This window comes from Rattus norvegicus, chromosome 2 (assembly GCF_036323735.1).
Source record: "Rattus norvegicus strain BN/NHsdMcwi chromosome 2, GRCr8, whole genome shotgun sequence".
In the NCBI taxonomy this organism is placed as follows: Eukaryota; Metazoa; Chordata; class Mammalia; order Rodentia; family Muridae; genus Rattus; species Rattus norvegicus.
In genome coordinates this window covers 159,952,847-160,024,935 of record NC_086020.1, presented here as the reverse complement: position 1 = coordinate 160,024,935, position 72,089 = coordinate 159,952,847, and the positions used below count along the sequence as shown (strand labels likewise).

The window sequence follows — 72,089 nt, the reverse complement described above, 5'->3', positions numbered from 1 at the left end:
GCTATGTTATATAAAGTGAATAAGCAAAAATTTAATTTAATTTAATTTAAAAAGATACGAATACACATTTTAATTCTTGATTTTAATATTCTTAATATTTGATATGAAATATGATTTGACAGAAAATACATGTGAGGTAAAAACTAGCAAGCAGAAGAAAAATGTATAATGGGACTGTTAAAAGCACTGATGCACTGATGTAATATTGAAGTGTTTTAGTATACATGCTATAATAAAACTATGACAGTTCATTTGATCTCAATTGAAGCGGTCAACCATGGTCAACTTAAGCGGTCAACTTAAGAAGGATATTTCAAAAGACTGCAATTAAAGTGAAAGTAGTCATGACGTCAGATTCTCAAGATATAACTTACGGGGGGAAGTTGAAAGCATTAAAATCATCTAGGCAGGACACAAGAAAACTGAACCTTTAACGGTTATGGACAGATTTATAAAGAATGATTCGAGTTGTATTTACTCCCTTGCTTTATGTTCTATGAAAGAAAATCTAGTATCAGGAAGATATAAAGATATAAAGAATGAAAAATGAGGGGCCAGCAAAATGAATTTGTCTCAATTTGTAGAAGCATGTGACAAGAATAATATATAAAAATTTAAAGATATCTCAAAATATGGTTGACTGTTTGAGTATATTTCAAATGAGCAGGATTAATCATTTGGTATTAGATACCAATCGTGTTCACGTCCCTGGGGAAGATGATTTCTCCTGCTCTCAGCATCCCTTAGTTGCCTGTAGTTCTTTGTGTAGGGTGAGGCCTTGATCATGGTCCGTGCTCCTATGACTATTGTTGCTCTTCTAGTGCTCATTAGTAGACAGTCATGTCAGTGAGACTTCATGTGCGTAGCTTCAGAAACTACTGAGAAACAAAATCTCACAGTAAGTGAATATCAATGTATTTAGGAATATATACATATATGTATTATAAATGAATATGTATATGTATGTAACAATGGTTAGTGGAAAGGAAGCCATGAGTTTAAAATGAGCAAGAAGAAATACGTAGCAGTATCTGGAGGGAGGAAAGTGAATAGGAAATTTTCTTACATGCATCTTCTTGCTCATTTTCAAATTCATGGACCCTTTTAAAATAATTATTGATATTATATATGTATGTATTTATAATATATGTCATAACTTTAAAAACAAATATTTTTAAATGATGAAGAATCACCCCCTCTGGAGCTGCCAAAACAAATAAATAAACTAACAGTTACATGACCACAAGGTGATGTACAGTTTTTCCCCTGCCCAAACTCCTATCTTAACATTCTCATGATTTCTGTTTCTGTACTTTGATTTAAAGACTTATCTGTCTCCTCCTTTATAGACAGGGACTGTCACATTCTTTTTATGATCCCTATCAGTGGTTTTCAACCAGGGACAATTTGAGAAGCCTAGAGAAATTGGCCTTTGGTACAAGTGGTAGAAGTGCTACTGATCTCTAGTGGATAGAACCCAGGAATGTTGCAAAAAAAAATACACATATAAACAAAGCAGACTAGTGTCAATGCAGAGAAATCCAAGACAGAAAATGCACACTCCATTTATCTGTTGAACAGTTAGTAAACTTAAACCAATGAACTCAAAACTCAGAGCTGCCTCTTCTCTACCCTCTTTCCCCCTTAAAAGCTCAAGCATTTGGCCTGAAGGCATAGCAGAGAAGAGAAGACTCATAGATAGAATGCATGCCTAGAATAAACCAGGCCGTGGATTTTCCCCTCATCCCTACATAAATCAGCATTGTGGTGCATGCCTGTAATTCTAACAATCTGAGGTGGGGGTGGGACAATACGAAATTCCAGATCATCCTCACCTACATAATAAATCCCAGTCTAGCCTTGGTCTCAACTTAAATAATAAATTAAATCAAAATTTTAAAAATCTCAAGCATACTAAGTTTGGGTACTATTTATTTTTAAAACCAACACATCATGAACTGATCAGTCATATGAGCCAAATATATCTTTAACTTTCTTCTAATTTCAAATTGCGGTATCTAATTCTTTCCTTGTATTGTGTGTTTTTGCTTTGACCTACTTCTAAGCTGTCTATCTGAATGCCTTCCCCTCTTCTATGAGTATGTCCGCTGATAAGACTTAAAGACATATTCACAGCAAGATTTCTTTTCCAGTTCTTCCATCTCATTGTTGCAAGTAACATTCTTCTACACCGCAAACCACCTGCCTCTTTAGCCCGGAAGGAACTACATACACACAAGCCCCATTGTCCACTGACCGATGGTCCTTCTGTTATGTGTCTGGAATCTCAGAATTCAAATATTGGTGATGGTGGCCGAATGGTCACAAGTTTGAAGTCAACTAGAGGAACATAGTTTGACCTTGTCTGAACAAACAAAAACTTAACAGCTAAAATATGAACAAAAAGTGTTTCATTTTCATTTTCATAAAGATTCATAAGTATATCTATACTTATTCATATAGATATAGAATTTAGAGTCTTTTAATACTCATGCTTTTTTTTGGATATTTTATTTACATTTCAAATGTTATTTCCTTTCCAGGTTTCCTGTCCGTAAACCTTCTATCCCATCCCCCCTCCCACTTCTATGAGGGTGTTTCTCCTCCCCAAACACCTACCCCTTCCCACCTCTCCACCCTGACATTCACCTACACTGTGGGTCAAGCCTTGGCATGACCAAAGGTTTCTCCTCCCATTGATGCCTAAAAGGCCATCCTCTGTTACATATGCACCTGGAGCCATGGCTCTGTCTGTGTGTACTCTCATTGGGCAGTGGTTTAGTCCCCGGGAGCTCTGGTTGGTTGGTATTGTTGTTTTTATGGGGTTGCAAGCCCCTTCAACTCCTTCAATCCTTTTTCTAACTCCCATGAGTTAGGTCCTGTGGGTAGGGACCCTGTTCTCAGTTCAATGGTTTGCTGCTGCCTCCCATTGACTTGCAGCCTTCTAAGTATTCTCAACCCAATACTCAAGGTAATTTCATGCTGTGGTACTGTTTATATCTCATGGATGCTAAATTGCAATGCTATGATTAGGCACAAACATGTTAAAGTATGAAATATGAATTTAAGAAATACCTCATTAAGAAGTTTTTCTCATGCACAACACTGAAACACATTGCAAGTCCACAGATGTCAGGATGGCTTTTAGTAAGATAGAAGAAGTGTGTGTCCAAGCTGATGTAGCCTTTTCTACTTGCCTTTAGAATTTGAAATATTCCATCCTGCCACCTATACCTGTTAAGTCTCTTCCATGTCTAAACTGAATTCTTCGTACCAAGAGTACTTTGGCTAAAGGCTGAGCCAGGTTTTCCAGAAATGTAAATATGGGGCACCAGCTAAATATCCACAATGTGGAAAGTTGTATATACAATGACATTAACTGCGTATGCAGGATCATGTATTTTGGTGTACACAGCAGGTTACCAGCTCAATTCACATTGAGTTCGCAATTTACTGAAATTCAGTGCTCTAGGATGTCTTTACTTCAACCTGGTGACGGTGAAAGATGGAGTACAGATTGAGAGCATAGATGAAGACATTCATTAAAAGGGAAATAAAATAGCAATACTATTAGAATTGAGAGAAAGAAGGAGTTAAGCATTCTTCTCCTGCTTAAAAAAAGAGCACTCTTCTTGCGATCACCAATGTGATTAGTTTTCTTTTATTTGGAAGCTAATACCTGAAAATTATTTGTCATGCATGTGTTACTGATATTTACTGGGGTAAATAAATTTCAGAAGTGAAGCCCAGATATCAGTTCCTCGTCTGTGTCGTTACTGCAGCTCTAAAAATATCCTGAAGTTTTACTGCCTAAAATTCTTTCAATTCTCTCAACTTCAAGCATTTTATATTTATCTTTATAATTAATCAGATCTGATATAAATTAATACCTTATTAAACATTAAGAGATCTTTGCACAAAACACAGTTCTAGAATGGTTCACTCCCTCCCTGACATACAGGAAATTTTCTCCTTTACAATCTCTTTATAATAAAAATCAGATCAGTAATTGATCTGTTTAAGTAGAGTTTTAGGCAAAATTAAACAGAGCAATTTGTCAGCTCTGAAGCAAGCTTACCAGCACACAATGAATTTCCAAAGCTAGCAGACTCATTTTATAGCGTCAGTTTTCACATATAGTATCCTAATACATAAACTTATCTACTTCATTCTTGTCAATATTGTTCATCATCATAGATCCTAAATTCTTAGGCACATTTATTGATGCAACAGTGAACCATCTAAAATATATGTGCAAATTTAAAAACAAATATCCTGACATGTACAGTGATGAAGAGATGCCTCAATTGGCTAAGAGTTTTTGCTACCCTTTGGGAGAATTATTTCAGTTTGTATCTCAGTCCCTACATGGTGGCCTACCATGAACTATAACATTAGTTCCAGGGAATCAACCAACCTCTTCTTCAAGGGCTGCAAAAGACATTTGGGGCACATATGTACACTCATGTGCATACACAAAAATGAACAAATGCTTTTAAAATGAAGGAACAAATATAGAACATATTTTGTGATTAAGATGCAAAAATCATAAATACATTCCAAACTAATGTATTACAATGAATTACTGTCAATTTTAACAACTTTTTGCACATGTAAAAAGTTTGTAAAGATCTATATCTGAGTCCAAGTTAATCTAATTTACTATATGAATTCATTGTAACTATTTTATACTTGATCTAGTGTTCGTTATTTAAATGCACCATGTAATTAGCTCCCTTTGACATTGTTCAAAAGATTCTTTGTAGAAAGTGGCAATCAATTATATTCTATAAAATTTAAAACTTAAAAAAATTGTGGGGCTGGGGATTTAGCATTTTATCCACTGAGCCATCTTCCCAGCTCTGTTTCTCACTGCATTATATTTAATTAGCATATATATAGCAATAGATAAAATTATGCCATTTCTAAGTAAAGTGTATTTAGTAGATTCTCCTTCTTTCATACCTCTGCCTCTTGCCTATTATCCCTAATTCTTCCTTGTACCCTCTTTCCCACTTTCATAACTCATGTGGCCTTTAGCACACTGCACCACTTACTTCTTAAGACAGTCTCCCCATGAACCTGGAACTAGCAGACTGGCTATTGGCTGCCTAGCAGGCTACCTGTCTACACCTCTTGAATGCTGGGATTGCAGACACAAGGTTCCCCAATCAGCTTTGTATGTGGCCCACATGGATGCTGGACAAGGATTTAACTGATAAATCTTCCTGTTTTCAGGAAATATCATTTTTAAATTACTTGCATTCATAAAATTAAACTAAGTTTGTTTTCATCATTAAATGCACAACAAGAATATGATGTTGCTACTGTTAATTGAGGTTAGGCAACCTTCAAGGTCAAAAGTTACTCTTCTTGTTTCTTAAGTCCTCTCTGCTTGCTATTAAACTTTGTACAAGTTTCTTTGAAACATCTGTGAGTCTATACAAAATCATACTGTAATTTGTATCTTAATACTTAATTTGTATCTTTGATACTTAACTGCAGTCTGTGTGTTTGTTTGTTTCTGAGGTTTGAAGTTCAGAAGTCTGTTTAAAGATGAAAGATTAACAAAAATTAATTTAAAAATAATCAATTTGGATAAATCACAAATCCAAGGAAAAATTATTTTAAAATTCCAAGTAAGGTATCAGGGCGATTTAAGAAGCCCTTTCTGCAGGAGTCTAGGAGTGAAATGTGAAAGGTCTTGCCCAGAGGTTGAATCCACAGTATCATTGGCACATACATAAGTAGTCTGTAATATTTTTGGAGGTAGGTTTCTGTTAAACCTTCTAATACATAAATGGTCAACTTCTTTTAATCTCTACATAGGTGGGAGTATTTTATCAAAGTGTTTAAACAAGAGATTCAAAGCAAAGGTTTGGGTTAAGGTGGTTTAACAGAGAAGTTGGACCCAGATCTTTTAAAACATTTTAAGAGTGGGGGGGGAAGGTCCAACACGTAGAATCACTTGCCATCAAGTCGGACAATCTGAGTTCAGTCCCACAGTACAAAGGGAGAACCAATGTCTAAACTGTCTTCTGACCTCCCCACACATCTGGTCAGGCATATCACACACACACACTCACACACACACACACACACACACACACACACACACACACACATGCATAGCAACAGATAAAAAGCAATACCATAAATAGAATGCTTTGAAATTATAGAGATTGTTTAGGTCTCATTCTTAAATAATATATTCAAGCTATTTTTCCACCCACTATGTTTTAAATTGTATATTAAAATCAATTTTAATGCTAGTACCATAAGAATATAAAGGTTATACTAAATCATAATATGCCTTTTGCAATAAACTAGACATATCACTTTCTTTTTTTTTAGTGTAAAATAGAGTTTATTCAGGACATGGGGAGAGGAGTTAAGAGAGTAGTAGGGGCAAAGAAAGGCAGAGAGAGAGAGAAAAAGAGAGAGAGAGAGAGAGAGAGAGAGAGAGAGAGAGAGGAGAAAAGAAGAGGAGTAGAGGAAGCCAGCCATGAGCACGTGGAGAGAGGGGGAGATGGAGAGAGGGGGTGATGGAATGGGGAGAGAATGGAGACAGGAAGACAAGAGCAAGAGAGGAGCAAGAGAGAAATAACACTTTCTTATTAGGAAATACATTCAGCTTTGCCCTTATCTTTATCATTCAATAACAGAGCTACAAATACTGGTAGGCCTTACTCGATATATTTTCATAAAATTTATGCCAGCTAATTTAATATCTTCACTAATAATAGTAGATATATTAATGTCAAACAGTTTGTAAGCCCTAAAAATAACATTTTGGAGGATATTGATTTTCAGTAATAAAAGTTTATCATCAGTGCATTTTCCCTTATAGAAAGAAGCTAAGAAAAGATTTTGCTATACAGCTCTACCTGGCCCAGAACTTGCTCTAGAGATTAGGGTGTCTTAACACTTACAGTGCTCTTCCACCACTAGTTCAAAAATACAGCTAATTTTATAGGGATACATCACTATAAAGATATCTTCTGTTAGTTATTTAGAGCAAGGTCAAACTTGTACATTACAAAACATAAAACAAAATAGTTAACCTCAAAGTTTTGGCATTATTTACTTTAAAAGACCAGTAAGTTGTTGTCTTCTAAAGAAAACTTTCTTGAAAGTATGAGATATGTATAGAAATGGACTAAAAGTAATGGTGATATAGAAAGCAAAGCGTTACAAAAATTATCTTCAAGGCATCATCCTTCAATGGCAAACGTTCCCCCCAACCTCCTTGTCCCGAGAGATCTACTAATGTAACAGACAAGCAGAGGTTCATCAATTGCTCTAAAGTGTGAAAGCCTAGAGGATTATTTGGAAATGCAGAGGAAGAAGGAGCTAATCCTGTACCATCCTGCTTTTAAAAATGTTAAGGATTATCTCAGTGCTAGGGTGTTTTTCCAGCACATAAAATGTCTTAGTTTCTAATCTCAAATTAATGGTAGATGTGTTAGTTTAGATAATAAGAAAATGCACTTTGGTTATGGTACACAAACGAAGAAGAGTCCATGCATTTATTTTCATAGATTTACAACTTCCAAGCCCTTTCTACATTCATAACCCTTTACTGTCTGCCATTTCTGTTCAGTTATCCTACTCTACATTTTACTTATTTCAATCTTATACTTTAAATAACCTGAGAAAATGAAGCTTTCAAGTCTTTAGTGTTTTATTTTATTTTGGCATCAGCCAGACATAATTTTCCACGATAGCTCTATCTATCTGCTATTTTGAGATAGCCTCTCATTCTGTTACCCAGGCATTCATTATGAAGGCTAGGCTTGATTCAAACTCAAATTGATCCTCCTGCCTCAGCCTTCTATGTTTTGGAATTGCAGAAGTGTACTACCACATCTGTCTTAATCTCCCTACTTTCAATAAATATGTGGTAATTGGCAGATTGTTGTGTCTCTTAAAATTTCATTCTCCTTTTGGCCTCATTTCCTCGTCGTCTGTCTTTGTCATTACTAGTGCTGCACTTTGTCAGAGTCATGAATAGTTCTTGTTAGAAACAAAGAAAGTAATCCACTTCAGATTCTAAATCTAAATTTTTTGGATTTGTCTCTTAAAAAGAAGATTACAACAAACATCCTGTGAGTTTCTTGGATGTCTAGAAATTGACAGGATATGTTAACTAATTTATGGGATGATTTCAAACTCAATGCTGACACTGAATAATAGTAAAGATTCTTTGCATTTCTCTATATGTATTAATGAAATTAATCATCACAAAATGCCTATGTATAGGAATCAGACAGAAAGTGGGAGAGATCTGGGAAATCCGTGGAATGAGGCATGGTAGTGTCTCTGGGAATTAATGGAGGACAGAGTGGAGGCTCCAGAGAGTCTATGCAGATGACCCATTGGTACAACAATGCGGATATGGGGACTAATGTGGCCATATCCTGTAGCCAGGTAGAAATCCAGTGGAGGGAGAGGGAAATCAATCTACCACAAAACCTTCAACCTAAATTTGTCCTGCCTAAAAGATAAAGATGGAGCAGATATTGAGGGAACTTCTAACCAATGACTGTCCCAACTTGAGTCCCATCTTATGTGAGAGAGCCAACCTTTGACACTAATAAAGATATTATTCTATGCTTGCAGACTGGAACCTATCATAATTGTCTCCTGGAATTGCTTCATCCAGCAATGGATGGATATAAATGCAGAGACCCACAGCCAAGCATCAGGTGGAGCTCAAGCAGGCTTGTGGAAGTATTAGGGATAGAAGTGAGCAAGTTGGAGCTCTCAAGGACACCAGGAGAATACCTACAGAGTCAACTAACTTAGACCCTTGGGGCCTAGAAGAGCCTGAAGTACCTACCAAAAAGCAGACAGGGGCTAGACCTAGGGTTCCTACACATTTGAAGCAGACATGCAACTTTGTTCTTCATTTGGGTACCCTAACAATTGGACCAAGGGCTGTCTCTGACTCTGTTGTCTGTCACTACTAGACCACTAGATCCCATTCCCCTAAATTGACTGTGTGGTTGGACCTCAGTGGGAAAGAATGTGCTCAGTCTTGCTGTGACTAGATGTCCCAAAGCCCATGTGGGGTGATACCCAAGGAGGGCTTTCCTCTGAGAAGGAGAGGAGGTAATGGGGGGAAGACATTTATAAGGGTGGGACTGGAAGGATGGAGACTACATTCAGATTATAATGTGAATAAATAAGTGAATAAATTATTGGGGGGAAAAGCCTATGCAGTAAATACCACTCTTGACTTTACACATAATGTAATACAGTACAGATCTATGAGCATTACATCAATCTGTGAAGGGTGAATGGCAGAACCCAAAAGATAAAAATACTCTGGCTATGATCAAAAACTCAGGTGACAGCAGATGCTGGTGAGGATATGGAGAAAGAGGAACACTCCTCCATCATTGGTACAACAACTGTGGAAATCAGTCTGGTTGTTCATCAGAAAATTAGACACAGTACTACCTGAAGACCCAGCTAAACCACTCCTGGGCATATACCCAAAAGATGATCCAACATATAGCAAGGACACATGTTCCATTATGTTCATGGCAGACTTATTTATAATAGTCAAAAGCTAGAAAGAACCCAGATGTCCTTTAACAGAGGAATGGATACAGAAAATGTGGTGTATTTATACAACGGAGTACTAGTCAGCTTAAAAACAATGACTTCATGAAATCCTTAGGCAAATGGATGGAACTAGAAAATATCATCTTGAGTGAGGTAACCCAATCCCAAAAAACACACATGGTATGCACTCATTGATACGTGGCTATTAGCCTAAAAGTTCAGGAATCCAAGATTTAATTCACAGGCTATGTGTAGCTCAAAAAGAAGGAAGATCAAAGTGTGGATGCTTCAGACTTTCTTAGAATACTCTTAAAATACTCATAGGAGGAATCTTTCCTCCTATGTATCTTTCTTAAAATAATCATAGGAGTATCTTTCTTAAAATACTCATAGGAGGAAATACGGAGACAAAAATGTGGAATAGAGAATAAAGGAAAGGCCATCCAGCAACTGTCCTACCTGAAGATCCATCCCATATGCAGCCATCAAACCCAGACAATATTGTTGATGCCAAGAAGTGCAAGCTGACAGGAGCCTGATATAGCTATCACCTGAGAGGCTGTCCCAGAGCATGGCAAATACAAAGGTGGATGCTTGAAGCCAACCATTGAACTGAGAACGGGGTCTCCAATGGAGGAGTTAGAGAAAGGACTGAAGTAGCTGAAGGGGTTTGCAACCCCATAAGAAGAAGAACTATATCAACCAACCAGACACCCCCCTGAAACTCCCAGGGACAAACCACCAACCAGAAAGTACACAGGGATGGACCTATGGATCCAGCTGCATATGTAACGGAGGATGACCTTGTCAGGCATCAATGGAAGGAGAGACCCTTTAGTCCTGTCAAGGCTTGATGCCCCAGAGTAGAGGAACATCAGGGTGGGGAGGCAGGAGGGAGTGGGTAGGTGGGTAGGGGAGCACCATCATAGAAGCAAGGGGAGAGGGAATGGGATAGAGAGTTTCTGGAGGGGAAAAGGGGAAAGGGGATACCATTTGAAATTATAAATAAAAAATATTCAATAAAAGAAAAAAATTAAAGAAAAAATAAATAAAATTGTTTTCTGTAAAAAATAAAAATAAAAAGTAATTAGGAGTGAGACTTATGTTTGAATCCAGTTAGTGTCACTAAAATGGCTTGATTTTGTCACTAAGCTACTTTGAATGCTGCTAATCACAGAGAAATGGTGAGGATAGTGCTGAGATTTGTAGGTCAGAGCCAACCATGATCACTCAAGATACATTCATCCATTCCTGTCTCGAATTTTACTTTTAATGTATTATTTTCTTCACTCATATTAAAATGCTTTCTGTGGACCTCTTTATTTTTTACTAGAAATTTATCTCTACCTTAATCTTATTAATGGATGCAAATTAGTCATTTAAGATGATTATTTAAGAGGCACATCTATTACAGAAATCACCACAGCAAGCTTGTTCAAATATGCTAAAATCAGAAACAATGGAATTTCAAATTAGAAGCATGTTAGACAAAAACAAAGTTCTTAAACAAAATGATAGTGTTATCGAGTACATTATTTTTCGGGTAAATAATACTTTATGAAGATTATAATAACAGAAACAGAGCATGTTATGAAATTTACTTGTAATCCATGTGTGCATAATTGTGTACATATCCATATGTATTTGCATATAGTTGTGTCAGAGGCTCTGGAGGGAAAATATCATAGTATTACCTGTAGTGGAAGAATAGTGAGTGATGTTATTACTTCTATGATCACAGGTATTTGACATATTTTTCCATCAAATGCAGTTTTGAGAGAGAAAAATTTTGCACAATGTAAGTAAAATTCAAAAATAAAACTCCTGCAAACTACTAAAATGAACCACAATATTTTTTTCTTTTTTCTCAACTTGAGATCCAAGGAGAAAATATTTCTCACAAAGGGTTTCTTTTGTTTCTAAGAAAATTCTTAGGCTTTTCAATGACAGATAAAGATCCTCTCAAGCTGTGAACATGAGACATTTAGCCTGACCATATATGGCTTGCATGGAAATTTTTCAAGTAAAATATCTGCAGCAGACTGCTCAGAAATCAGAGAACAAACTGTTTCTAATTGTGTGGGGGTTAATTTTCCATTTGCATGAGAAACAGCTTTTCCTAAGTAGAACAAGAGTAGCCCACCCACCTTTAGCAGTTGTTTATTCTGCCCCATGCATGGATCTATGTCACTGTCATTTTTAATCTCTGTGACCTTGGGAATCACCTGAACCTACAGACACTTTTATTTCTAATATAAAGTGAGATGATGATATTTGGGATGGGATAATTATTTATTATTTTGAAGATTAACTCAACATTGATTTAAAACTCCCATGAATAAATCTTCAGTTTATTATCAAATGGTATGTGTATGACAGGAAGACGAATGCTGCCTTTCCTGAGATCAAAACATTCAAACAGACATAAAGGCACTGGGTAACAAACCATTCGTTAATACTTCAAGCCTGCATTAGTAAAGACACAGACATTCGGCAGTGTTGGACTTGTTGCAGCCCCTCCTCTAGTCTAAGAAGGAGAGAAGGCAGAACTTCAGGTGGTAAGTGTGAGCACAAGGGGGAGAATTAGAGTCAAGGAGAATGTAAAGAGAGGTGCGAAGAGCCTTCTAGAGAGAACCTCACAAGGGAAGTGACACTTCAGCAGAGATCTGAGGAATGTGTTGGAGCTAGCCAGCAAGCTGGGCAGGAACAACAATCAGCTGGCATTTGCTCCCTGGTGCTCTGTGCTGGAGCTCAGGAGCTGCCAACACTAACTTCATGCCAGGTGACAAATGATCTGAGTGTCCACTGCTGCAGCTGTGGATTTATATGTTCTCCCTCCTACTTCTCTGGTTAATGAGCCCGAGTCCTGGGAAAATACATCTTAGAAACTGAAAGTTCTCCTGTTAGTCTTTGGTCCACAGGCACCCGAGAAGTATCTACATCCAGTTAGAAATACAGCTGAAGACCTTTTATCTACTTCTCTTTCTAAAAAGAGTAATTGCTATTCCCAACTGACTTTCTACGTCCTGTGCCATGCTTAGACTCATGCATATTATAAGAAATTACTGGACATGTTTCCAGGAACAGCTCAAAAGCACCTCAATGCTTCAAAGTCTCCTTGCAGTTAATTTTTTCTTTTTTAACTGGCTGTGCTCTTTGACATACATACATAAGGTGCACTTTCATTACTGTAATCCCCCACCCTTCCTAAGCCCACTCCTATTAGTTCTTATTTCCTCTGTGATTTTCTTTTAAACACTCAAATCTTTTTTCACTTAAGAACTACTGAACTTAGCCATATGTGAGTTGAGTGTGAACTATGTATGTTGCTTTTTCCAGAGTGCATACAATTAAGCTAATTATTACTGCTGCAGATTCTTCTCATTTTCCTAAATATTAGAATTTTTTATTTGGGACCATCATAACCTAAGCTTATGCAAAATGCCAGAGAATATTTTAGAAATACATATTCCAGATCTAAAAAGCTTTATGTAGCTGAGGTCCATTTCATATTATGTTAATTTCACATAATTAACTAATGACCAGGAAATGTTCCCTTCTGCTGAGACTTATCAAATGCAATAAATCACCAAATGCAGTCACTGGAGTGACTTCCATTTTGTCCATTAGAACCCACTGTTGTTTGATAACACCCATATATTTTAATTTGTATAAAGTATAAGGATTTGATCTTTATTTGGTTTTCAAAAACTAAGTAAACCTCTGTGGCTGTATACATCAGGCAGAGCTTAAAGAAGCACCAACTTTGCTTTCTGCCTTTATGGAGTTTATAGCACGGTCAGAGAGGCTAAAGGAAAATCGTGTTAAGGTGATTCAGTGACACTGAATGCAGAAAATATTAACCTCCAGTTGCACACAGAGAGAAGCGGTACTTTCTGTCCATGGTGAAAAAGGACTACAGCATCGTACCGGAGAGCAGGAAAACTTTCACTATTCATGTTTTTGCTTTGTTTATTTTTGTTTTGTGTATTTTTCAACATCAAACAAGACCTCAGTTGTGTTACAGGACGCTATACTTCTTTCAAATGCTAGTTTACAGAAAATAGTATGATCTTCTGAAGCAAACTTTTAAAAACTCAAAGGATCCTGTCAATGTGATCATATTGTACTAATAAAGAAGTTTGCATTTTCTTACATCAAGCACTGCACTGCCTTTGTCCCAAAATGAGCACCCAGCACTATTAGCACAATGCAGTTTCCCTTATGTATTAGTCTCAAAGCCATGCTATGCCCAGGGCTGAGGGTCAGGTAAGTGAGTCAAGTAAGCTCACATGTCATCCTACCTCACCCTGCGCAGCTAAGGATAAGACATGTATGGCAGGTGCAGCAAGTTGGAAACCTGAGTCATTGTGGAAATTTGTCATGTTGACACTGATGGGAGAAAAGGACTGACTCTGTGCAGATTAGCTCAGAGTGACATTGAAGTTCTTTACTAGATTTGACTGGGATTTAGAAATATCCACTGACACTCAGGTCTTAACCTTAAAATTTCCAGCTCTGTGCATTTTTAGATGAGTCAGGGAAGGTAAATTAAGACATATAAATCATCTTTGTAGAGAGAAGTTCTCTCGTGCAATGGGGCCATTTCCAGGTAAGTATATGCATACATATATGCACATATACACATATACACATATACATATATACATATACACATATACATATATACATAAGATGTATTCGTATATTCATATATATGTATATATGGTTGTTGTCTCACCATTAATGGCTATTAGACATTTCTATATAACATTATATGGTATATACTCATTTCTCACTGTTGAGGGATTCCCATGCATAAATTATTGGGTTTACTCCTCCTCATTTTGTGTCATCATTTCAAGTAACATAACCTATATTTATACTACCAAAAGTATTCCCTAGTTTTCTCATACTTATGTCTTTGTCCATACAACACAGAGTTCATTAATACGCAGCAGAAGAAAGGAAATTGCCTCTTGAGAACAGGGGCTCTGACCCTAATCATGCAGGTCAGCTTCCCAGAATACCATGAAAGAAGCTAGCTAAAGGCCTTTTCACAAATCACTTTATATCACAGGAATTATAAGGAAGTTTAGAGCATTTGTTCTACTCTGAGTCACTGACAACTCAATACATCGAAGTGTTCTCATAAGTAGGGAAAGACATTTTGGAATACAAAATCTTCCTGCAATTCTCCACCTGCTTCTCTGCCTTTATCTCATAATAAGCTATGACTTGACTAGATATACGAAGATGAACTGGTAAATTATCCTTGAATATCGCATAGTTATCTTCACATTTTTAAAAACCGAGGGTTAAACTAGTTAAAAACAAGTAAAGTCAAAATAGAATAAAATTCCAGATCATTTGTGGTGATTCTAGGAATCAACCTGAGTCATGAGTTGATTTTAGTGAAATAATAACTCCCAAGACATGGAAGTTCGAGGACATATTTCATGTGTGAGCATCAAGAACACAGAGTAAGATAGAGTTCTTATGGTATCTCCATGTGAACACTCAATCCTTGTTTCTTTCTCTCATGGGTAGAAATACATTTTTTCAGACAACTTCCAACCCATGAGTAAATCCACTGAAAAACAATAAAACATCTTGGAAATTATATGTTGATATGATGAAGAAAAGCCTGTAAATTCCTGAACCTTCCCTCAGGTTCTTACTGTTATGCAGCATGCTAAACAATGTAAGACTATTGAACATTTAAGTTCTTTATTGTATTGGGGTACATGAATGAACAAACCCTGTGAGAACCTGAGACATTTACTACCCCTAGATCCGGTTCAGCACTGACCTGAAAGCTAAGTATTCCATATCATGTGAATGCCTGACTGGAGTGTTTTTCTGACACTTTGCAACTACCAAAGCATACTTCCCACAGGTTTCTTGAGAAGAGGATTACTTATCAGAATTCCTTACTCGTTTCCCCAACCCAGTATCTTACTGTACTTCAATTCTATATAATAGAAATTCTATATAATAGAAAGCCTCCACTTTTGTTTTTATTTTATTTATTTTGCTTAGATTTTATTTTGCATTCCTACTCTTGAACATGCCCAACTTAGTGATTTCATTGGCAACCCTTTGAGGGCAGGGTCTCAAAGTCTCTACCTTGTCAGAGTCTCTACCTTACACACATCCTTGCATGTGTAGCTCTTTATTTACATCTCTAAGATCAAATGCTGATAATGTTTGCTGTTTGATTGTTTTTCATGGCAAAGTATGAAGTTCAGTTGCTACTCCATGGGTAAGCTTCTTCAGGAATCAGTGGAAGAGTATGGGTTCTGAGTCAAAGTTAGAGTAATGCTAATAAAAAATTCTCAGCCTCACTTGTTTCCATATATTTGTGATCCTTTGAGTGCTTCAGTTTCATGGTTTGTTTGTCCAAAACTCACAGTCAGAACTCTCCTGTTCTTAAAACTATCAGGAATATCACATATAACCCTGGATGGCAAGAATTCCTATTTATAAGACTATGCACCTCGTGCCAGTGTAATAGCCTCAGACAATAATTTACATTTTTACCATAAAACTATTCTTCTCAGACTGTAAAGGCACAGAAAACTAAAGGCACACACAGCTAAACGAAATACAGGCAATTTAAAATACAACAAAACAAATATATCCTTGTCATTCACAGCTAATTTATAATCAATGTTTGACCAGCTTTCTAAGTTATGCAGGCACAAATGAAGTGTGAAGTTACAAATGTCCAGCCGTGCACAGGAACTGTGCAATGACATCTTGGCATTTGGAACACATATATGTTAGTTTGCATACAAACACAACACATCTTCTCAGAGTATATTAGATCATACAGAATACACAGGCATGTATACATTTTTTCATGGTGTTTTCACAGGTGTACAATGCTCTTTCTAGAACACAGCTATGAAAACATGGGCTAAGTCCACACGTGCACAAAGAAATGTTTCAATGTCCAATCCATAATAGTGAAATGTTCCTTTCCATTGTCTTTTAAAAGTCATATCTAGAAAAAAAAAAAAACTACAGCAATACGATTCGGGTTTATTTCTTTTTCTAAAAAGAAAAAAAAATTAGTAAAGTATTCTAGCATCACTATTATGTGTAGTTTAGGCTATAATTTATGTCTTATTTTTCTCAATAAATACTTTTTTTTGGTAAAGCTTTCATTGTATCACTCTTGAGGGGTGGGGGGGAAGAAACTGTGACCACCCCCCCACCCACACACACACACAAGCTCCCATTATCTTAGTGAAAATGAGATGGATATTTACATATAAGCACAATTCAGGACACAGAACATTTAATACACAAAGGATGATCAGACCAGTTCATACCCAGCATAGTTCCATTGAGTAGTTTCTGTTGCACACATATCGGCTCCTCTGCCCACGATCAGCGCTGCTTTGAAATACTACAAAGCAATCTACACTCCGAGCGCCGCATGCTTAAGTTCTTTACATTCTCAGAAATGCAAAGGCTTGTACGGTGAGTGCTGACTTGCTGCGGTGGTCCACCACAGACTTCGGGGAAACCCACCTCTGAGCTGAACCAGCTTAAAGCTCAGACGCTCTGAGCTTCATTCTCAGCAGCGGGTAACCGGCCACTCTCTGGGCTGAGTGTGCACTCTAGCTCGCCATCTGGAGGCAACTCCACGCAGCTGCAGCGAATTTTTAACAACTGTGGGTGGAACAAGAAATGTCAGCAAATTCTTTGTTAAATAAGCAGCATACTGTTTCATTTACACACTTCTCTGATAGAAAAAAAAAAGCCAGTAAGATGTAAAGGGAGGAAAGAAGGGTGGAAGAAAAGGAGAGAGGGAGAGAGGGATGGAGAGAGGATCGGAGAGAGGAAGGGAGGGAGGGACAGAGCAGAGCGGGTACTGGGAAAGGAGGGAGAGAAAAGGGAAGAGAGAGAGGGAGCTAGAAAAAGAAAGAAGAGAGGAGAGAGGATGAAAAGAAGGAGCCGATCCGAAGAGCAAGAAGATGGAGAGAGAGAGAGAGAGAGAGAGAAAGAGAGAGAGAGAGAGAGAGAGAGAGCAGAGAGATGAGAGAGAAGAGCTAGGAAGAATCATCAGAAACGTTCGTTCTGTTCTATGTGAATTTCTGTGAATTTTATTACTTTCATATTTTAGCATAAAATAAAAATACAGTTATTTCATATATGAATAAATTTCACAAGAGTGCAATTTAATTTTTCACTTCTTGGTGATTCATCTCAAAGTAAAATAATTATCACAGGCTGCTAAAAGAAATTTCCACATCTTTGATACTTAACTCAAAGACAGCTTTACAAAACAAAAATCTGGTGGCTTCACAGAGAACAGAATCATGTTAAAAATGTGCTGTTACTTAAAAAGAGTTACAGAACTTACCAGTAAAAACGTAACATCGTGACCAGAGGAGTGTGGTAACATGAAAAAAAGCAGTTTCTCCTAGTTCCTGTGACCAGGGCTTATAAGATTTCCAAATTACAAGTGGTTTCTTCAATTATCTCCAGTATCCCTTTAAAAGCTCTTCCAGTAAAGAACACCAAGTTTTAAGTACTGTTATGTAAATCAAATATTTAAAAGTTTTTCCACTGCTATGCCTATTTAGAAATCTGAATACTGGGTATTTCTGTATTGCCCGAAGATTGGACCAAGCATCCTTTAGGTGTCCTGTCAGGTAGATTCTACCATAAATCAATTTAGGAATACATTTTTCCCATACAATTTTACATTGAAGCTACTTAATAAGAAATTTGTCTATAGAGATATTGTATTTTTCTTGAAAATTATGAATCACTGTTATGTACTCCGCAAGACCCCACAGTTTAAGTCAGGATTTAAAAAATATACATTATAATAAAAACAGAATTTGTTTAATTTGTACTTCAACCGAGTTGTTTATTTCAGTATTATGATTGAATGTTTTTCTAAAATATTTAATTAGAGTATTTTTAAATTTTATGTGAGTATGTTTAAAACCATATTTTTGGTGAGCTTGTATCAGCTTTAGAAACCACTTGTGGTAGAATCCAAATCTCCATTGTCTGCTCTTCATGTAACCATACCTTCAATTCATAGGCCATTAAGAATGAGAATTTCTGGGGTTAGGGATTTAGCTCAGTGGTAGAGTGCTTGTCTAGCAAGCACAAGGCCCTGGGTTCGGTACCCAGCTCTGAAAAAAAAGAAAAGAATGAGAATTTCTTGGCTAATTATATCCTAAATTACATGACTTCTATGCTGCACTATGACTAGTGATGCATGGAAACTCTTAGATAATCAAGATATTTATTGTTTCAGCATAAGACTGTAGGCAGAAACTTTGGAAATGTGTAACTAGCAAAGAAACAGTAAACAAACACAAATGCATTTAATATTTATCAAAACATCTTACATAAACATTTGATAGATAAATTCAGGAAACCATTTTTCAATCTTTAATGTTTGAATTTTCTATGGTCAACGTTTATGCAAACATTTCTATAAATTTGAAGAATAATTATGTTAAAATAATAAATTATATATTCTTTGTGCAAAGGGAATCTTAAAATGATAAGTTAAGGGGTTGGGGATTTAGCTCAGCGGTAGAGTGCTTGCCTAGCAAGGGCAAGGCCCTGGGTTTGGTCCCCAGCTCCAAAAAAAAAAAAAAAAAAAGATAAGTTAATTTCTCAATTGCATAGGCAAAGACATTTTGTTTGTCTTTAGCTGAGACAGAACCTGGAAGAACAGAGTATGAACTGTTGTTGCTTACAGAAGAAGTGGCTGTGGGCTAAGAAAGAAGATCTTCTGCTACATATGCAGCTGGAGCCATGGGTCCCTCCATGTGTACTCTTTGGTTGGTGGTTTAATCCTTGAGAGGAGCTCTGAGGGGTCCGATTGGTTGATTTTGTTGTTCTTTTCTGGCATCAATGGGAGGGGAGGACCTTGGTCCTGTGAAGGTTCAATGCCTCAGGTTGCTAGGGCAATGAGGCTGAAGTGGGTGGGGGGTTGGGGGAGCACGTTCATAGAAGCAGGGGTAGAGGGCATTGGATAGGCGGTTTGCAGAAAAGAAAATGGGAATAACAATTAACATGTAAACAAATAACATAATGAATAAAAATTAAAAGTAGTTCTTATGAATAGCTCTTGCCCTTCAAGAAGAGAAGAATGCTTTTTATTATACTCAGACCAGGGAAAATAAAGTAAGAAAATATAAATCTCTAAATAGATAATATTGATAAAGCTAAAACTTGCATGCTGAAAGGGACTGGATATAGATCTCTCCTGAGAGACATATCTAGAGCATGTCCAATACAGAGGTCAATGCTAGCAGCAAACCACTAAACTTAGAACACGACCCCCTTTGGGAATATTAGAGAAAGGATTGAAAGAGCTGAAGGGATTTGCAACCCCATAAGAACAACAATGCCAACCAACCAGAGCTTCCGGGGACTAAGCCACTACTGAAAGACTACATGGACTGACCCTGGGCTCCAACTGCATAGGTAACAGAGAATAACTTTGTTGGCACACCAAGTGGAAGGGGAAGCCTGGTCCTGCCAAGGTTGGACCCCTAATGCTGGGGAATGTCAGGGAGCGGTAAGGGGGGGTAGTTGGGGGAAACATCCATATGTGAGAGGGGGAGGTGATGGGGGACTTATGGACAGGAAATCAGGAAAGGAATAACATTGAAATATAAATAAAAAATATATCTAATAAAAAAGACAAAGTTATTTCTTTTCTTCTTTTAAAATATTTTGATACTCTACATACATATGTATTTGGATATATTCTACTTCCATTCTCTCTCCTTCCATTCTCTTCTCCTACACCAACTACCTTTTTCTCCTAAACTTATGACTGCCTTTTCTGAGTTCATGTAAGTACATGGATATCCTTTCAAAGACTGAATCCTGATAAAACAAATACAGCACTAACAGTCATTAACTATAAATAGCCCATCATATAGGAGTGGGATTTAATGAGAAAATTTCTATTTCTGTGCTGTGTCAAATATAGAGAAAGTATAAGGGGAAAGGAGACAAATAATGAGGACGAAGAACTAAGTACTAAATATCCATCTTTATTAATGAACCACGATAAGGGTCTAAATTAGATTTATGGTGTTATATAACAAACTACCAAAAAACTTACTGAGTTATACAAAATATATCTGTCATATTTCAATTTTTCCAAGCAAAATACTGTTCCAGATTTATCTCAGATGTTCACTGTTCTCAGAGTCCTGCAAGGTTGTAATCCAGGTTTCAGATACACTGTGCTCTTACCTAGAGGTTTGACTGATGAAGAGTTGATTTGGACGTTCCTACAGATTGTCGCAAACTTCATTTCCTTGGGGCCTTAGAACTCTCCATGGCTTGTTTCTTCAAGGCCACCAAGAAAATATATTCTCCGGAGTAAGAAGACAAATACCATCTGAAGATATTTGCCCCATTAAACCAGATCTGAAGAAAACAAAAAAACTACTCAAAATAAAACATTCAGGGTCTTTAATTATATTGCAAACCCTTTCACACTAGCTATGGTTTATTGGGTAGAAAAGAGCAGATTCTGCACAGGAGATGAAGATAACCCTGTGAGGGGTCAGCCTAGAATGTATCAAAACCAGGAGCTATATAAAGACTCACATGGTTTCCTGCTATTATTTAAAAGCTAAGTAGAACAGTCTGGGAAAAGTTGGAGTTTAGTCTTGCCAATATTCTATCTGTTAATATTTTCCTTCTATAAAACTATTTAAAAATGTTTGTTAACTTGTCTTTTTTTTTCTACTTTTTTTTTTTCGGAGCTGGGGACCGAACCCAGGGCCTTCTGAGCCAAATTCCCAACCCCCACTTGTTGTCTTTTTTAACAACTCTGCATCAATATAAGTTTACAACAGTCTGAATTGGAGTAAAATAGCCAAAAGTTATTAGAATTAACATGTTTCATTAAATATGTACTAGAAAAGACTTACTCAAGGGAAGTTCATTTCAACCTATTATATTGCTGAAGGTTGGTTAAAAGATGGGAATGTATCTATTAGAGGGACCTTGTAGATGCATCCTATATCTGTGAGGGAGCTGAGTGTAACAAGAGCCCAGAGAAGTTATTTGGTTAGGAAAGAGAAAAGATGTAGAAGGTACGGGAGTTAAATTGATATTGTGAAGAACATTGGTAAAGATGTAGCCCCAGTGGCGGTTTATACTAGATACATTCATGTCTGTGCACAAATCTCACAGCTAAGGAAACATGCTCTGGGGTGGCTCTGCTTGCTTCAGCTAGGAATATACACCTGGCCACAAAAATTACACTCCCTCTCACTAGCCAGGAATCTATGATTTGCTCGACCTTAATGGAAAAATTGTCTAATTAGAGTTTTATATGGAAGAAAAGTCAGATGGCTTCCAGTTTTGTAGTTGAAAGGTCATGCAGTAACTGAACTCTCTGCCTGCCCATGCAAAGGAAATTGATTTGAGGGAAAAAAAAAGTAATGCAAACTCAGAAGTATGTAGCGATGAAAGACAGAACTCATTCCTCTGATCCTTCAGTACATTCTCAAGAATTTCTTTTTATGGATTGTACACAATTCTAAGTGTCAGGAGCAGCACAATGAGCTAGTCCCTGTTCTTGGGAAACTTGCTCTTGTAGTGAGAGATTAACAGAGACTACTATATAGCAGCAGGTGTTTAACATATCCCAAGCGTGGAAACTACAGCAATTAAAAGAAAGACAATTAGGCGGTTCAAGATTAGGGACAAGGAATCACTCTTTCCATGTGTTTTTCCTATGAATGTGAGAATCTAGTCCAGCTTGATGACTAACTAGTACTGAGTAGCTGTGTTGAGTTCATCCAACAATGAACTACAGTGTTCCAAAATGAATTAATAGTTTCTAAAAACTGAAAGTGATGTTAAAGGTGGAAAATCTTCAATCTATATTCCTGTGTATTTTCATCAAAGAGACAAAAGATACTAGAATTTCACCATAGCTTTAATGAGTGTTAGGAAACCCTTACAATGTGGAGGTTAATTCTGAGTGACTATATTGTTGAGAGCAGCTGTTTTCAGCATCGTTTGCTTAAGAATGTAGAACCAAAAAAGAAAAATCATCAATATAAAAGAGGATATTTTTGTTGTTTCACAAATTTCTAATTGAAGATTATTATTTGATACCAATAAAAGTATATTGAGATAGATTTAAGAAATGTAACTCATGCCTATATCTTATTTATAGAGGGTTAATTTGTTTCACACAAACTACATTTTGTTGCTGTTACTGCATCTCACTATGGAGCCTTGTGGGTCATGAATTTCAGTTCTGTCTGCCTCCCCTTTCTGAATGCTGTAATTTCAGGCAAGCAGCATCACACTTGTTAAGACATCAAGAGACAAAACAATGCAAGCACATATTTTACAGGAGTCAATTTAATTTACATTTTGTATTCTCACAGAGTGCGCGTGCGCGTACACGCATATGCGCGCGCGCGCACATACACACACACACACACACACACACACACACACACACACACGAGGGAGCGTGCAAGGGAGTAATACATAGGAGCCTAACTACATATGATTTTGAAGTCATTTTTTTCCAGAATGGTAGGCTAGGTCTTTCTTAATTTGCCTAGAGGTCTTTGAATGGAAATGCCGTAATAAATTAAGAAGCAAGTACTTTAGGTCAGATTATCCTTTGAATATTTAAAGGTGAAAAATAAAAACATTCCAGGTATAGAAGCAGTCTTTTACATTCTAATAAAGTATTTTAATGAACTCTTTAACAAGACGTTTTACCACTGTGAAATTGATAACAGACAGAATTACATATTATCTCCTTAAAAACTAGTGAAGTGTCTTAACTATGTCCCGTATGTTAATATTTTTATCATAGTATTATTTAAAATATTCATTAACTCCAGCACTTGTAATAAACACATTCCCCAGCTCGCCAATATTTTCAAAGAACTTGTATATGAGGAAATACAATTTTTAGCAGTCACCAGCAAAATAGCTGGGTTTCATCAAATATGATGGGAAATTGCCCCCATTTGGTGTTCTGTAATTTCTGTTGGACATGCATATGTGAAAAAGAATCAATTTCAGTGCTCGAGAGGCAGGGGTATAGATATTAGAGCTCGTAAACATTAGTTGTTTAATGACATAGGACTGAGGACTGAGCTTTAGATAGCCCATGGAAACTAGAAGGAATTGTATAAGCAAGTCCCAACTGTGAGGTGAAGGCAGCCAAAATCATGGAATCTATCACAGGCTTCATGTTTGTACTTTAGAAATTGATGACATTGAAAGAAATGAAAGACAATGTTCCACAGCATTCTTGTTCTACACTTAAATTACAAGGCCACACTCAGGAGTCCCATCCCCTGCAAATTCCAGCACGTGCCAGATGAAAACCTTGTACTTGGTCCCATAGTTCATGGGGAAAGAAATGTTTGATCACTCATATTTAAATAAATCTCATTTCAAGACATTCACGTCATATTCCTGCTCTCAAATAACTTCAAAAAGTTCAAAGCCTTGAGGGCAAATCAGCTTAATTTATACACGCCATTCTGTATCATGCAAGTTATTTTTCAGTCAATATCATTACTATTGTCTAGGATGTTGTTGCCAGCTTTAGAACTAGACAGGAGAGACTATATACTGTACTTTAATTGTGCTCCCATGGGAGCTCCATGGAAGTGAAACACGTGTCTTTCAGAAATAAGTGTGAGATTTATCATGTTAATTCTACTAGACTCATAGTTTGATGGTTTTTGTTCCTTTTCTGTTCCTAACTCATCTCCTTTATTACTTCATTTTATCTCATTCTCAGAGTTGCAATGTATCCAAGCCTGTGTAAAAATCCTGTGTAGCTCATGCTGGCCTAGAAAATTCACCAGAGGCCAGCATGGCCTCGAATTGACGACGCACCAGCCTTTCCCATGTGCTGTAACCATCCGCATGTGTTACCACGTCTGGTTTAAGTTTGCAATGCAGCTTTCCAGGTGACTGTCTGATCTGTGTGTATCCGTGAATGAATATGAAACTTATCATCTGACATTTAAGCAAGCAAACAAACAAAAATTGATGAAGAAAAGCCAAGTAAGTACAAAGTGAGGTCATTTTTTAAAATTTCTTCCCCTCAGAGCTCAGAGAAACCACCACGGAAGTGGGGGAGGAAAGAATACAAGAGCCACAGAGGATGGTAGACTTCAACTCATAGGAATTCAAGGAGACTGAATGGGTCTGCACCAGGTCCTCGGTGTGTGATTTATAGCTTTATGTTTAATGAGACTCCTGAGTGTGAGAACTTGTGGTCTCTGATTATGCTGTTTTCTGTCAGTTTACTTGCCTTGCACAACTTTGATGTGATAGCCTTTTATTTTATCTTATATTTTATTTAGTTTTGTACTGTTGTTATCTCTTGTTATGTGTTCTTTTCTAATGAAAGACAAAAAGGAGTGGATTTGGATGGGAGTTGAGGTGTGGTGGTACTGGGGGGGAGTAGAGGGAGCAGAAACTACAATCTGGGTATAGTGTATGAGAAAATAATCCATTTTCAATAAAAGAGAAAATGTTTTCAGTCAGTTAAATTTGTCCTAGTGTGAGCTCTCCTGAGATTCACCGAGGTCTACTCTATTGGCAACAATTATAGACAATTGTCTTAATAATACCTTAACTTCAGATATTAAAGTCTAGATTCTGATATTACATAATTAACCATATAAGGTCAGTGGTTCTCAGCCTTCCTAATGCTGTGACCCTTTTAATCCATGGTGTGATGTTACTGCATGTTCCTTATGTTGTAGTGACCCCTAAACACAAAGCGATTATGTTGCTATAATTTTAGGAACACTTTCATGAATCACAATGTACATAGGATATTCGGGATAACTGATAGGCTGGCCCCAAAGGGATTGCAACCTACAGGTTGAGAACCGCTGCGATAGGTGCTTTTCTTCCCAGTCCCTTTAGAATTACTCTGTGATTCTATAAAACCATTGTTCAGCAGTAGGCAAGGCCGCTTGCTACAGAACTTGATGATCTATATTTGATCCTCAGAATACACACATATTTAAGAGAACTCTAACTCCTTCCAGTTGACATTTGAAATTCTCAAGTGTACCGTGGCATGTACTACACTGAACAAATAAGCTTTGATTGTCTTAGGAGAGTTCAACTAACCTTTCAGATTCAAACACGTATTTACATTAAAAACATCAGGTTTTATTTACTGGAAGCCTACAAAATGTTGAGATTCTTATGTGAAACTATAGAGAAAGTGAATGGGTATGTGAATACATGACCCTCTCTCCACATTTAGGTTTCTCCACTAGATTGGTAATACAGCTGCTCCAAACGGAAATACTTGCTAAATGTTCGCTAAGATACCTGCGAAGAAAAGGGTGTGCAATTTCTTTTTGAACTGTAAAAGGTATTTCCAAGAGCTCATCTCTGAAGATAGGGGGAGAGCTGAACTAATCCATACTTCCGCAACTATCTAGCACCCAGCCTGAAGTGTTTGATTTCTCAAATTCTTACATTAAATATTGATATCCCCCACTTCTATTCCTCACATTTATTTTTGATCAGTGGTTTATATTTCTTTAAATTTTACACGTTTTGTTCTCATTGAAAACATTGTTTATAATTGTGCTTTCAGTTGGTTCAATGGTAGTAGCTCAAATAAACTTGCAGTTAGCTTTTGGTTCACTTAGTGTACAAAATTACTTAGGATGCGCAGGAATGGAAATTAGTGAACTTGAAGATTGTTTGCGTAATAGCTCAAAACAAGTTAAAACGTGTTCATCACCTCATACAATCTATACTCCGGGCATGCTATGATTCCATGTATGGAATGAGGCTTTAGGAGTATGTGTTCCATTGAACTATAAACCATCCTGATACTATGTCAGTGTTACACATATCAACATATCTGTTTACTCTAAACCACCCTGACTGAAATACAAGGTAGCTAAGAAAAATTGGTTAACACTATTCATCTCAATTCCACTGCTTTCCTCTGGAAGATGTCTTTCTGTCTTAAAAATTTATAATAGCTAGCATGACAAGATCTTTGGTTGGGTCTGGAAATTACATTCTATATATTGTTTTTATATATGCTTTTACTTGATATTACATCATCAATAAAAGTATTTTTTTTAGAAATGGAGGTTTCTTCTCTCCATAGTATGTGGCAAGTAAGTTTCAGTCAGTCAGGCTATAGCTGAAGCAACAAATATCTGTGTAGTAAACACTAAAATTCATAACACAGAGCAAAGACACATGAAAGGTGATTTATTCCACACCTTTCTTTAAAAAAAATAAATTTGGCTCGAAATACTTGTGCTTGTAGTGTTCACCATTAATATTATCAGCTCACTCTATCAATTCACCTTTTCAATGCTCCTTAGAGCAAACAATTATTCGAGTATATTTGGGATTTTTGCATCAAAAGTTAGCATGAAAATCGAATGAGGTAAAAATAGATTCAAAAGTCAAAGAGAGTCAGCTAATTTACAGAAGATGATGTGAGGTTCCTTCAGGGTTATACTCCCCAGCCCTGAGGCAAAGAGGCATGCGTGTGATTTCACACTTGCCTACGTGGAATATGGCAACCCGAGTTGTGCAACCACTCAACAAGGCCTGAAGCATCTCTTGACTCCTCAGCCTACTATTGCAATTTGATTTCTCTTACACCTGACTCCTGGGGTTTTGGGGGAAGGATAGAGTTTGTTGGCAGTGTTTCCTGGATAAAGCTCTTTGAAACCGAATTCGGAAAGCTCATTAGGGAAACTGCTATGACAAATGTTCCTTCCACACCCAAGTCTTCGCACACTGAAGGCTCACAAAGAAGGCATTTTTGACCTAGAAAACACTGATAGAAGTTTGAATTTTGCCCCATAAAACTGAAACACTATATTTCAAAGGAACAGGCTCTATGTCATGATGCTTTGGTCGTGTTCTGGGTCTCTGGAGATATTTCGTTAATAATTCTAAAGGACACTGAGCATTTTGAAGAACAAACTGAAACATTTTAAGTATGACATTCTAAATCCCCACTTTACAGACTACCAAAGTGGTTACCTCTGAATCAACTGTGTTTGTGTGCCTATGTGTTACATAAAGCTGAACAGGGCCTTCTTTCTGGTCATGGCCAATTCTAGTCTTTCCTTTATAATGATAGCAGCATGCACCCTAGACTGCAATTAAACATGCCTATACAGCAGACAAATGGTCAAAACTAGAAAATAAGAGGCAAAGTGTCTCTATGCCTGCCTCATAAATGTTGTCATGAACAACTTAAAAGAAAGCTCTGCTTCTTTTCAAGTGATAAGCTGGAGTTCCTTTGAAAACTTCTGAAAATAGGGCCAAGTTGATTTTATGCTTACAGTGATAATGCATACATAATTTCATTTGTCCTGGACAATTCAATGTTTTCACATCTAAAAAGAATGGTGAGAGGCCCAGAGATGTCTCCCACAGACCTCCCCCCCCCTCTTGTTTGGGAGTGAGTGGGAAATCCTACCCTTTCTCCAAGACAGTTGGCTGAGGAACAGGATCTATTAAAAAGAACTGCGTTGGTTTGCACTGCAGATTGGATGGAGGAGCATTGAGCCACTGCATTAACAAGACTGCAGTGGGGGCAGTGGTCCCCTGAATCATGGAGCACTTTCACATGTGTGCAAGCATCTTCCCAGTGTCCTCATCTCATTTGTCACCAATTGGTATCTGGCTCCTCTCAACTCAAATCCACACCTTCTTGCAGCCATGCTACAATTTCATCACCGCCCCCCTCAAACCCCCACGTTAGTAAGTATAAAGATGAGGCAATGTGCGTACTTTCAGTTTGTCACCTATGTTGCATGACCGTTGGCAGTTTCTACAAACCACTTGGAAGGGCTCCTGGTAAACACTCAGCGATGTTGCCCCCGATCCTATCCAGTTCAGATGCTCTTAATCTGATCATCTCCCCCACCCCACCCCCTTCAGTTTGAGCTGTAATTTTCCAAACAGCCATCTCTCATTTGCAAAAGTTAAAAATCAATCCACAGATACAGAATGCTGACTTCCTGACAGGATCTCTCTTAGTGGAGCTGGCAAATTGTGACCAATAAATAGAAGGGGGTAGAGAGAGGGAAAGAGAGAGAGAGAGAGAGAGAGAGAGAGAGAGAGAGAGAGAGAGAGAGAGAGAGAGAGAGAGAGAGAGAGAGAGAATCACTTGCTTCCTAAGCAGGGATTTGCCTGCGATGCGCGGCGAGAGGACTGCGGCGGCTGATTTACACAGTTGGCGCGGAGGAGGGGCCGGGGGTGCGGGGGGGACAAGCTGGCGGAGGCTCCAGTGATGGGCTGATCTGGGGGCTCCGGAGCGCCGCTCCCTCGGTGCGCGATTTGGGGGCGGCTGATGGCTTTGCATTCGGTTTCCAGCCCTGCGTTTCTGTATTGCCTTCTAGTCCCTGACCTGGCGCTCCCAGTTTAGAGGCAGACGTTCGGTAAGTAACGTGTAATCTGATTTTAGTTATTTCCTAGGCCATCAAAGCGGTACTTTTAAAGCAGGTCAGTCTTAAAAAGATGCGGTCGCCACCACTGTCGCCGCCGGGAGCGTCTCCTTGGCCTGGAAAGCTCGCCCCCCTCCTCTGCCCACCTCTCCCTGTCCTCTGGCTGAAGAAGTGAAGGCGCTTGAATGGTGGGCTGTCAGGGGATTCACACCCCGCCAACGGGATCACATCGCCTTAGTGTTCTGCCTGAGATTTCCCAACGCCAAGTGCAATGTGGTGTGTACAGCCATACTGTTGTATCTATGTCCTCACCCCCACCCCCCACCCCACCACCTGACCAATGCTGGGATCTGAGATCTAGTCGCCCCCTTCCTGCCTCCTTTCCGTCTCTCCCCACCCTGTCTTCTCTCATCTCCATGCCACCCACCCCCACTCCCACCCATCCAAAGGGCAAAGAGCAAAGACACTCGGGAAAGGCAAGGGCTAGCTCTATCTCCTCGAGTCGACCGAGGCCGCAGGCAGGGATTGCGCTGTGAGAGAGACAATCTTTCAGCGAGATACAGAACAAGAGAAATGCAGAAAGGGACCTGAGCTCTCAGGAACTGGGGAGCTTGCCACTGAAGGGAGAGCACCATGATCTTTGATCAGGCGATCCAGGTCCTGGGACACTCGCACAGCCTGCCTGTCATCTGGGGCAAGCACAGAGAGCAATGGTCCTGAGCCCACCATCGCCAGCTTCACCGCGTTAGGTGCGCGCCCTGCTCTCCCATCGCTATGCAGCGACCATTTCCCTCAAAGTCTAAAAGGTGGACCACTCTAAAAGGATTACAAGCGTGATTTGGTAGCCTTTCCGAAAGTTGGTGGCTGGAAGAGGGGAAGATCCTGGGCGACAGAATGACGGATACAATGCAGCCTCGCGGAGAGTTTGCCCCTCCCGCTGAGAAGCCCCTTGGAGCGAACCTCGGAGATCCTGAGCGCTCTGCACCATAGGTACTCATCAACACCGGTTCCTACTTTGCCTGATTGAGATCAGTGTGTGTCTTATGTAGGATGTGTGCTGTAGAACGCATAGACTTTGGCCGCTGGATCTCCCATACACTCACAGGTGCTAGGGTTTTTTAAAATTTATTTATATACATTTATAAGAATTGTATTCAATAGATGTAAGGACGTTGGTGAAAGAACGGCTTCTGGAGACTAATATAACCTCAAACCTGTTCTACAGGGGAAAGAAATCTTAACTCTAACATATAGGCCAGGTGGCCAAGAGGAGAACCCCTCCCCCCTGTGGAGCGCTGGGTTGTATTTTAAGAGACCAAAGGAAAACGGGGATGGGGATATATATATATATATATGTATATATATATATATATATGTATATGTATATATATATTTTTTTTTCTAAAGAGACTCCTTGTGTTCTTGGACTGTCAGCAGCAGGATAAAAGGGTTCTATAGAAAGCTCATAGCTCTTCAGAAAATGAATGATGCAGCATTTTAATTATTTGTTCCAGGGAGATCGTTTCGCTTCCATATTGGAATATTTAATCTTAGATCTGGAATGAAGGGAAGCACTGAAAGGGGGGGTTGGGAAAGGGGCTCGCTGGGTAGAAAGAGCTTCTTGTCCTTCTCTGGACAAATAAATGGTGCCGGCGCTCCCAGCAGGACGCAGAAGAAACCAGCCCAAGGGCCCCGCATCCCCTAACTTTCAGAGTCTTCCCACCATTTAACATGCTATGCTAAAATAAAGGAAAGGAAGCTTGTGAAAGGGCCTTTAGGACATGGCCAATGTCCAGCACTGAGGACTGTAGTTCCAGAGACCAGTGGGACATGTTTGCAGAGGCCATTTACTGTGACTGGGAAGCCTAGGACAGCCTCCTGATTACCCATCCATTCCATTAGAGCCTGGATTCCCACAGGATCCCTGAAACAGCTGCTGCCTTTGCAAACTGGGAGATCAGAGAGATGGGCTGGGGGTACTGGGGAGGGAGGTGGAACTGCTCTTTTTTGATCAGTGTTCGGTGTGCACTGAGGTTTTTGAGTGTAAGCTTGTTTCCTGGTGGAGACCTGTCTGAGAAAAGGGTGGGTCTGGGATGTGAAGGGTACATACAGAATGTTAGAGAATCTTCTAGCCTGCTTACTGAGTTCGATCGCTGTTTCCAATCTTAGTTACTGTGGGGCAATAGACAGATGCCTGGATATTTTTAAGGCAGTCTATCATCTAGATCTCGGACTGACTTTTAAGCAATGCTTTGCTCAATTAGATGAAATAGACTTTAAAGTGGTAAGAAATTCATACCTATGCTCTTCTTTCTCTTCCTCTTCCTCCTCCTCTTCTTCCTCCTCCTCCTCCTCCGTTTTCAATACAGTTTTGTAAAATACCTTAAGGAAATCATCTTCAACACCTGCTAACTTTGAGGCCCTGACAAGAGAGTTCAATTATTAAGTAGTCAGGAAACTGAAATTCTACCCCCCTCCCCATGAACTGGTGATTGGATGGGGAAAGGAGTCCTGCAGTCTGGACACACTTCACAGTTCCCACTTAACAGAACCCCTTGATGCTTCCTGGACACTCCCCAATTCCACAACCAAGTTGTGTTTTCTCCTTGCATTTGAGGCTTTTGAAAGGTCCTGTTAGAGGGACTCTGTGAGAGAGCTGGTTGCTTCTACCCTGTCAAACCTGCATTCAATCGCCTCTCATCTGGACACTCACTATTATTCTCTTTTGGGGATACTAGAGAGGAAAGAGAAAGAGAGAGGAAGAGGGGGGAAGAGGAGAAGAGAAGAAAGCAGCAGGAGGAACTAAAGGAAAAGAAAATCAATGTCAGAAACCTCCCTCCTTTGAGGTCTCCAAAGAGTATGAATTACCCCATTGCTTTTCAAGTTTCTCCATCCCCCAAGTAATAGAGAGAGAGGGAAAAGAGGAGGTGAGAAAGGGAAGAAGGAAGGGAGATAGAGAGAGGCAGTAAGGGAGAGAAGGTAGAGGGGAACCTGGGAAAGAAGGAAGAAAGGAAGGAAGAGCGGAAAGTTGAAAGAAAACGCAGAGTTGTTGAGATAGAAGTAAATCTAAATTGAAGGAAAGGTTTTGGTGCACAGGGATTGAAGCAAAATGCAAAAAAGTCCGTTCAAGTAGCTAAGGATGCTTGAGCTCTTATTTGGGACACCCAGGCAGAGCCAGAGAGACTCAGCTCTTCCACCTGCAGGATGTGGATAACTAGCTCATCCTGGCCTTGAAGGGAAGTCTGTGAAGAGAAAAGCTCATTCCAAATATGGTTTCACTTTCCAAAGCCTCTGCATGAAAGAGGGGAACTAGGAAGCAAAGGTCCAAGGGGCTGGTACTCGCCCCCATCTCTACCCATGTCCTTCTGGCAAAAGAATGTTTCCCTCAGGTTCTCTTCTCTTTCTTGGTCTTGGCTTTATTCTTTTGAATACCTATACTCTTGAGTGCTTTACTTCTTTCAGCTCCCCTTCATGCTCCCTCGAGCACACGCTATGCGCGCACACGTGCACACACACACACTCACACACACACACACACACAATTGTATAGTCAAGGCTTCTTAGTGCTCGCTCCCGACCAAAGGCTAAGCGTGTTCCCCTACTTGGAGCTCATTTTCATGATGGGAAACGCTGAAGGGTTTTCAACACACATTAAAAAACAAACAAAATACACAGCGCGAAAGAAATCCAAATCCCGCAGTGTGGTATGAGCCTGCCTTCCCCCCTGGTGCCCAAGGGTGTAGGGTAACCGGGGAGAGCTGCTACAGAGGCGGCGCACCCAGCAGCAGCGGCGGAGCTGGAAGCCTGCTGCAGCCTCATCTCCTCCCTCCTTTATTGAGGGTGCCAAGCGGCAATCCTGCATCCTAAAGAAGCCCATTGAAGAGCCCATTGCATTCTCTGCACGTCTCAAGCTAGCTTTTTAATTTATTTTTTAGGGCCTTCCCCCCTCTCCTCAACCCCCCTAGCTTCGGCTTCTGCAAGAAGGGACTGGACAAGAGAGGATCCTTAAACTCAAGCTTTGTTTTCCTTGCTGCTTGTCTTTTCATTCTTTTCCATAGTCAGTGCTGAGAAACAAAAATAAAAACCAATATCCAAACGTCCTGCAAAAATAGGTAAGTCAACGATATCTGGTTTAGCCTGGTTGTCTGAAGCCCAGAAGTGTGGAAAAAACATTTTTTTAAATGGTGAGGAGGAATGTAATGTAAGTAGAGTCTAATATTTTAGAAGGAATCCAAGGGAAGACTAAGTGGCACTGTAATGTATCCTCATCTGCTTTCTCTGTCTCTTTTTCATTTAATTGTTTCTAAAAATTGACTATTCCATGCCGGAGGCAGATTCCACTTTGCTTTCTCAAGAGTTTCTCCTTGCAGCTGTGTTCATGATATGCCAGTAGAATGTAAAGATAAATTCTTCCCACTTTCCTTATAAATTGTCTCCTTGTGCTCCTTGTGTTTCAAGTTAAGGAATATTCCCTTGATATATGTATCTGATGTGGGAAGAAAACATAGGTTGGAGACCCTGATTATTTTTATTCATTAAAATCAGCCATTCAAATTCAATGGATATTTCACTGACTTGCGAAGGATAATGTAATAAACCTGTAATATTATAATGCATTTATGTACGTGTCTTCATATCCTGATGTGGCTAAGCAAAGCAAGAGAACCTTTAATGAAAGCAGTGTATGTTTCCAGAGTAGGGCACTGAGTTCATTTCTTCTCATTGGAAACATAAATCTTTTCTAAAATGTTATCACATACTTGCTCATTTATAAGCAAGAATTGGAGTTTCCACCCTTTAACCACCTACTTCTTTTTTAGATCCCTATCTTCATATATATGGTTCCTTAGTTGATCTCCAAGGCAAGATTCTCACTCCAAACTAAGCTCTTGCAAGTGTTTTGCTTCAGACACTCCCAGGCTTAGCGACCTTTAGCTGTCACTATCTTTAGCTCTGACAATTGCAAGGGCCTGTTTTTCAGAAGATCTCATCACTCTAATGCTTTAAACATCCAAATGAAAATGTGTAGACATTATTTATTTAACTAAAAGATACTTATATTTTCTGTGCTTGGACAGGAAAGGTTAGAGATTGGGCATGGAAGTGGGTTCACATAGTAATTAAGTAGCTTTTCATGGGTTTCTTAAAAGAAAAGCTTAAGTTTATTTTATAACAACTTTTCACATCTCAACATCCGATATTAGGCAATTTGTTCATTTTTCTTTGAACTATTTACTATCTTCTGGTTATACAATGTTTTAAAATAATAAATGTTTACAATTTGTAGAACAGTGTTTTCCCCCATGACTTCTAGTATGATCGATAATGGCAAACCTGAGTTTTAAAAGGCAAGCAAGTAAAATCACTAAGTTACTGTCTTTATAGCTGAATATGTCTGTGACCATAAGGCTGAGTCAGGATTCCAATTCCGTTGTTTTTTGTAAGAGGAAATCAGTGCATGCTGCTTTTGTTCATGTCATGTAACACTTACTGAGCAGGGTTTGGTTGAGGAAAATGTCATTGCATGTTGCAATATGTCAGACTCTTAAATTGAAAATATAGGGCCCACTTTAACCATTAAGCATTTTGCTGCCTCGTTTGGAATATCAGTTCCGTACCTGCTGAGGTTTTCATACCACTCTTAAAAAAAATTCCCCAGATGTAGGAGTCAATTAAAGTAGTACAAAAGCTAAAAATTCTGCATCTTTATTTCTGTTGCAGTTTTGTTATCAACCAGGAACGATGAAGCCAACCATAACTGAGATGCTTCACAGAGGGAGAATGCTGTGGATCATTCTTCTAAGCACAATTGCTCTAGGTTGGACTACCCCGATTCCCCTGATTGAGGACTCAGAGGAAATAGATGAGCCCTGTTTTGATCCATGCTACTGCGAAGTTAAAGAAAGCCTCTTTCACATACATTGTGACAGCAAAGGATTTACAAACATTAGTCAGATTACTGAATTCTGGTCAAGACCCTTTAAACTGTATCTTCAGAGGAATTCGATGAGAAAATTGTACACAAATAGTTTTCTTCACTTGAATAATGCTGTGTCCATTAACCTTGGGAACAATGCATTGCAGGACATTCAAACTGGAGCTTTTAATGGCCTTAAGATTTTAAAAAGACTATATCTCCATGAGAACAAACTAGATGTCTTCAGAAATGACACCTTCCTTGGCTTAGAAAGTCTGGAATATCTTCAGGCAGACTACAATGTCATTAAACGAATAGAGAGTGGGGCATTTCGGAACCTAAGTAAATTGAGGGTTCTAATCTTAAATGATAATCTCATCCCCGTGCTTCCAACCAATTTATTTAAAGCTGTTTCCTTAACCCATCTGGACCTTCGTGGAAACAGGTTAAAAGTTCTGTTCTACCGTGGGATGCTGGATCACATTGGCAGAAGCCTGATGGAGCTCCAGCTAGAAGAGAATCCTTGGAACTGTACCTGTGAGATTGTGCAGCTCAAGAGTTGGCTGGAGCGAATTCCTTACACAGCCCTGGTGGGAGACATCACCTGTGAGACACCTTTCCACTTCCATGGGAAGGATCTCCGTGAAATCAAGAAGACTGAACTCTGTCCACTCTTGTCTGACTCTGAGGTGGAGGCCAGTCTGGGGATTCCCCACTTATCATCAAGCAAGGAGAATGCCTGGCCCACGAAACCCTCCTCTATGTTATCTTCTGTCCATTTTACTGCTTCATCTGTTGAATATAAATCCTCTAATAAGCAGCCAAAACCCACCAAACAGCCCCGAACACCCAGACCACCATCTACATCCCAGGCTTTATATCCTGGTCCAAATCAACCTCCTATTGCCCCCTATCAGACTAGACCACCCATTCCCATTATATGTCCTACTGGGTGTACATGTAATTTGCATATCAATGACCTTGGCTTGACTGTCAACTGCAAAGAACGAGGATTTAACAACATCTCTGAACTCCTTCCAAGGCCCTTGAATGCCAAGAAGCTGTACCTGAGTAGCAATCTTATTCAGAAGATATACCGCTCCGATTTTTGGAATTTTTCTTCTTTGGATCTCTTGCACCTGGGGAACAATCGCATCTCCTACGTCCAGGATGGGGCTTTCATCAACCTGCCCAATCTGAAGAGTCTCTTTCTCAATGGCAATGATATAGAAAAGCTGACACCAGGGATGTTCCGCGGTCTCCAGAGCTTGCATTACTTGTACTTCGAATTCAACGTCATCCGGGAAATCCAACCTGCAGCCTTCAGCCTCATGCCCAACTTGAAGCTGCTATTTCTCAACAATAACTTGCTGAGGACCCTGCCAACTGATGCCTTTGCAGGCACATCCCTGGCTCGGCTCAACTTGAGGAAGAACTACTTTCTCTACCTGCCAGTGGCTGGCGTCCTTGAACACCTGAATGCCATTGTGCAGATAGATCTCAATGAGAATCCTTGGGACTGCACTTGTGACCTAGTCCCCTTTAAGCAGTGGATCGAAACCATCAGCTCAGTCAGCGTAGTAGGTGATGTACTCTGTAGGACCCCTGAGAACCTCACCCACCGTGATGTGCGCACTATTGAGCTGGAAGTTTTATGCCCGGAGATGCTGCATATTGCCCAACCTGGACCATCCCCACCCCAGTCTGGAGATTACCACCCTAACGGGGGACCGACAAGTGCATCACCTTATGACTTCTCTCCTCCCGGGGGCCCTGTGCCACTTTCTGTGTTGATTCTCAGCCTGTTGGTTCTGTTCTTCTCAGCTGTCTTTGTTGCTGCAGGCCTCTTTGCCTATGTGCTCCGTCGGCGTAGGAAGAAGCTACCCTTTAGAAGCAAGAGGCAGGAAGGTGTGGACCTTACAGGAATCCAGATGCAATGCCACCGTCTGTTTGAGGACAGTGGGGGCAGTGGTGGTGGGAGCGGAAGTGGAGGGCGACCAACTCTGTCCTCGCCAGAGAAAGCCCCTCCCGTGGGTCACGTGTATGAGTATATACCCCACCCAGTTACTCAAATGTGTAACAACCCCATCTATAAGCCTCGAGAAGAGGAAGAAGTGGCTGCCTCAGCAGCACAGGACACAGGAGCTACAGACCGTGGAGGTCCTGGGACACAGCCACCAGGAATGGGTGAGGTGCTCTTAGGAAGTGAGCAGTTTGCAGAAACACCCAAGGAAAACCACAGTAACTACCGGACCTTGCTGGAAAAAGAGAAGGAGTGGGCCCTGGCTGTTTCCAACTCTCAACTCAACACCATAGTGACGGTGAACCATCACCACCCTCACCCTCACCACTCGGCTGTTGGTGGGGTTTCAGGGGTAGGTGGAGGGACTGGGGGAGACTTGGCTGGGTTCCGCCACCATGAGAAGAATGGTGGGGTGGTGCTGTTTCCCCCTGGGGGAGGTTGTGGTGGTGGCAGTCTGCTACTAGAACGTGAGAGGCCACAGCCTGCTCCATGCACAGTGGGATTTGTGGACTGTCTCTATGGCACAGTGCCCAAATTAAAGGAACTACATGTCCACCCCCCTGGCATGCAATATCCAGACTTACAGCAGGATGCCAGGCTGAAAGAAACCCTTCTCTTCTCAGCTGGAAAGGGCTTCACAGACCACCAAACCCCCAAAAGTGATTACCTCGACTTAAGGGCCAAACTTCAAACTAAGCCGGATTACCTCGAAGTTCTGGAGAAAACAGCATACAGGTTCTAACAGAAAGAAGAAAATAAATTAGTGGCTTTGTTTTGATTTCCAAAAGAAAAGGAAAATAAAAAGAAATATATCCCCGGCTCCCATTATACTTGTCCCAATAACTACATCCTTACAATTTCCCCTGCCCAAGACAGAACTGAAACGCATGATAACTAGAGAATACAAAAGTGTGCTCCCCCCCCTCTCAGATGCGATTTTGAGGAAGGGCCATACTCAGATCATTAATCAATGAAGTGCCTTCGCAGACTTTTGCCAGCAAATGTTATCATTATTTTTTTATACTGAAACTCGAGACTTTGACTGTGCCATGTGTGAGGTATATTGGGGATCGTTGTATTGATCCTAAATGAGTAAAATTCAATGTGTCTTTTTATTTCCTTTAACTTTTCTTCCCTTTAGTTGCAGTTGGAAAGGGAGGGGGGAGGTTGACATTTATGGCTTTCTCTCCTTTTCCCATCATGGCACAGGTTCTGTACATGTATAAACAATGCAGTTTGCTGCATGCTTGAAAACTGCAGGATGGGGAGGGAGGGGCGGGTCTTGCTCGAATGTTCTCACACTGTTCTCTCACACACATATTCATGTGCACACAACAAATCCCTACATACACGTAGGTCCCACAGCCTGCACTGGGTGCAGTACACACACACACACACACACACACACACACACACATACTCCTCCCCTGCAACTTAATATGCTTAGTTCTGGTTTAATCTATTTCTTCCTCTACATAGCTCCACGCGCCCTTCACTCGTAGTGTACAGCTCACAGCATCTCTCCTACCACCCTGGGAAAAGTCACATTCGAGGCTGGATCCTACTGAAGCCAAGGCTTGTTGGTTTAACAGCTGGAGACACACCTAGGGTTGAGCACCCTCCTCGTGACATTTCATCCTGATGTCAAGATTTTTGAGAACATCTGCACTTTCTTATATATATATATATATATATATAAATATATATAAATATATGATATTAAAAAATAAAAGAGCAACTGGGTATATATCACTAACAGCTTTGTAGGAAGCACTTTTAATGTTTTCTCTCTCACACACAAAGATTCAAAGGAAATGTGCATATATTTATTCTGTAATTTCAGTGATTATAAATTGTAAAGGTAATGTTTAATCATTGTATAGTGATTATGCGTCTGGTATAGCTTTCCTAATAAAATGTTTTTGAAAAACATAATACATTATATATAGAGGATACAAAGCTTCAATTTAACCTTCAGCTATGCCATGCTTTTCGTATTCCCGTTTAAAAATGTTATTTTATTTGGTATACAGAAAGCTAAATGATTAACAAGTTCGATGCACTGTGATATTGATAAATATTATTATTATAATACCTTATCCATATTCCATATTAGGATTAAATTGGGGCTTGGATATTCTGATCTGTTTTTCATGGGTTATACATTTTAAATTCAGTTTCCCAGTGAGGCACTGAGAAATAGGTGGGGTGTGACTGGGAGAAAACAAAGTGACTGGATGAGGAAATATAGGACTAATCTGGATGAGATAATCGAGCGTCTGTGGGTTTCAGACAAATGACACGAAGGAACAGAGAAACGATGTAGCTCTCCTTTAAATAAAAACAAGCACTAAAATTAGATCCAAGAGCAACTTAGGTACAACAGCAATCTTCATGCTCAAACACAGCACCAGAAAAGCCTAGGACTTCAAGTCAATGAAGTTTTAGAATATCTGTTACCTGCTAAAGTTGTGATTTTTATGTTTGGACTTTTTTTTTCCCTCAACCACTCACAGAAAATGGACCCGGAAATGCTTGAGTTAAGAACCTTGATTATGATTAAGTTTCATTTTTCTGTATGACGTTAAAAGATGTTTCAAAGTTTCTTGAGGATACGTTAAGTTATGATCCATTTCATGTGAGCAGAACACCAAAGAAAATTGAAATTTAGGACGCAAATGAGAGATAGAGGTACTTACCGCATTCAGCCAGTAGATGGCAGCAGAGCTTCAGCGATCTCCAGACACAGCCATCACTGAAGTGTGGAGTGAGGTTTGGATTCCTTAAAGTTGCCCTTGGAAATGATCATTACACATTGAATGTAGTTCCCCATGAGTCGCTGAGGCCTTACATTCCATCATTTTCTCATAGAAAAGGAGAATGCCATCAGTTTCTAGGTCCGTGTGGTATATGCATTCAGGGTATTGGATTTAAAAGATGGGGGAAAAGTGAATGTCTTGAACTTGTTAATGTAACCATTAACTACATGGAACTATTAGTGTGGACATACAGAGATAAAACACACAAGTACATCAATATAAAATGCACGCTTCAGGGATTCTTTGCATTTAATATTAGACATATGTAATTTCTGTCCTCAATTATTCATTCTATTTTGGAGTCTATTTAGAAAGCCCATATAACTAATTACTGTCTCTTTATGTAAAATGTCGAAATGGAGCTCTCCTTATGTAGTAGAGTTGAACACGTTACAAAACAGATGCCTTTTTGTAAGCTTTCTATAGATCACGTTCACTAGATAGTTCATCTTCCGTGTTCTTTCTAATTATCTTTCCCTATTACTAATTTTTTAAAATGACATTACTGCTCTTAGAGGGTTTACAACCAGACTTATGGAGTCACTGTAAACTACAGTGACTATTTACCTTCCAATTCTTCTTAATCAATCATTCTGGCGAACACAAGAAATAAGAGCAAATACCTAGATCTTTCAAATGCTAACAATGCCTTCCTAGAGAACTGTGGGGCCACGCAACACAGTCTATTAAACGTATCAGGTTAAATGTCAACCCTAAGGACCCTGGTGCTTTCGACATTGGAACATAAGTCTTCATAAACCTCATCGAATTAAAATATAAATTGATAATTGTAATATTTATATTTTATTTATCAAATATTGAGGTAAGACTGTCTAATCTTAAAATTCACCCTTGAATGACTAATAAATTCATTTATATAGTGAGAACAAATTTATATGAGAATGAAATTTTGTATTTAAGAGGACAATATTTTGCTTTCATGGATTTTTATATCCCCTGACTCAGTTACTTAATTTAATTTTGCACTAAAATTGAGTTAAGAAACTTTAGTTTATAATAACATATTATTTCCTTTAAATGTCATTAATCTTACCCCAAAAGTATGAATTGGCATTTGCTTCATGTTTCTTATTGAAGAAAATGACTTATTTTTTTACAGAATAGGTAACTAAATCCCTTCATAGCAATGCTTTGCTGCTGAGTTCGACCAAGATTTCACATGTATTTGCTTTTCTTCATTACTCTTTTTATTATTAATTACAATAATAGTATTTGGACATTGCAAATGCACTGTGTTGTCCCTTTAATGCTGACATGATTAGGGTAAAACTATTGCAGGTGATCAGTTTAATTCAGAATACTATTCAAATGTTAGATATCATTATATGGTATTATTTATGTAGATGCTTTTATATTTTGAATAGAGATATATTACTTCATCAAATTGCAAAATTATTTAAAATAGGATGGTAACTGCAATATTTTTAATAAAAGTTCAGAGAGAAGATAACAAAGAAACTTTAATGACTGATTTGGAACCTTTCTTTTTTTCTTAACTCGGAAATTTTAGTTTGAAAACCTCATCATCTTAAGAGAACCTGTTTGTGGTTAGGGTTCTGAAAGCCCTAACACTGCAGCAGGATGCCCCTCCAACCATCTTAACACAGTGTTGGACTCACTCAGTATAAATCCAGGATTAGCACCTTTTTAAATTACATTGCTCACACCAATGAATTGGTGTTCCTTATAAATGGCGTTAATGAAGGGAATACCTCAAAATCCCCCACAAGATGTGTCACACAAGGCTATGACAATCAAGGACACTGTTCAGGGAAATGATGCTGTCAGAACTCTCCAAATCAAGTGAGTGAACATGTACATTTGTAACTTATACTCCGCTCAAATCCCTCACTTATGAAATTTCAGGTAAACAGAACAAATCCTGAGTCAATGAATCACCTACATGTTCTGCCTAACGGATTGCAGGCCTTTAAAAGAAATCAGAGCAATAACACATACATTTGTGTGTACAGACATATACTTAGAAGTATTATATGTGTTTATACATTGCACATACACGTATATGGTTTATATAGAGAGTTACATGAAAATTACTCACTTTCCTCCATGTGGAATGCCAGTCTTATGCACTTGTTTTTCTTGCTTTCCTCTAGCCACCGTCCAAGTAAAGCTGGAAGAAACGTGAAGCTTTTCCTCTTGGTGCCTTCACTTGTAATAGTTGAAACTGTAATCAAGATTTCTGAATGTAAACGTTCTCTCTTCCTTTCTTTTCTCTTTTTGTTACCTCTTATTCTATTTCATTTTGTTATTTAAATCACAAGGGGCACTCTCAGTCAAATGGCAATCCATTTCAAACTAAATATTCACAATGAAGGGACTTGCTACTTATCTGTATGCAACTTAAGTCAAGTAGAAAACACAGGCTACCTGCTATTTCTTCTATATGTTTGCCCGGATACATTTTAAAGGTGTAAACAATTTTGATAGCCCATTTAATTGGAGTAGCTGTTAGAAATTCATCTAGATACAAAGGAAGACTGAAATGGTGAAGTTATATAATAAACTTAAAGAGCGTTTTATGACACATATGCAGTTTCATGTTTAGAAAACAGTTACTACTATCATTATTCAGATGTTTAATAACAAAGACAGTCACAGGCAAGGGCAAGTATTTTTATTATGTCTTTCCTTCCTCATCAAAGAGGAAGTTTTCACATCACAAATTACTGTGAATAGAAATCACTCCTGGTGCCAAGGTGATGGTTTATTGGCTCTGACAATTTTGGCTTTTGAAAAGAATGTGCATATTTCTGAGCAACTGTATTTCCTTTCCATTGCATGTTGTTATTCAAATAGGTTGAAAACTTTAATTTAAAACAAGACTTATAGTAAACTTCACAGAAATATTGTCACAGGGCAATTATAAAAATTCATATTTTGATCCAACACTTATCTTTAAACATAATTAAATGATAAACATTTTAAAAAGACTCCCTTAAATACCATTCAGTTCTGTTAAGGTCCATACTGCCTGAATTGATATTTTAATATATTATGCTTAGTTATTACCACAAAATTAACTGATCGGGTTTGTAATATATATTGTATTAAAACGAAGTAAGTTCCACCAGAAAGGATGTGTTTATGACCATATTCAAATTTGAACACTTTGTTTAAATCAATTTGTAATGATCTCTCTCTATTTTTCAATTTCTTTAGACAATGTCTTACTTAGAAGCCCAAGCTAATTTTAAACTCACCAGGTAGTCAGACTGGCCTTACTCTCAAGACAATTCTCCTGCCTCAGACTCTGCAGTGCTGGAATTGTAGGTGTGAGCTATCCCACAAGGCATACATAACCTTCAGGATATGTCAAGACATGATTTTTGCACTTGACTACATTTGAATGAAGGAATAGTACATAAAGAACTGTAGCTAGGTTTCACACAAAAACTAAACTTCTCTTACCAAAAGATGGCAAACTTGGCTTCTAAAAATAGAGTTGAAACAAAGGTATTGTCCAACTGTGAGGGGACGGAAGAAAGATCTTTCTCCATCCTCTTCCTTCTGACAGTCCTGTCTGCTCCACACAGTCACCAGGCTCAGAGTAAGTCTATAAGTTTCTTGGCACTAAAGGTCTGTTCTGTGAGCTTAGAGGATGCTGAGGTGAAACCAGTGTTTGATGAAAGCCCAAGGTTTAATGGCTGAACATCTGGTTCCCTTCCCTTTTCTCTAAACTAAGGACATAACTTAGCCTGTTCTTTCTATGAAGAAGTCGTTTGCATTTGGTGTGAAAATTCAACACCTATAACATAGTGAAGTCACTAGTGACCAAAGGACATCAGCATACATCTGAAAATACAGAGCCAGGTGCTACAATCTTGGACCTTGCTCGGCATCCTCTGCAATACCCATTGCCTTTGGCATAGCATCCAGAATATTGACTTAACTGACCTTTAATTGGTAATGTGAGCTTTTTGTCATAAGCTGGCCATAGTCTCACTACTGAAAATGCTGCTCTCCAGTTAGTCCTTTGCCATGTGGCACTCTCTCCCCCTCTTTCTCCCCTCTCGCTCCCTCCCCTGGCTTCCCTCCTCCCTCCCCCTCCCCCTTCCCCCATCCCCCTCCCCTCCCTCTCTCCCGCACCCTGTATCTTTCTCTCTCTCTTTTAACAGAATTCTGATAAAAGATTCAACATTTCTTGAGATTTTATATTTACAAATTATAAAATAGTAACCTGTCAAATATATAAATTAATAATCATAGTCTATAGTGAAATGATGTTTGGATAAACTATTGTATGATCTACAGAAACAAAGTAATTTATATAATTAATATATATGCACATATATACATATATACATATATATATATATATATATATATATATATATATATATATATATATACACACACTATTTGGGTTCCTTGTTGCATTTGAATCCAAAATGAAAGTATGAGGCTCAATTTCTAATGCACTAAACAGCTATTTTGAAGTAATCATAGACTATGTTAATTTTGATGAACTGTCATTAGTACATGGGAAAAAGTCAAACTCATGAATCTCTCTTTTTGTCTTCCCAATACCCATTTCAACAAAAAGACTAATGGAACCAGAGGGGAAATGAAAATATCTTGTTTTGACAAGTATTTAATCTAGGTTTAGTAGACTAAGTTTGAGGTAGATTTTTGTATCAACCTCTTGGGGACCTATTTTTTTTCCAGTTTAAATCCACAGGAGGTTACTGTGTATTTTCACTTGGTTCTAAGTCATTTCAATTGCCATCTGTTAATATGTTCACTGACTGACATGCAATTCAACTTGAATCTAAGTTATATGTAATTAAAATAATTTTGATGTAAAATTATCATTGGAAAAACATAATACAGATTAAATAATTTAGCTTAGTTTATGTTATAAATATATAAAATGAAAAGTGATGCCTTTATATTTTTTATACATTTCTTATTTCTATTCTTTGGCAATTTCATATCAGTTTATAATCAATTAATCACATCGATTCACCATCACTACCCTACTTACTTCTGGATCTACAATATCAATATGCTGACCCAACTTCATGTCTTCTAAATTTTTTATGTCTTCCAATTTTTATGAAATAAATCACTAAGTCCAATTAGCACTGCCTGTAAAAGCAAAGGATTTAGACATTTTTTCTATATCAACTTTGTTTAATTTTTTGTCAGTTTAACACAAAATTTTCATGAACCCCATCACAAAGCTCATTTGAGAAAGAAGACCTAATTTCTAATTTTTATTTGGAAGGCATTACTGTTTAAATGTCTGCAGTTTATCATGTAGTATATTTAAGAAACATGATTATTCCAGATAACAAATAACACACATACACATACACACACATACACACATACACACACATACACACATACATACACACATATATACACACACATACACACACACACTACATAAACCATGTGCCTTGAGGTAGATGCAAATGCAATTATACTTTCACCTATTGAGTAAATGCCAAAACCCATCGAAGTCTCATGCTTGGAATGACAAGATAGATTATGTCTCTTACTTACTTTAATTTCTCATGTGCTGTGTGCATAGGTAAGGTGAGATAAGAGTATGACAAAAGTATCATACCAATAATCATATATGTGGATATCTGAAATATATTTTTGAAAGATACAAATGTTAACACCTATCTGATTGCAGTTTCCTTATAAGGTAACACGAGACCTTAAAAGAAGACACGTCATCTCTATTTTTTGAAATCTAGATGTACAAAGACTGCAGTTATGCTTGCTCCTATTTTACTGCAGAATATTATGATACACTGTTTAGCAGACAATGATATTTTGCAAACAAGAAACATTTAAGGAAAGTATAGAAAAGATATCTGTTTGTTAAAAATAAATTTCTGGCATTCTTTTGCAGGAATGTTTTAGACCTGTTTAGATATACGTATCTTCAGAATGTTCTTTTCCACCATGTTCCTACACTTTAGTTGTGTATTTCAAAAGTAACAAAACTTTTAGAAGAAATATACAAATGTTTGAAAGTTTCATATCATGTTTAATAATCTTAAACTATTCAGTACCTTTAATTGCATTGAACATGTACGTTAATTGTTTTAGAATTGTGTTATATGCATTGAAGAATTTTAGACTTGTGATACGTCAAACAATCACAAAACTGTCATACAAAAGCACCATAGGTAGAATCAGGAATATGTAGATAATAAATTCATCATTTATGTAGACTTGAATAAAATTAAAGTAAAATAATATTAAAGTCTCAATAATACAATCTTTTATGGTGATAATTATTAACATTTGAATATAAAATATGTACAGATGGACTCATCAATATTTCACACAGTGTCTTTAATATTCCCTTTAATAAAATGCTAAAATAGTATATGAAATATTGATTTGCAACTTACAAAATATTTATAAATTTTATATTTTAACCTACTACAATACATAGTAATTTAATTGAAAAATTTATAAATGATTTTATGTAAGTGTCAGTACATAGGTTGAAAGCAAGTCCCAGGGAACATTTTTATTCCCATAAATGAAGATGCTAACAATATTGTAATCACAAGTTATGGAGTATTGATCCCTATGAAAGTTAGGGATCAATTAAAGTAAATATTAAATAAGTATATGTTCTTGATTTTTTTATATTTCAGATATTGTTTATAGCTTAGAATACCAGAATTGTTTATAGTAGTTGAATATTTTCCATCATAGTATGATTCTTATTTTGATGAGCTGACATTATGTCAAGTAAAATACTGTTCTATCTCCAGAAAGACACAATAGCATAAAGAAGACTATCAAAATAAATCCTTTCAAAGTAGCCGGAAAAAAAGAAAACCATCTAGATGTTATCAACAGATAAACTCTAATGTGATACATTTAAGCAATGGGAGACTACTGAGCTGTTAAAGAAATTAAGAAACTTGAAAGATGGAGGAAGGCAAATATTTATCCTAAGTCAGGTAATCTAGACCTAAAAAAGGAAAATATGCTGTTTATTTTCTTATATGTGAATGCTAACTTTTAAGTCTTTAGTGGGAATACTACAATCTTTACAACCACATAATTTAGTTAGTATAAAGGCCTAGGTGCTGGAGGCTGTCTTCCAAGGAAGAAAAAAATATAACACATAGTTACGGTGCAACAGGAGATAGATTTGAATGGGAGGATTAAATGGAGACAAGAATGCTAACACGGGGCGAGTGAGAGAATATGGATAAGGATGAATAACACTGTGCTGTTCTGAATGAGAATGATCCTCACAGACACATGTTTTTAAGTGCATGCTCCCAGTTAGTGAAAATCCTTGGAAAAGCTTAGGAGGTGTGAACTTGATGGGTGTGGATGAGAGATTGTTTTGGGGTTTCAAAAGCACATCTATGTATGTATGTATGTATGTATGTATGTATGTATGTATGTATGTATGTATCTATCTATCTATCTATCTATCTATCTATCTATCTATCTATCTATCTATCTATCTATCTATCTATCTGCTTGCTTCCAGGAGAAATGTAAAACTCTTAACTACTGCTCCAGCACCATGCCTGTCTGCTTGCCATGATGATAGACTTGGACTAACCCTCTAGAACCATAAACAAGTCTCTAATGAAATGCTTTCTTTGATGTATTGCTTTAGACATGATGCCTCTTCACAGCAATAAAAAATTACTAAAACACACACAAAATACCATTTGTGGGGACATAAGGAAATTGACTTCTGTAGAACCTTTGAGACATATATATATATGAAAGAAATGTAAATAGAGTCACTGAATATCAGGGAAGGCAACATGCCAACTTACATCTTTGTAGAGCAAGTGAAACCTCTAATGTCAGGAATGGGTTATATAGAATTCAGTTGTTGGCCAAGGGTATCTAATGGAAACCCCAAAACAACATCAACTATTATCAAATCTATTGGTTCCTGTATTCAAACTGAGGGTAAGGTCCTACTACTGAAGGCAACAATTCCACATCTCATTGAATACAAAGTCTAGCTGATTGCTGACGAGATTCTTCATACCTGCTGACCAGTGCTCACGGTACTGGGAGGTGCACTGCATCCTACCAGAAGAGAATATTAAATGCCAACCCAGCTATAAACACAGTGATTTATAATGAGAACATTCTTCAAGATGCCCTGGTAGAACAGTGGCACATATATGGAAGACGTAACTAACCACTCCCACTGGATTTAAGGCCAACTCCTCAAGGCCAATGCCTGACATTGGTTGTTCTCCCATTCCTACCGAAGAAGCTATCTACAATTCAAAGGACAGATTTGTTTTCTCCAATAGTACATAAACTACTCTCGAAGACAGACCTCATGATCAGCAATAGATAGCCAAGACAAAAATGAACTCAATGGCGATTTTGTAGAACTTTGTCTCATATTGCTTTATTTTGGCTTCTTTTCAACCCTACTACTCTTTTTCTTGTATGTTATGTTTTCCAATTGTGTGTATACAGTTTTTGATTGTGTGGTTGTGGATACATACATGTAGTGTGTGTGTTTCTTTGGGTTTTCATTTTTTTAAGTAATTTATTTCATTCTAGTTTGCATTTTGCATTTGTCCTTAACACTTTAGTGCTGGGGCTCTTCACTTTTATTTTTGTTTGTTTCTGTGTTAAGGGTGGGACTCCATGCCACAAGCATATGTATCAAGATCTCTACCACTGAATTGCACACACAGTCTTATCCTAAAATGAAAATGAGTAGAGTCAACAAAATATGGCTTGAAAATTCCTTAAAAGTTTTCAGCAGCTGCAACTCTTAACTATCCTCACACTGTGAGGAGAGACTAAATTTCATAAATTTCATATCTTGATACTTCTTTCCATAAAAAGAAGAGAATGAAAACGCACCTTCAGAATAGCTGACATTTGTTAGTGAACACTCTGATGGTGCTCCCCTGTTTATCCTAGCTCTGGAAGACATTATAGTAAATGTGTCAATACACCTGCATCAATGGCCTCATGGTCTTTTTTTTTTTAACATGACAAAATCTCTGGTCTCCTCATACTTGGAAACATTTAGAGTAGATTGTAATAACAGGCATAAATATATTTATTATACTCCTGATGTTTGTTTAATTGATACTTTAAAATATTTTTTGAGGGACTGTGTTTAAGCATGTATACAAAGTGAGTACTGGTTTAAGAGATCATATATTTCCATGGGGCCATCCCTGAGCCAGGCATAGATGGATGGTTGTGTTTGATCCCTTATATTGAAAAAATGGGGAGGAAGGAGGAATTAAGGGAAAGTTTGTTTACTTATCTGGATGTGTAAGTTTTTTTCTTTTCTCTCATATCTTTAATATCCCTCACATAAATCTTTTAGTGCCACAAAACAGAAATACATGATTTGTTGAATATTTTTAAATTAGTCCTTTCTAGACAAGTAGTAATTGAAAATCACTTTAATGTGCTTTAGAACAATGTTATGGCCCATGGGGGAGCTCCCAGGGGAATCCCAGGATGATGGAATATTTCAATGAAAAAAAAAACAAAACAAACAAAAAGCTAATAGAAGTTGATGGAAATTGGAGGAATAAGAAGGTAGAAGTGATTTGAGTATTAAATGAGCAATATTTTATATATTCAACTAGAATTTTATGTCATAGACATAGGTGTGTTAGAAACTGATTAAGTTATTCTCATTGTGCATTCATAAATATACTAAAAAAATTCTGAGTGTTTATTTTAGACAATTATAAAATTTGAAGAGCACTCTTAGTACTAATATCAAAATGACCTGGGTTCTTTGTTATTTAATAAGTCCGTGTGGCACAGATATTAAAACTGTTTCCTGAGAAACATTTTACTAAATTTGAAATCAACCTAAACTATAATGTCTGAATAAATATAAACTAAACTCTCTTGTATCTTTGTTTTCCAGTCTATTCATTAAAACTAATTATTATATGTTCTATAATAGCTATAACATTTTTGGTATGTATTTGTTTCATGAATTATTTGAGGTATCAAATTTGGCCAAAACCATGAGAGAGATATATGTGAAGCTGGTAGACATTGACTTCTTTCTGATTAACTGCTGAGTTCAGCACACTGAGTACCAGCAGCTGCACACACTGTATCCCTTCACACCCAGGGCAATTCTCACAAAATCTTTGCTATGTTCTTTTTAACTTTTTAATATGTTTTAATTTTTAAATTATTTATCGGTTGATTTAAAGATTTTTATCTGTATACCTATCTACCTCTCTCTCTCTCTCTCTCTCTCTCTCTCTCTCTCTCTCTCTCTCTCTGTGTGTGTGTGTGTGTGTGTGTGTGTGTGTGTGTGTGTGTGTGTGTGTTTGCGTGTGCATGATTCTGGGCACAAGTATATACATATTTGAGTTTGGATACCCATGAAATTCAGAAGTTGCCATATATCCTGGAGATGTAGTAACAAGCAGTTGTGATGAGAACTGAACTTAAGTCTTCTGAAAGAGCCATATATACTCTTAATTACTGAATGATTTCTCAGTTGTCATTCCCATATTTATATAATTAAATAATCAGTTTATAAACTTTGGAGAAGACTAAAGAAAGACCAAGATGGTAACTCAAGGAAAAGGTAGGTTACAGGTAATTTTCTTTATAATAAATTTAGATTTACAAAAGAATGGTTATGATGTTTGAGAAATTATTTTTATTTATTAGTATCTTCTATTATATAAGTTAACAACTTATGTTAATATGGTAACTTTTAAAACCTAGGAAATAACCACTAGACAATACTGTTAGATATACACTGAAAATTATTTAGACTGCAGCATTTTTTAATATTGTTCATTTTATATTCTAGGAATCAATCTAGAATAGTATATCTTTTAAGTATATTTTTTGTCTGGCCTAAGGTAAGAATAGGAGGAAGTAGGTTCAGAAGATATATTGAAGCTAGAGTCAAAAAGATTTGCAAGTATTGAATGCATATAACAAAAAGCAAATAAACTTCAAAAGATTTCTGACCTTGATGAACTCAAAAAATAATTGCCAGTTTTATTGAAATATAATTTCAGTATCTGATGGCAACATTGTAAGTTTCACCTTGGTTTTGTTTAAAGGTAAGAATAAAAGAAACAATAATGAATGTTTAACATTTAAGTTACTTGCCGCTTCATGTTAAGTGTTCACTTAACATGAACACTTTGTCATTAATATCAAGTAAGAGTTTCAATGTTGCTTTAGATGGCAAAGAATCTCTCTTTGATATATCAGACCTCTTTGTGGCTACATGGTAAGCTTGTACCTTTCTCACCCTCTCTAACCTTTATTTAATCTTACCTCAGAATGCAAGAAGCATCAGTGTAAGGAACCAAGAATATGCAGTCATCTATACTACTTAGACAAATGCAAAGAAGTATTTAAGGCAAGGAGAGTTAAGAAAGTGAAAAATTAATTTAATTAGTTCCAAGGGATGGCTGAAATAAAATTGATAATACATATTGGTACTATCCTGAGAAGGGCTTACATGCAAGCAAAGAAATTTAAAATGTATCTATATAGAGCACTGATCCTCAATCCGTGAGTCTCTATCCTTTTGAAGATCCAGTGATCCTTTTCAGTGGTTACCTAAGATCATAGGAAAATGGAGATTTATATTATGATTTATCTCAGTGGCAAAATTACAGTTATAAAGTAGTAATAAAAATCATTTTATGGTTGGGGCCAGAACAACCATATTTTATTAAAGGGCTGCAGCATTAGGAAGGTTGAGAACCAGTGTCGTAGATGAAAAGAAGATAGGATTGTATAATCTCTAGGTACAATCAATAGACAAGATATTCTAGGTATATAATAGAAATTAAATGTCAAAAATATTGAACAACATGCCTCCCAATGTTCAGTCCATTTTCAGGTCTGTCTTCTTTAGAGATGTCTTAAATGTCTTGAGTGCAATGGCAACTTATCAAAAACAGTTAATCTTTATTAAAATCAAATATCTTTAGTATAATTTTATCCTGAAAAATGTCCAATGTATTTTAATATTTAATTTTTGTGTGCTGTAACATGTGTCCTGATGTTAAACAATTTCTTCTGAGAGAGGGTGAAAAGACAAGTGAATAAAAGTGAGAGACTGTTAATCTGTTTATTTCTTATGAAAGAATGATAGAAATTTTAAATCTTGTGTGATTTACTGAAAGAAAGCTTACAAGAGTAAACTCAGGTTGACCTAATAAAAAAGAAGTAGTTACAATGCAGAGGGTAAGAACCTTGTCACACTCTTTTCTGTGTTGCACATAATCAAATGACCCAGCTCTTGCCAACTATATGGTTTTACAGGTGTCAGCATGCACCTAGTTTTATGTCAATGCTAAGATTTTCTGAGGAAAGTTGTATAATGGGATACATTCAGTCTATACATTCTCTGTCTATCAGGAAGGGTCACTAAGCTGGGGAGGCTATCATATTGGATTTGAAGATGGAAGGCCCACTGTAGGGATATGAATACATCATAAAATAGTTACCCTTCTATTTCTAAGATGGGAAGTGGATGCATGTCTATTGGTGGAAGGAATTCAAACGAATGAGCAAAGTCTTCTTCAAATGGCAGAATAATCATCCTGACATTAATTACATTGTTTGGAGCACTGGAATCATGACACATGGTATACCCTGCATTCAAATAATTTCCTGGTGAAGACACAGGTCCTCAGGCTCAATCACTTTCAGTAGGATTTAACTGAATAGTACAAAGAATACTGGAACTTATTGCACTTACTCCTGTTTGTGGCGATACAGTAGATGTAGTATACTCCATAGGCTCCCACAAATATCTTTGATTCATTTGATCTGTTTATATGTTATTTTTCTGACACATTTCACATGCTAAGCAGTGGGCATAACAAACGATGCTTAAAGCATTCACAAACAAGAGAATGCTATTAAGAAAATGAATGTTTTTGTTTAGAACTAGCATGACAGAACCAGACTTGAATCCCATTAGAAGATTTTGTTGCTTGACTGTAGCCCCAGGGGATAGACAAAATGGCAACGAAGAGTGACCTCATGTGGATAAATGAATGTCAGATAAGCATGTTGGTGATATAAACCTCCTCATTCCTTCCTTTTAAGAGGGTATTTAATTTTGATGGTGTTCTTTTAAATACTGACTAATGCTGCTTTGCTTTCTCTAAACTAAACCAACATTACAAGAGTTTGATATTTTTAAATTATTTCATAACTTCAATATGTTGCAATAACCCCTCAATAATATATGTATTTTCAGACAACCTCTGAATAAGCTTGTAGAAGCTTCTTTCTTAATTTAAGAAAAGTAAATTTACAGTCTCAGCTCTCAATGTCTTTACCATAGCTGTCCAATGTCTACATCTTCTTGGTTACATAAATCTTTTCACCCCATGTATGAAGATGTCATTATTCAGGTGAAGGTGGGTACAAGATAGAATGAGGTCTGTCATTGGATGAGAAGGAAGGATGGGCTGAAGAGAAGTTTTAGAGAGGAGGAGGAGACCTGAGAGAAGGAGCACCTGAGAGAATATGGAGGCAGATGTTAAGATTCCTCTCTGCACATTTACAGGATGTTAAGAATATTCTTCAGTGGTGGATTTGTACAGGGCTTTGTATGTGTAGTTGGACAATTATATATTATCAATTGGATCAGAGGTTATTGTGTTGTGTGTTCTTTCATGTGGTGATTTAATTGAATTCAAGAAAGTTTGTGGTGACTGGAGATATTGAGCCACCACAAAATTGGGGTATGCATATCTGGCATGGTGGAAACCTGCCTTTGGGACTAGAAGGGTAGAGAGATTGTTACCAGGCTCAGAGTAGCGATTGGCTGTGTGACGTGGGATGGAGCAAAGCAGGTGAGGTGCTTTGCTGACTGAGATGGAGATGTCTTGGGGCACTACCATGCTGGATCTAGTGAGTCTAAAAGATATTTTTTTATATAATTTTATAGCAACACCCCTCCAGCATTTCCTCTGTATGCTATTTTTCTTGATTCTAGTAAGACATCTCAACCCATGCCTGAACCAGAAGCTTCTAACACCAAATACCATGCAATACTCAGGCCAAGGCTGATCTTTCCATGGCACTTTAATTGATACTTCCTTAACTAAAGTCAACTATTATTTGTATACAGCAACAGAAAAGACTGGATATTATTTAGAGGAAAACTTTTTCTAAAATTCTACACTAAAAAGACCTTAGCAGCGGAATCACTTAGTGACTCGGTTGTAATTATTCAGACTTCTGTAGATTTTTTAAAATTTATTTTATTTTATTTTTTTTAACTTGAGTATTTCTTATTTACATTTCGAGTGTTATTCCCTTTCCCGGTTTACAGGCCAACATCCCCCTAATCCCTCCCCCTCCCCTTCTTTATGGCTGTTCCCCTACCCATCCTCCCCCCATTGCCGCCCTCCCCCCAACAATCATGTTCAGTCTTAGCAGGACCAAGGGCTTCCACTTACACTGATGATCTTACTAGGATATTCAATGCTACCTATGAGGTCAGAGTTCAGGGTCAGTCCATGTATAGTCTTTAGGTAGTGGCTTAGTCCCTGGAAGCTCTGGTTGCTTGGCATTGTTGTTCATAAGGGGTCTCGAGCCCCTTCAAGCTCTTCCAGTTCTTTCTCTGATTCCTTCAACGGGGGTCCTGTTCTCAGTTCAGTGGTTTGATGCTGGCATTCGCCTCTGTGTTTGCTGTATTCTGGCTGTGTCTCTCAGGAGTGATCTGCATCCGGCTCCTGTCAGCCTGCACTTCTTTGCTTCATCCATCTTGTCTAATTGGATGGCTGTATATGTATGGGCCACATGTGGGGCAAGCTCTGAATGGGTGTTCCTTCTGTGTCTGTTTTAATCTTTGCCTCTCTATTCCCTGCCAAGGGTATACTGGTTCCCCTTTTAAAGAAGGAGTGAAGCATTCACATTTTAATCATCTGTCTTGAGTTTCATTTGTTCTAGGCATCTAGGGCAATTCAAGCATTTGGGCTAATAGCCACTTATCAATGAGTGCATACCATGTGTGTTTTTCTGTGATTGAGTTACCTCACTCAGGATGATATTTTCCAGTTCCAACCATTTGCCTACGAATGTCATAAAGTCATTGTTTTTGATAGCTGAGTAATATTCCATTGTGTAGATGTACCACATTTTCTATATCCATTCCTCTGTTGAAGGGCATCTGGGTTCTTTCCAGCTTCTGGCTATTATAAATAAGGCTGCGATGAACATAGTGGAGCACATGTCTTTTTTATATGTTGGGGCATCTTTTGGGTATATGCCCAAGAGAGGTATAGCTGGATCCTCAGGCAGTTCAATGTCCAATTTTCTAAGGAACCTCCAGACTGATTTCCAGAATGGTTGTACCAGTCTGCAATCCCACCAACAATGGAGGAGTGTTCCTCTTTCTCCACATCCTTGCCAGCATTTGCTGACACCTGAGTTTTTGATCTTAGCCATTCTCACTGGTATGAGGTGAAATCCCAGGGTTGTTTTGATTTGCATTTCCCTTATGACTAAATATGTTGAACATTTCTTTAGGTGTTTCTCAGCCATTTGGCATTCCCCAGCTGTGAATTTTTGTTTAGCTCTGAACCCCATTTTTCAATAGGGTTATTTGTCTCCCTGAGATCTAACTTCTTGAGTTCTTTGTATATTTTGGATATAAGGCCTCTATCTGTTGTAGGATTGGTAAAGATCTTTTCCCAATCTGTTGGTTGCCGTTTTGTCCTGACCACAGTGTCCTTTGCCTTACAGAAGCTTTGCAGTTTTATGAGATCCCATTTGTTGATTCTTGATCTTAGAGCATAAGCCATTGGTGTTTTGTTCAGGAAATTTTTTCCAGTGCCCATGTGTTCGACATGCTGCCCTAGTTTTTCTTCTATTAGTTTGAGTGTATCTGGTTTGATGTGGAGGTCCTTGATCCACTTGGACTTAAGCTTTGTACGGGGTGATAAGCATGGATAGATCTGCATTCTTCTACATGTTGACCTCCAGTTGAATCAGCACCATTTGCTGAAACTGCTATCTTTTTTCATTTGATGGTTTTGGCTCCTTTGTCAAAAATCAAGTGGCCATAGGTGTGTGGGTTCATTTCTGGGTCTTCAATTCTGTTCCATTGGTCTATCTGTCCGTCTCTGTACCAATACCATGCAGTTTTTATCACTGTTGCTCTGTAATACTGCCTGAGTTCAGGGATAGTGATTCCCCCTGAAGTCCTTTTATTGTTGAGGACAGTTTTAGCTATCCTGGGTTTTTGTTATTCCAGATGAATTTGCAAATTGTTCTGCCAAACTCTTTGAAGAAATGGATTGGTATTTTGATGGGGATTGCATTGAATCTGTAGATCGCTTTTGGTTGAATGGCCATTTTTACTGTATTAATTTTGCCAATCCATGAGCATGGGAGATCTTTCCATCTTCTGAGGTCTTCTTCAATTTCTTTCTTCAGAGACTTGAAGTTCTTATTGTACAGATCTTTTACTTGCTTGGTTAAAGTCATACCGAGGTACTTTATATTATTTGGGTCTATTATGAAGGGTGTCGTTTCCCTAATTTCTTTCTTGGCTTGTTTCTCTTTTGTGTAGAGGAAGGCTACTGATTTATTTGAGTTAATTTTATACACAGCCACTTTGCTGAAGTTGTCTATCACCTTTAGTAGTTCTCTGGTGGAACTTTTGGGATCACTTAAATATACTATCATATCACCTGCAAGAAGTGATATTTTTGACTTCTCCTTTTTCGATCTGTATCCCCTTGACCTCCTTTTGTTGTCTGATTGCTCTGGCTAGAACTTCAAGAACTATATTGAACAAATAGGGATAGAGTGGGCAACCTTGTCTAGTCCCTGATTTTAGTGGAATTGCTTCAAGTTTCTGTCCATTTTGTTTAATGTTAGCAATTGCTTTGCTGTATATGGCTTTTACTATGTTTAGGTATGGGCCTTGAATTCCTATTCTTTCCAGGACTTTTATCATGAAGGGGTGTCGAATTTTGTCAAATGCTTTCTCAGCATCTAATGAAATGATCATGTGGTTTTGTTCTTTCAGTTTGTTTATATAATGGATCACGTTGATGGTTTTCTGTATATTAAACCATCCCTGCATGCCTGGGATGAAGCCTACTTGATCATAGTCGATGATTGTTTTGATGTGCTCTCGAATTCAGTTTGCCAGAATTTTATTGAGTATTTTTGCATCGATATTCATAAGGGAAATTGGTCTGAGGTTCTATTTTTTTTTGGGTCTTTGTGTGGTTTAGGTATAAGAGTAATTGTGGCTTCATAGAAGGAATTGAGTAGTGCTCCATCTGCTTCAATTTTGTGGAATAGTTTGGATAATATTGCTATGAGGTTTTCTATGAAGGTCTGATAGAATTCTGCACTAAACCCGTCTGGACCTGGGCTCTTTTTCGTTGGGAGAACTTTAATGACTGCTTCTATTTCCTTAGGAGTTATGGGGTTGTTTAACTTGTTTATCTATTCCTGATTTAACTTCGGTAACTGGTATCTGTCTAGGAAATTGTCCATTTCCTGCAGATTTTCAAGTTTTGTTGAATATAGGCTTTTATAGTAAGATCTGATGATTTTTTGAATTTCCTCTAAATCTGTAGTTATGTCTCCCTTTTCATTTCTGATTTTGTTAATTTGGACGCACTCTCTGTGTCCTCTCGTTAGTCTGGCTAAGGGTTTATCTATCTTGTTGATTTTCTCAAAGAACCAACTTTTGGTTCTGTTGATTCTTTCTATGGTCCTTTTTGTTTCTACTTGGTTGATTTCAGCTCTGAATTTGATTATTTCCTGCCTTCCACTCCTCCTGATTGTATTTGCTTCTTTTTGTTCTAGAGCTTTTAGGTGTGCTGTCAAGCTGCTGACATATGCTCTTTCCTGTTTCTTTCTGCAGGCACTCAGAGTTTTCCTCTTAGGACAGCTTTCATTGTGTCCCATAAGTTTGGGTATTTGGGTTTGAAGTTTTACCTTCATTTTCATTAAATTCTAAAAAGTCTTTAATTTCTTTCTTTATTTCTTCCTTGAGCAGGTTATCGTTGAGTAGAGCATTGTTCAATTTCCACGTATATGTGGGCATTCTCCCCTTATTTTTATTGAAGACGAGCTTTAGGCCGTGGTGGTCTGATAGCACGCATGGGATTATTTCTATCTTTCTGTACCTGTTGAGGCCCATTTTTTGACCAATTATATGGTCAATTTTGGAGAAAGTACCATGAGGAGCTGAGAAGAAGGTATATCCTATTGCTTTAGGATAGAATGTTCTATAAATATCTGTTAAGTCCATTTGGCTCATGACTTCTGTTAGTCTGTATACGTCTCTGTTTAATTTCTGTTTCTATGATCTGTCCATTGATGAGAGTAGGGTTTTGAAATCTCCTACTATTATTGTGTGAGGTGCAATGTGTGTTTTGAGCTTTAGTAAGGTTTCTTTTACATATGTAGGTGCCCTTGTATTTGGGGCATAGATATTTAGGATTGAGAGTTCATCTTGGTGGATTTTTCCTTTGATGAATATGAATTGTCCTTCCTTATCTTTTTTAATGACTTTTAGTTGAAAATTGATTTTATTTGATATTTGAATGGCTACTCCAGCTTGCTTCTTCTGACCATTTGCCTCGAAAGTTGTTTTCCAGCCTTTCACTCTGAGGTAGTGTCTGTCATTTTCTCTGAGGTGTGTTTCCTGTAGGCAGCAGAATGCAGCGTCCTCATTGTATATCCAGTTTGTTAATCTATGTCTTTTCATTGGGGAGTTGAGTTCATTGATGTTGAGAGATATTAAGGAATAGTGATTATTGCTTCCTGTTATATTCATATTTGGATATGAGGTTTTGTTTGTGTGCTTTTCTTCTCTTTGTTTTGTTGCCAAGATGATTAGTTTCTTGCTTCTTCTAGGGTGTAGCTTGCCTCCTTATGTTGGGCTTTAGCATTTAATATCCTTTGTAGTGCTGTATTTGTAAAAAGATACTGTATAAATTTGGTTTTGTCATGAAATATCTTGGTTTCTCCATCTATGTTAATTGAGACTTTTGCAGGATAGAGTAACCTGGGCTGGCATTTGTGTTTTCTTAGGGTCTGTATGACATCTGTCCAGGATCTTCTGGCTTTCATAGTCTCTGGCGAGAAGTCTGGTGTGATTCTGATAGGTCTGCCTTTATATGTTACTTGACCTTTTCCCCTTACTGCTTTTAATATTCTTTCCTTATTTTGTGGATTTGGTGTTTTGACTATTATGTGTCGCGAGGTGTTTCTTTTCTGGTCCAATCTATTTGGATTTCTGTAGGCTTCTTATATACCTATTGGTATCTCTTTCTTTAGGTTAGGGAAGTTTTCTTCTATGATTTTGTTGAAGATATTTACTGTTCCTGTGAGCTGGGATTCTTCACTCTCTTCTATACCTATTATCCTTAGGTTTGATCTCCTCATTGAATCCTGGATTTCCTTTATGTTTTGGACCAGTAGCTTTTTCCTCTTTACATTATCTTTGACAGTTGAGTCAATGATTTCTATGGAATCTTCTGCTCCCGAGATTCTCTCTTCCATCTCTTGTATTCTGTTGGTGAAGCTTGTATCTACAGCTCCTTGTCTCTTCTTTTGGTTTTCTATATCCAGGGTTGTTTCCATGTGTTCTTTCTTGATTGCTTCTATTTCCATTTTTAATTCCTTCATCTGTTTGATTGTTTTTTCCTGGAGTTCTTTCAGGGATTTTTGTGATTCCTCTCTGTAGGCTTCTACTCATTTATTTATGTTTTCCTGTGTTTCTCTAAGGGAGTTCTTCACGTCTATCTTGATGTCCTCCAGCATCATGATCAAATATGATTTTGGAACTAGATCTTGCTTTTCTGGTGTGTTTGGATATTCAGTGTTCGCTTTAGTGGGAGAATTAGGCTCCGATGATGCCACATAGTCTTGGTTTCTGTTGTTTGGATTCCTGCGTTTGCCTCTCGCCATCAGATTATCTCTAGTGTTACTTTGTTCTTCTATTTCTGACAGTGGCTAGACTGTCCTATAAGCCTGTGTGTCAGGAGTGCTGTAGACCTGTTTTCCTGTTTTCTTTCAGCCAGTTATGGGGACAGAGTGTTCTGCTTTCGGGCATGTAGTTTTTCCTATCTACAGGTCTTCAGCTGTTTCTGTGGTCCTGTGTCCTGAGTTCACTAGGCAGGTCGCTTGGAGTAGGAAGGTTTGTCTTACCTGTGGTCCCAAGGCTCAAGTTTGCTCGTGTGGTGTTGTTTAAGAGCTCTCCAGGGCAGCACCACCCAGGAAGATCTGCGCCGCCCTTTCCAGGAGCTTCTGTGCACCATGGTTCCAGTTGGTGTTTGGTGTTTTGCTCTGTAGTCAGAGATGTGTGCAGAGTGCAGTCTCTTCTGGTTTCCCAGGCTTGTCTGCCTCTCTGAAGGTTTAGTTCTCCCTCCCTCGGGATTTGGGTGCAGAGAACTGTTTATCCTGTCGGTCCCTTCAGGTTTCCGGCGGTGTCTCAGATGCAGCAGACCTGCTGCTCCTGGGCCCTCCTCTATGGGAACCCAGAGGCCGTATACAGTTTCCTCTTGGGCCAGTGATGTGGGCAGGGGTGGACAGTGCTGGTGGTCTCTTCCTCTGTGCAGTCTCAGGAGTGCCTACCTGTCCAGGCGGTGAGGTCTCTCTTCTGTAGATTTTTAACAAGGGCTCCCAATTTAGAAAGTTGCTGACTTCTCCAAATAACACTTAAAATTATTTTCTCTTTTTATTGAATCATATATTTTATGTATTTATATTTCAAGTGTTATCCCCTTTCCCAGTTCGCCCTTCTCCTGTCTCCCCTTCCTCTGATTCTATGAGGATGCCGTCCTTCCCAACCACCCACTCCTACCTCAAAACATCTAAAATTATTAAGCTTTCCTTCTACTAAGAACAAAAGCATCACAGGCAATTACATTTCAAAATGACACTGCTTATTTTATAGTGAGAAGTTCTGACAACCTAAACTGGATTATACTCCCTAGAACTTGATTTTTATTGCCACCTTTACATATTTCTCTCAATGTTGTTAAAATTACGTATTACATGATAGAAGGAAAAGTGCTGCTCTGATCGGTTAATAGAGATTATAACAATTCTACAATATGGATTAGGATTTTCTTAATTTCTCCACCATGCTCTTCCTGTTTACATCCTACACATATTCCATTAATTTCAATAAAACTCTTAATTCAAAAATATTTTATTAATTTTTGAAAGTTATACAATATATTTTGATAATAACCTTAACTTATTTCTTTACTCCTCCCACAGCCACCTAACTCTCTATGCACTCCACCTCTTTTCAAATAGTCCACCAACTCCAAATTGTGTTGCCCACATATTTCTGGTTGTGTAGCCAACTACTTGAGTGTGGACAAACCACAAGGAGCAAAAATCTTAAAGAAATTTAATTTCTCTTCCCCAGAAACCATTAGTTTCTCATAGCATTTACATCTTCTTAGTTAGGTATGAGGTTTATTTTTCTTCACAATTTTAGAATTTTGACAGTCTCAGCTCTTATACTAGGTGACTGTAGTGTCTTATTTCATGCATACACCAGTTCAGTTATATTAGGAAGATTCGGTGTATTTTTTTCTCATCCTCCCCAATCTCTAGCTCTTACAATCTTCCCACTTCCTCTTCAGGAGTGGTCCCTGACCTTTGGAGAGGGGACTGTGATGTAGATGCCCCATTCTTGACTGAGTACTTCATTGTCAATTATTCTTTGCACTTTCACTTTTCATGAGTTTCTGCATTAAACATCATCTGCTGTGAAAAAAAAAGTTCTTTGCTGGAATTTGAAAAACTATATTAATCCATGAGCATAGAGATGTGAAGTTAGAGGTCAGTGTTGTTATATGTCCGTTTAGCAAAATGGTAGTAATAATTTTAATAATGGCCTTGGGAATTCCCTGACCATGGTTTCTTAGTCATGTTTATAGTACCATAAATATGTGTTTTTCTGCAGAGTGAGCTTTGAATCCAAACTGAATGTATAGTTAGGGAATAGTGTAACACCCATGTCAGTATTGCACTCTTGGGCATATTTTGTCATACTAGTCATACTGTAGTTCACATGGTTCACTAGTGGATAGGGCTGTAGGCACAACAAAATCATGAACTTCTAGAGTAAATCTATGGGAGTTAATAACATTCAGATATCTAGAAAATTAGAAGATAAAACACGATCACCTTTGTATTGTGCCTTTACTTTATTGGATTTTTAAATTTATTTACATTTCAAATGTTATCACTTTTCCCGGATTCCTGTTCATAAAACCACTCTACACACCCGCTCCCCTTCTTCTATGAGAATGTACCCCCACCCATGCACCCATACCTTCCTGACTCCCTGGCCTGATATTCCACTAAACTTATGAGTCAAGTCTTGGCAGGACCAGCGGTTTCTCTTCCCATTGGTGCTCAACAACACCATCCTCAGCTACATTTGCAGCTAGAGCCATGAGTCTGTCCATGTGTATTCTTTGGATGGTGATTTAGTCCTTGGGTTCTCTGGTTGGTTGTTATTGTTGTTCTTATGGGGTTGCAAACCCCATTCAGCTGCTTCAATCCTTTATCTAAATCCTCCAATGGAAACCCCATTTTAAGTTCAATGATTGGCAGCAAGTGTCTGCCTCTGTATTTGTCAGCCTCTGGCACAGCTTCTCAGGAGACAGCTATATCAGGTTCCTGTCAGCATTCTCTTCTTGGCATCATCAATTTAGTTTGGGTTTGGTAGCTGTATGTATATAGGTTGCATCCCCAAGTGGGACAGTCTCTGGATGTCTTTTCCTTCAATCTCAGTTCCAAACTTTGACTCCTTATTTCCACCTATGAATATTATTGTTCCACCTTCTAAGAAGGACAGAAGCATCTGCCTTTTACTCACCCTTCTTGATTTTCATGTAGTCTGTGAATAGTATCTTGGGTAATCTGAGCTTTTGGACTAATATCCAATTACCAGTTAGTGCAAACTATCTATGATTTTTTATGTTTGGGTTACCTCACTCAGGATGCTATTTTCTAGTTCCATCCATTTCCTTATGAATTTCATGAAGTCACTGTTTTAAAAAGCTGAGTAGTATTCCTTTCTGAAAATGTATCACATTTTCAGGATCCATTCATCTGTTGTGGGACATCTGGATTCCTTCCAGCTTCTGGATATTATAAATGAGGCTGCTATGAAAGAAGTGGCATATGTGTCCTTGTTGTATGTTGGAGCATCTTTTGGGTATATGCTCAGGAGAGGTATATCTGGGTCCTCAGTTAGTACTATGTCCAATTTTCTGAGGAACCTCCAGACTAATTTCAAGAGAGATTATACCAGTTTGCAATCCCAGCAATAATGGAGGAGTTCTCATCTTTCTCCACATCCTGGCTAGCATCTGTGCTCACCTGAATTTTTTACTTAGCCATTATGATTGGTGTGAGAATTGTTTTGATTTGCTTTTCCCTGATGATTAAAGATGTTGAACATTTCTTTAGGTACTTCTCAGGCATTTCATATTCCTCAATTGGTAATTCTTTGTTTAGCTCTGTACCCATTTTTATAGGATTATTTGATTCTCTGGAGTCTAACTACTTGAGTTCTTTGTATATATTGAGTATTAGCCCTCTATCAGATGTAGGACTGGTAAAGATCTTTTTCCAATCTGTTGGTTGCCTTTTTGTCCTAATAGTAGTGTCCTTTGCCTTACAGAAGCTTTGCAGTTTTATGAGGTTCCATTTGTTGATTTTTGATCTTAGAGCATAAGCCAATGGTTTTCTGTTCAGGAAATGCTCCCTTGTGTCCAGGTGTTTAAGACTTTTCCCCATTTTTCTTCTATTAGTTTCAGAGTGTCTGGTTTTATGTGGAGGTCCTTAATCCACTTGGACTTGAGTTTTGTACAGGCTGATAAGAATGAATCAGTTTGCATTATTCTACCAGTTGAACCACCATCATTTGTTGAAAATGTTGTCTTTTCTCCCATGGGGTGGTTTTAGCTCCATTGTCAAATTTCAAGTGACCATAGGTGTGTGGGTTTATTTCTGGAACTTCAATTCTATTCCATTGATCTACCTGCCAGTTTCTGTACCAAGACAATACAGTTTTTATCACTATTGCTCTGTAATGTAGCTTGAGGTCAGGGATGGTTATTTCCCAAGAAATTCTTTCATTGTTGAGAATAGTTTTCACTATCTTGGGTTTTTTATTATTCCAATTGAATTTGCAAATTGCTCTTTCTAGCTCTATGAAGAATTGAGCTGAAATTTTAATGGAGATTACATTTAATCTATAGATTGCTTTTGGCAAGATGGCCATTTTTACTATATTAATCCTGCCAATCCATGAGCATGTGAGATTTCTATCTTCTGAGATCAGCTTCAATATCTTTCTTCTGAGACTTGAAGTTCTTGCATGCAGCTCTTTTACTTGTTTGGTTAGAGTCACACTGAAGTATTTTATGTTATTTGTGTCTATTGTCTATTGTGTCTATTCCCTAATTTCTTTCTCAGCCTGTTTATTCTTTGACTAGAAAAAGTCTACTGATTTGTTTGAGTTAATTTTATACCCAGCCACTTTGCTGAAGTTGTTTCTCAAGCTTAGTGGTGCCTGGTAGACCTTTTGATGTCAATTAGGTATACTATCATATCATCTGAATATAGTGATATTTTGACTTCGTCCTTCCCCATTTGTATCACTATGACCTCCTTTTGTTGTCTGATTGCTCTGGCTAGGAATTTGAGTACTAGAGTAAGGAAAGAGAGAGAGAGAGAGAGAGAGAGAGAGAGAGAGAGAGAGAGAGAGAGAGAGAGAGAGAGAGTGGGCATCATTGTCTACTCCCTGATTTTAATGGGATTGCTGCAAGTTTCTCTCCATTTAGTTTGATATTAGCTATTGGTTTGCTGCATATTGCTTTTACTATGTTTAGGTATGAGCATTGACTTCCTGATCTTTCCAAGACTCTTATCATGAAGGAGTGTTGAATCTGTCAAATGCTTTCTCAACATCTAATGAAATGATAATGTGGGTTTTTCTTTGAGTTTGTTTACATAGTGGATTAAGTTGATAGATTTCAGTATATTGAGCCATCCTTGCATCCCTGAGATGAAGCCTACTTAATCATTTTAAATGATCATTTTATGAGTTTTTCAATCCATTTTGCAATAATTTTACTATTTTTGCATTGATATTCATAAGGGAAATTGGTCTGAAGTTCTCTTTCTTTGTTGGCTTCTTAGGCAGAAATGTAATTGTGACTACAAAGAAGGAATTGGGTACTGTTCTTTTTCTTTCTATTTTGTGAGATAGATTGGACAGTATTTGTATTATGTCTTCTATGAAGGTCTGATAGAATTCTGCACTAAACCCATCTGCTCCTGGGAATTTTTTAGTTGGGATATTTTTATTGACTGCTTCTATTTCTTTAGGAGTTATGGGATTGTTTAGATGGTTTATCCAATCCTTATTTGAAGTTGGTATCTGGTATCTGTCTAGAATATTGTTCATTTCCTCCAGATTTTCTAGTGCTGTTGAGTAATGTCTTTTGTAGTAGGATCTGATGATTTTTGAATTTGCTCAGTTTTTGTTGTTATGTCTCCCTTTTCATTTCTGATTTTATGAATTAGGATAGTATCTCTGTGCCCTCTGTTTATTCTAGAAAAATTTTCTATTTTGTTGATTTTCTCAAAGAACCAGCTTCTGGTTTTGTTGATTCTTTGTATAATTCTTTTTGTTTCTACTTGGTTGATTGCAGCCCTAAGGTTGATTATTTCCTGCCATCTACTCCTCCAGGGTGTATTTGATTCTTTTTGTTCTAGAGCTTTCAGGTGTGCTGTCAAGCTGCTGATGTATGCTCTCTCCTGTTTCTTTTTGGAGCTTTGAGTTTTCCTCTTAGCATTGCTTTCACTGTGTCCCATAAATTTGGGTATGTTGCACCTTGATTTTCATTAAATTCTAAAAGGTCTTTAATTTTTTTTTGCTTTATTTCTTCCTTGATCAAGTTGTCATTGAGTAGAGCATTGTTCAGTTTCCATGTGTATGTGGGCTTTCTATTGTTTTTTTTTTTTTTTTGTGTTGTTGAAGACCAGCCTTAGTCATTGGTGGTCTGATAGGATGCATGGGATTATTTCAGTATTCTTGAATCTGTTGATGGCTGTTTTGTGACTGATTATATGGTCAATATCAGAGATGGTACTGAGAAGACAATATATGCTTTTGTTTTAGTATGAGATGTACTATAGATATATGTTAAATCCATTGGTTTCATAACTTCTAATACTTTTTCTGTGTCTCTATTTACTTTTTGTTTCCATGATCTGTCTGTTGATAACAGTGGGGTATTGAAGACTCCCACTATTGTGAGGTGCAATGTGTGCTTTGAGCTTTAGTAAGGTTTCTTTTAGGAGTATAGGTGTCCTTGCATTCAGAGCATAGATATTCAGAATTGACAGTTCATGTTGGTTGATTTTTCTTTTAATACATATGAAGTGTCCTTCTTATCTTTTTTGATAACTCTTGTTTAAAGTAGATTTTATTCGATATTAGAATGGTTACTCCAGCTTGTTTATTCTGACTATTTGCTTGGAAAATTGTTTTCCAACCTTTTCCTTTGAAGTAGTGTCTGTCTTTGTCACTGAGGTGTGTTTCCTGTATGCAGCAAAATGCTTTTTATTGGTAATTGAGTCTATTGATGTTAAGAGATATTAAGGAATAGAGATTGTTTCCTGTTTTTTTGTTATAGGTGGAATTATTTTGTGTGACAATCTTCTTTGTGGTTTGCTTCAAGAAGATTAATTTACTGCTTTTTCTAGTATGTAGTTCCCCTCCTTGTGCTGAGTTTTCCATCTCTTACCATTTGTAGGATTGTATTTGTGGAAAGATATTGTGCAAATTTGGTTTTGTCATGGAATATATTGATTTATCCATCTATGTTAATTGAGAGTTTTGCTGGATATAGCAGCCTGGGCTGGCATTTGTGTTCTCTTAGGGTCTTTATGAAATCTGTCCAGGATTTACTGACTTTAATAGTCTCTGGTGAGAAGTCTGGTGTAATTCTGATAGGTATGTCTTTATATGTTATTTGATCTTTGTCTCTATCTACTTTTAATATTTTTCTTTATTTTGTGCATTTGGTGTTTTGACTCTTATGTGACAGGAGGAATTTCTTTTCTGGTTCAATCTTTTTGGAGCTATGTAGATATCTTGTATGTTTATGGCCATCTTTTCTCTAGGTTAGGGCAGTTTTCTTCTATAATTTTGTTGAAGATATTTACTGGCCCTTTAAATTGGGAATCTTCACTCTCTTCTTTACCCATTATCCTTAGGTTTGGTCTTCTCATTGTGTCCTGTATTTCCTGGATGTTTTGGGCTAGGATTTTTTTCTGTTTTGCATTTTCTTTGATGGTTGTGCCAAAGTTTTCTTTGGTCTCTTCTGCCCCTGAGAGTCTCTCTTCTATCTCTTGTATTCTGTTGGTGATTCTTGTGTCTATGACTCCTTATATCTTTCCTAGGTTTTCAATCTTCAGGGTTGTCTAGCTTTGTGTTGTCTTTATTGTTCCTATTTTCATTTTTAGATGCTGGATGTTTTTTTTTCAATTCCTGCACCTGTTTTGTTATGTTTTCCGGTAATTCTTTAATGGATTTTTGTGTTTCCTCTTTAAGGGCTTTTACCTGTTTACCTGTGTTGTCCTGTATTTCTTTAAGGGAGTAATTTATGTCCTTCTTAAAGTCCTCTAGCATCATGAATAGTGGTTTTGAATCAAAATCTTGCTTTTCCCATGTGTTGGGAAATGTATGACTTGCTTTGTTTGGGGAACAGGGTTCTAATGATTCTATGTGTCTTTGGATTCTGTTGTTTAGTTTCATCTGCTTGCCTCTCACTATCTACTTATCTCTGGTGTTAGCTGGTCTTGCTGTCTCTGTTAGTAGCGTGACCCTCCTGTAAGCCCATGTGTCAGCATTCCCAGATACCTGCTTTCTCCCAGTGGGATCTGGGTACAGAGTGCTATGGAACAGGGTCACCTCCGGGCATGGGCAAAACCCAGAAGGATCCTGTCCCAGAATGGTCCTTGGTTACTGTGTCCAGAGTGCTTGAAATGGATGGGGGTTCCTCTTGGGCCAGGAATGTGAGTAGAAGTGGTGGTCTCACCTGTGCTCTCAGGATTGTCCACAGTCTGGAGAATCCACTCACCCCATCTGTTCTGGGAACAGAGAGTCGTGTCCAAAACACCATCATTTTAAAGAAATAAAATGAGAAACATAAAGCACATACTTTATAATGGAAATTTATAGCCATCTTTATAGTATTAAGTGTAGCAATTGCTGTGTCTGAATTTTATAACTGGGACAGTTTTCTACAGTGTTTTTATCCTAGATCTCTTCATGAAATTATTTCTCTCCATCTAGTACAAGGCACAGTATTTTTTCCTGAACTGTGGTAAGAACTATTTGTACTCAGTCTTGACCCCATATTATTGTTGGTTTTTTTCCATAGCAGACTAACTGATCATTTCAAAGTGCTGTCTGTTTCCTATTTACATCAAAACCCTTCCATACTCATTCATCTTCTTAGCAATTCTAAAATCTGTAAATGAATACCAAAAGCCCATATACCAAGCCTATCCCTTTGTCATTGATTACTTTCCCAGCACTCATTAAGTTTCAGGCTGTTTACTTGCTTACACAGTATTTTTTTACTTCACTTGGGAGTTTCTCAAAGTTCTGGCTTCAAATGACAATTCTAACTTAGTGTCCGGAAAGCAGGATTGTGGTTGCTGACTGACATAGCTTGTTTTCTCTCCATTTAAAAGGCATTCAAGTGATATCTTAGAAAGCGTGTTCCACTTTGCCAATATCCCTTAGTCAGCTCTTACTAGCATTCTGCTACTAATTTTTCAAGTTTCAGCCTGAAAGCCACTTCGACAGGAATGACTTCTCTAACTTCTCATAGAAGTTTGGATCTCTGTTACCGCAGAGATACTAGTTAATATCTCTTCAGAGTAATGAAGACAATTGTAATGCATTGATTTTAGGATCCCCTCTCTAAAAGATAACTATGCCACTAGGTTCTAAGTGCTTCTATACTTGAAATCTCTTATGATAGTACCTTTTAAATGTTAATGTGATGCCTTAATTGATTTGCTCAGTGCTTAGCACATTATCTCTGCCTAATAAATATTTTTGAATTGATTAATTAATGCATATGAGCTTAACGCCTAAGTAAATGCACAATGATGAGTTTAAGGATCCCCTGTTAAACTCCAAGACTGACATAGTAGACCTTGATGAAGAACATTTTCCAAACACCTTAAGGAGGCTTAAGTTCTTAAGACAATGAGGTCTGGTGTCTGTGCAAATAATCATACACTGCTGCTTAAAATTTCCTGTTTTTACACATGTTTCCCTTCTATTATCAGCAAGCTACAGTCTCTTTCTAACTTTTGTATTGGCTATTAAAAGGTCTCTGTCAAAGTGGTGCAATTTTTTATTTTTCATTGTAAATGAATCTCTCAGGTCTCACCATAAATAAAAAAAATAATTTTTGGTTTATAGATCATTCCTATCTTACTCTGTCATTAGTGTTGCAAGTGTCCATACAAGTTTTCTTTTTTCTTTTTATATTATAGGATAGTTTATGTATTTACATTTCAAATGTTATCCACTTTCTCCTTTTCCCCATACTCCCTCCATACTCCCTCTGTTTCTATGAAAATGCTCACAGTTCCACCGAACCTCTCCCACCTCATTGCCCTGGCATTCCCCTACACTGGGGAAAGAAACTTTCAGAGGAATAAGGACTTCTCCTCCTACTGATGCCAGACAATTCCAACCTCTGCTACATATGTGGCTAGAGCCATAGATCCCTCCATGTGTTCTCATTGGTTTGTGGTATAGTACCTGGGAGCTCTGGGGGGCTTGGTTGGTATTTTTGTTCTTCCTGTGGGGTTGCAAACCCCTTCGGCTCCTTCAGTCTTTTCTCTAACTTGTCTATTAGGGTTCCTGGACAAAAGAAATTATTAAAACTATATTCAGGGACTTTATGTAGAGACCACAGAAGTTGGTATTAAAGGCATCATATAGATCTACGAATTCAATATTCCAGTCACTAAAAATGGTACGTTTTGGAATATAACAAAAGAGGAGCGTTAAGAAAATTGTCACATAGCTGTCAATGATGATGATGAAACAAGCAATAATAGACAATGTTACTAGAGAAGATCTCTTCAATACTGTGTACAGGGAAGGTACCAGGATCTGCACATAAATGCACCAACAGGAAAAACTTATAACTAGGATCTGCATTAGTTTCCACATATTCTAATGAGTCCAAAACCATCCATTATAGAATAATTCTTTGACACATTAGTCTTTTCATGGTACATTTAATATTTGACCTACTGAATTGCATGTAAATCTAGACAAGACAGTGAGCAGAGTGACTATTGAACTCCCCAGTGAATCTCCTAAATGTGAAATGTGTAGTTTGGCAAAGGGTGAGCTATGAAATTTGAATGGATATCCCTCAATCTCAGCATTCTACTGTTGACAAAAGAAAAAATTCTGAGATGAATGAGTACGAGTCCTTCCATATAATACTCTGATATTTAATAAGAGACATTTCCAGATTAAAAAACAATGTATGGGTTGCAGCCCTCACAGAGAGCTCAAACACAGACCCCCAGGAGCAACTTCAGGCCTGGGACCACAGGTAAGACCAATTCTTCTGCTCCAAGTGACCTGCCTGGTGGACTCAGGACACAGAGAGGAAAAATTCCTCTGGGACAAGACACTTCCAGTTTTTAACTGGAACCCGAACCTTGCTGTTCCTGGCTGACGGCTCTCTGCTCCCAAACAGCATGGGCAAGAAAGCTCACTGCCCAGACAGGTGGGCACCCCTGAGTATGCAGAGTGAGAGAGATCTCCAACACTGACCACCTTTGCCTACATCCCTGGCTCAAGACTAAACTGCCTCTGGGAACAGGAAGATAGGGGCACTCAAGGGGGAGGTCCCCTGCAGTCCAGATACCACCTGGATCTGAAGCAACCCAGTCAACAGCTCCCTGCACCCAAATCCCATGGGAGGGAGAGCTAAACCTTCAGAAGGGCAGACACACCTGGGAAGTCAGAAGAGACTACACTCTGCCCACATTTCTGACTCTAGAGGAAAACACCTAACGTCATCTGGGACCCCTGTGCACAGGGGCCCAAGAAAAGGCAGGGCAGGCCCTTCTGGTTGCCACCCTCTTAGAGAGCTGAAACACAGCCCACCAGGATTGACTTCAGGCCCAGGATCAGAGGTAAGACCAACTTTTCTGCTCCAAGTGACCTGCCTAGAGGACTCCGGACATACGTCCACAGGAACAGCTGAAAACAGTAAAGACTACACACCCGACAGAACACTCTGTTCCCATAACTGGCTGAAAGAAAACAGGAAAACAGGTCTACAGCATGCCTGACACACATGCCTATAGGACAGTCTAGCCACTGTCAGAAATAGCAGAACAAGGTAACACCAGAGACAACCTGATGGCGAGAGGCAAGCTCAGGACCCAAGCAACAGTAACCAAAACTACATGGCATAATCGGAGCCCACTTCTCCCACCAAAGCAAACACTGAATATCCAAACACACCAAATAAGCAAGATCTAGATTTAAAATCACATTTGATCATGATGATGGAGGACTTCAAGAAAGACATAAAGAACTCCCATAGAGAAACACAGGAAAACATAAATAAACAAGTAGAAGCCTATGGAGAGTAATCACAAAAATCCCTGAAAGAATTATAGGAAAACACAAACAAACAGGTGAAGGAATTAAAAATGGAAATAGAAGCAATAAAGTAAGCACAAAAGGAGACAACCCTGGATATATAAAACCAAAGAAATAGACAAGGAGCCTTAGATACAAGCATCACCAACAGAATACAAGAGATAGAAAAGAGAATCTCAGGAGCAGAAGTTTCCATAGAAATCATTGACATAAGTGTCAAAGATAATATAAAAAGAAAAAAGCTACTGGTCCAAAACATACAGGAAATCTAAGACTCAATGAGAAGATCAAACCTAAGGATAAAATGTATAGAAGAAAATAAAGACTCCCAGCTCAAAGGACCAATAAATATCTTCAACAAAATCATAGAAGAAACTTTTGCTAACCTAAAGAAAGAAATGCCCATATACATACAAGAAGCCTACAGAATTCCAAATAGATTGGAATAGAAAAGAAACTCTTCCCATCACATAATAGTCAAAACACCAAATGCACAAAACAAAGAAAGAATAATAAAACCAATAAGGGAAAA

At 37.9% G+C, this 72,089-nt stretch overlaps 1 protein-coding gene across 3 annotated transcripts; it reads left to right on the top strand.

Moving 5' to 3' along the window:
- The first annotated feature begins 28,741 nt into the window (after window positions 1–28,741).
- On the top strand, window positions 28,742–41,286 carry Slitrk3 (SLIT and NTRK-like family, member 3). Of its 3 annotated transcripts, none has more exons than XM_008761091.3 (2): window positions 28,742–29,036; window positions 34,764–41,286. In XM_008761091.3, exon 2 carries the CDS (start codon window positions 34,785–34,787, stop codon window positions 37,722–37,724), a length of 2,940 nt encoding a protein of 979 aa, XP_008759313.1. In that variant the 5' UTR covers window positions 28,742–29,036; window positions 34,764–34,784; the 3' UTR covers window positions 37,725–41,286. The 3 variants fall into 3 exon arrangements, with proteins under 3 accessions (XP_008759313.1, NP_001101153.1, XP_006232552.1); NM_001107683.1 differs by lacking the exon at window positions 28,742–29,036 and adding an exon at window positions 29,714–30,032 and having other exon boundaries at window positions 34,764–37,766; XM_006232490.5 differs by lacking the exon at window positions 28,742–29,036 and adding an exon at window positions 31,071–33,154.
- Window positions 41,287–72,089: the final 30,803 nt, after the last annotated feature.

Coding starts and splice junctions, on each gene's coding strand:
- Slitrk3 (XM_008761091.3), top strand. CDS start 34,785: ATGAAGCCAACCATAACTGAGATGCTTCACAGAGGGAGAATGCTGTGG.